Here is a 72,089-nt window from a genome sequence, read left to right as displayed (position 1 = left end):
CTCCAGTTTGACTGATTTCCTCAAATGAATTGAATTCATCTAACTGTTTTGTTGTTGTACTCATTGAAATGAAATATGGAAATGAATAGTAGTAGAAAAAAATTTGATCAAGATTTATACATGGTTCATATTATTGGACTGGGAGTCAGGATATAAGAATTCTGACATCTATTTTGTTAGCACTTTATAGTTAAATTTATATCTTGAGATAGATCACTAAACTTCCCTGGAACTTAGTTGTCTCATTTGTTCAAGATTTTTAAAATGCTTTATTGTTTTGGATTTTCTTAGTGTACATGCCTCAACATTTCCCCTTTCATCTCTTTATTTCTAGATAGTTTGTGCCATAATTTGACTGGGAGAATAGCCTAAGACAAGGCAAAAAGGGTCCATGATCATAAGATCTGACACAAAAATTTGCCAATTTCTGAATCTTAAGGAAAACATAGTGACAATTACTATATCATGCTGATTTCCACCATACTCTCAGTACAATTTTATTTCTATTTTAAACATGAGGATATTGAAGCCAAAAAACATCTGATGAGTTTTCCAAACCATCAGGGTAGTAAGTGATAAGGTTAAATTCATTTCAGATATTTTGGCTTTGAAATCCCAGTATTGTAAGGGACCTCAGAAGCTATTTGTTATAACCCACACTGGAACAAATATCTCTTTTATAGAATACCATTATTTTCTTACAGACTTCTAGTAAGAGGGACCTACTACTTTTTGGGGGCTGTTCTTCATACTTTAAGAAACACAGAGATCAGTAGTATTACCCTAACTTCAGAGATGCCCCTAAGGGAATGGCTACCTTGGATCCCATAAATCCTGTGAATCTGTATCCCATACCAGAGAGCCTGTATTCCTCTGAGGCTACCCTTAATTAATTTTTACAACCAACTGAAGGAGAAAATGAATTAAAAGTAGAGGAATTTCATGAAATGGCATAATTAAAAAAATAAAATCATAATATTTTCCTTATATTCCTTATATGCCATGAATTCACCCCTACTGGAATGAATGACACCAGGAAAGAGTGTCATTCAAAGGAACACATATGGAAGACTACAATGAACACATGTAGCCATTTTTACACAATTGGAAGGGTATATCATACCTGACATGGCAGGTCTGTTGTCTTCTACTCTGTTGTCTGTTGTCATCATGCTCCTCCCTCTTATGCTACTTTGCTAGCCTTATAGTCCCACAAATGCAGATCATTTGGAGGTATAGTGTTCACAAAGATACTCATTGGTGAGAAGAACATTATTCATTGAATGTTGAATTTTGTTGTTGTTCAGTTGTGTACAGCTCCTTGTATCCCATTTCAGGTTTTATTGGCAAAGATACTGAGATGATTTGCCATTTCCTGCTCCAGTTCATTTTATAGATGAGGAAATTGAGGCAAATAGACTTAAGTGACCTGACCAGAGTCATATAGCTAGTGTCTGAAGCTGGATTTGAATTCAGATTCTCCTGATTCCAGGCCTTGCACTCTATCCAATGCACTACCTAGCTGCCCCTTAGATAGAACACAAACATTCTTAAAGATATTTTTTGGTTGCACATTGCTTGCCTGGGTCTGTAGAGTATCATTATCCTTCTTATTCTAATAGATTCTATTCTGCTAGATACTGCTATCTTTGCTGGATGTTAATAACCACATGTGATATAATTTCTGTAACTATTGGCTCTGCTAAAATCCTTGACTTCCTTGTGAGCTCCCCAAGGGAAAAGGCTATATTTTGCCTATCTCTCTATCCTTAGCACTTGCAGTGCCTGATAACTGACTTAAGGGAAGAGTAGCCTCTACTGTGTTCTTAGTTGATTGATTGATTGATTTATTTTTTATATAGCTCTGTTTAGAAAAAATGAAGAAAAGTGTTTTCAGTAAAACAAACAAAAAACCCCAAACCAACCAACCAAACAACAACAATAACAAAAACATCCCTTAAGATCCTGTCTTATAGACTAGAGTTTTGGCTACTGAAACTTTTCATAGCTCCAATGATGCTCTCAGATTTTGTCTTTCTTCCAGATGCTTGGTTTCTTGGTTAGAGCCTCATCCCAATTTATAAAGAATATCCCATATAACTCTTAATCATAATTTGTGATATCTAAACTATAAATCAAGTAATGGTTATTTGTTTACTAATTATCAAGCAGCTATTTTGTCTAGAGTTTCTCAGTTTTCAAAACCTAAGTTCTTTTGAGTACTCTGGGACAATACCACTATTACCATATCTCTTGCTTATCCAATAGCATTTCTGTTCACCTATAGCAGTCCAAAACCCAAACCCTTCTTTATGGCACTCCTTCACTGAAAATTTTAATAATTAGGAGGTCTGTCTTAATAGCTAGTCCAAACATATACCTCTGAATTTTCCACCCACTGCTTTTAGTTCTGCCTTTTTGGGCCAGCCAGAACAAGTTCATCTTTTTTCCACATAGCAGGTCCTTCCAATTCTTCAAGACAGTCATCATGTCCTAACTTAATTAACAGTGTTCTAAGTTAAACCTCCCCAGTCCTTCCAACCAATCATCATTCTCATTTATTGGTAACAACTTTGTGCAGTGGGTAGAGTCCTAGCCTTTGAGCCAGGAAAATTTGGGGTCAAAATCCATCTTGGTTATTTACTAATTAATTGTGTGAATCTGGGCAGGTTCCATGGTCTTTTTGTGTTTCAGTTACTTCATCTGTAAAATGAGAAGATTGGCCTCTGGTAAAATGAGAAGGTTCAATGGCTTCTACAATTTTTTTCTGACCTTGAATCTCTTCCTATGGAAAGTCTAGCCATTGCTATGGATGCATTAAGGAAACAGGAAAATTAATGCTGAGGCAAGAAGGGTATAGGGCAGAAAGAAATCAGGTTCCCCAGAGGTCATGAATATAGATAATAATTGGTGACAGTGGTAAATAAAGAGTAAAGGATCTTCCTATCCATCCCTGGATCCAGCACCGAATCTGTGAATCTCCAGTTGTCCTGATCTTTTCTCATCCGTGTTGATTTTTTTTTAAATTCCCCAGTTTCTTTCCAATTCCTTCTTCAGTGCATCCTTGGCACTTCTGTTGAGGGGCCATGGAGTCTACAGCACAAGACAATTAACTTCTGCCTTTCCCACCCACTGATTATGTCCTCTTTGTTACAGAGAATAGACTCTATGACAAAGAGGAATGATTAGTTTAATGTCATGCTTGTATTATCCTTTTTTTTTTTTTTTTTGAGGGTGGGTTAAGTGACTTGCTCAGGGTCACACAGCTAGGAAGTGTTAAGTGTCTGAGATTAGATTTGAACTCAGGTCCTCCTGAATTCAGGGCTGGTGCTCTATCCACTGCACCACCTAGCTGTCCCCATATTATCTTTCTTCTTAGAACTTTTTGTTGTTCAGTCATTTCAGTTATGTCTAACTCTTCATGACTCCATGTGAAGTTTTCTTGGCAAAGACACTAAAGTGGTTTGCCATTTCTTTCTCCAGCTCATTTTACAAATGAGGAAACCAAGGTAAACAGGATGAAGAGACTTGCTTAGGATCACACAACTGCTAAATGCTTGAGGCCAAAATTTAACTCAGGAGTTTTTCTGTCTCTAAGTCTGGCATTCCATACACTATGCTATGTAATTGCCCCAAAACACCAATGCTGAACCTAATAAAGAAGCATTGACAAGAGTTGAACTCCTGTTATAATGTATTCAGAATCTTGTCCTTTTCCCCAACCTATATTGATAAAAACCCCCAAATTATCATAATTCTGTACCCATAATATCCTTCTCCCTAAACCACATCATTCATTATATATAAATAAATTTACTGAAAGATTATGAGGAAGATATCACTTATGAAAAATAAGGCAATGATAATAATAATGATAATATGCTTATTTTATTCTATAAATTAAAAATAAAATATATTTTAAATGAAAAATAAGACAATGAAATCAACTCTTTCCAAGGTAAAAAAAAATTCTATGACATATTTTGTGAGTACTACTACTAAAAGTAATGATGATAATGTGTCAAGTGTCTTAGTGGATAAAGCACCAGGCCTAGATTCAGGAAGACATGACTTTAAATCCATGCTTGGAAACATTAATTTTAATGGGCAAGTCACTTTACATCGGTCTACGTTAGTTTCTTCAGCTATAAAATGGGAATAATAACACTTGCATCCAAGGTGCTATTTATGAGGATTAAGTATATAATATTTATAAAATACTTAATACAGTGAGTGGCACAAAGTAGGTGCTATATAAATGCTGTTTTAATGATTATTATAATCACTTTTGAGAAAAAAAGGTTTACAATAAACAGAAATTTTATAATTATAAAACAGGCTTTTCAGAAGGAACCTGTGGGCAGATTTGGAGTAGGTCATAAAGCATAGAGTCAGTTGAATAGGAGTGAAAGAGTGTCTAGCCTGGGATGAGTAATGGGGATGGGGGATCAGAATGACTGAGATGTATAAGATAAATATAAAGAAATGGGACTATACTAACTCTTCAAGAGTGAGTCCAGGCATAGGATAAATTGTTGGATCTGCTGAAAGGGACATTATTAGACTGCTCTATTTATTTTAAACTTTGTGGTAGGTGGTGATATTATGACCTGTAAGGTCTCAGAATGCCTACCTCACAGCAGGCAGGAACAAGAGAAAGTATAGGATCCTAATCTGGAGGGGTGTCTTGCATTACTATTCAGAAGCCCTCTATAGGTAGGAAGGATAAGAGGTGTTTTGCTGGCAAAATGGATAGAAAATGGGACTGTTATTGGAAAGCTTTGTTTGAAATCTGACCTCAGACACTTATAAGTTGTCTTATATTGGATGGTTTAACTACAAAATGAAGATATTAATAGCACCTACCACCCCCCAAAGTTGCTGTTGTCAAATGAGGTAATATTTGTAAAGCTCTTAGTAGAGTTCTGGCATTTATCAGTTGCTATGTAAATGGGACAATTATTATTGTTATTGATCTTCTATAATGGATATAGATCTGGGGCAGGACCCTAGAAAGTCTGCAATGGGCATAGGGTGATGATGATCTCCAAGATTGCTTCCAGTTTTAATGCTTTTTAGCCAAGGTGGGGAACAGTATAGTGGATAAAGTTCTGGACCTTTAAGTTCAGGTTGGAAAGTTATCAGATCCTTCTGGTATGGAAGAAGAGAGGGGACTTCCTCCCAGGATCCCAAGTGTTTGAGCTAGGGCATATGTATACATGCGCTTATTCCACATTAAGTGGGAGTACTCTTGCCATGTTTAATCGAAGATGGAAGACACTTTGGAAAGCAGCATCAAATGGTTTTCCTTAGTTAATGCCATTTAAAACAAGAATTTGGCTAATTTGAATTACTTGTCTCCTTCAGCAACTCTTAGAATCCCTTCTGTCAGAGTGACCGCTCTGCAGAGTTCTCCTTGACTCTGCCCCACCTTCTTTCTTCTTAAATACCCAGCCTTGGAATATTTATTTATTTGTACTTGCCCATTAGAAAATGCTTTTCTTCTCCAAGTTAACAAATATACTGCTCTCCAATGCTCAATTTCTCTTTCAATCTTCAGTTTCATTTTTCCAATTTCCCCATTTCTGTTAATGTGACTTTTGTTTGTTTCCACAGCACAGAATTCAAGAGTTGTTTTTTATTTAAGTAAAAACACAGAATTTTCAAGTTGGAAAGACAAGTATTCTATTTAATATCCTAAAAAGAACATTATGATTCACTGGGCAAATAGTCATCCAACTTTTGCTTAAAGATTAATAAGAGACAGCCCATTACCTCCCATAGGCAGCCCATTACATTTATGGAGAGCTCTGATTGGTAGGTTTTTTTCCTTTTATTAAAGCCAAAATTTGCTTCTTTACAAAGCACTACAAACACTGTTCTGTCTTCTGGAGTCAAGCAAAATGGATGGAATTCCTCTTCTGTTTGGAAGATAGCTATCACTTGTGACTCAAGTCTTCCTTTTATCAGGTTGTTTCTTTAATCACTCCTCAAATAACATGAACTGGAAATTCTTTGCCAATCTGATGGCTTTTCTTTATACACTCTTCTTCCTAAAGTGGTGGCCTGAAATTGACCACATTATATCAGATGTGATCTGATATACAGTGAGATACAATTAATCCAATGGGATTATTTCCTCCCTAGAAACATTGTTTTTTCTCAGTTAACCTAAAGTTACATTGGCTTTTTTGGCTGTCATATGATGCTGTTGACTCACATTGAAATTGTAGCACAACAAAACACCTAGAACTTTTGTTTTTGTATGAACTATTATCTAATGATTATTATCTAATGATTATTTTCTCATGTTGTACTTGTGAAGTTGAACCCAAATATAAGACTTTACAATTTATTCCTATAAATTATATTGTATTTTTGAACCCAAGCATAAGATTTTATATTTACCCCCATAAATTATATTGATCATACTATCCTTGCCTTTCAGAATCATTTGTAACCTTCCATCATGTTCTATAAGCCTTAAGATTTTGTATTAATTGCAAATTTAAGATAATGTTCTTTTTTAAAAATCTCCCATAATTATTCAGTCTCTGGGAGCTTTTAAATGTCTTGAGAATATCTAATAGATTAACCCCTTGCTTTTTTTTTTTTTTTTACTCCCTGCCATCATGAATTCCATACTCTTCTCTTGTGCATACATTATTAGAGTTGCCTTATAGCTTATCTTTCCTCCAGATTATCTCTCCTTTCTATAATTCATTCTTTGTGGCAGGACTAGCTAGGTTAATCTTCCCTAGATGACTTTCATTGATCAATCAATTGCATAAGCATTTATTAAATAACACAATTTTCTGAATAAGAATCTACAAGTACTCTCTACTTTTGTTGAATCAGTGATAATAATAATAATAACATTTCTCATTTATAAAGTACTTTGAGTCTTGTGAAGCACTCTTCTATTCTTAACCTGGTATTAGGGAGTACAAGTATAATGGGAATTGATGAAGAACATTCCTGTCTGGAATTTCAAAGAAAAGAAAGCTCAGGAAAAAGAAAGAGAAAAGAGATATTAAAAACGAGCCATTTCATATCTGCTTTTTTTTTTTTTTTTAAATAGGGTAGTGTAGATAGATAGGGTAGCTCTTCTGACAAATGTCTATTTGTCAGTGCCTTGTATTAGCCAATCAAAAAGCAGCCTGAAGCATTGATATTCAATTAATAGGATTTCAGGATATAAGTTTGTTTTCATGGAAAGTACCTTTCAGGCAAATATCTCTTCAAGTTGATTGGTGGGAATTCATCAAATTGATTAAGGGACTCCTTGGTCCACCCCCATTACACTCAAATCAATATACTTATTTGTTTATGAGAAAACTGAGGTTAGGATAATTTAAATTATTTATCTATGGCTTTCTAACTCCTAACACTACACACCCATGAAGCCAGGTAAAGTATCTATTCCTAAAACTATGTTTCTACTATATTATACTGCTTCCCAGCTTTAAATTCTTCAGCCTGGTCTTTCTAACCTGTTCTTACCCTACCTATGACCATTATGATTAACTTGCCTTCAATGTTTCCTAACTGATTTTCCTCTGATGCATCCAGTGTGTCACTATCAAAGTGATCTTCAGACATTATATAATAGCACTATATAAATATTTTCAGAATATTGAATATTTTATCCTGCTACTCCCTGTTCCAAAATGATATCTTATATTATCCTATAAGATTGTTTCCAATTTCAGCATACTGGTCTCAGTACTGTCCTCAGAACACATCATATGTATTTCACCTTTTTGTTAATTGCCTTACTTTGATTGTCTTCTCTGTCCCTCTTTTTAGATCCATATTTTATTCATCCTTCAAGTCACCTCACAGTTCTTCCATAAAGTCTTCTCTGATCATTCCTATCTATATTAATATATTCCTTCTTTGAGTCTCTGAACTATAGAAATGATTATACCCCTTATATTGGCATTGACTCACATGTTACTATGTAATATTCTCTGTTTCATATGAATATATCCTATAATCCAAATGAGAGTATAAGAGATTTCAAGGGTGAAGTTCAAGAAATATGCTTTTGTATTTTACACAGAACTCTCCTGGACATATAATCAGGAATCTGTTTGACCCTTGGAGGATAATAACTACAGTTAAGAGGATGATGGGAGCTAGTGTTTCAATCTTCTGTTGTACTTAGATCCTGCTCTGAGCTTCCATAATGAACTAGAAAAGTTATTTTGCCAGACCAAAAAACCCTTAAGAATAACCTGGCTAAAAACCAATGACAGATTTATAATATTGAAAGATTGGCCATGGAAAATGGAAATGATCAAACAAATGGGTAGTCCTTTCACTTAGAGTAACTGATATTTATAACTTATTTTATGTTTTGGATAGGCTGGTGGAGCTTATGGCCATTTTCTAAGTATGTTTTTAAATGAATAAATAGGATAGGATTATAAAGGAATTATATTGAAATGCAAATATCAAATTTTAAAAAAAGCAGATTCATTGACCCCAAATGATTATGGTTGAACATTTAACATTAGGAAAACAACATAATTTATCACATAAATAACAAAGATATTGAAGGAAAGTTTATCTTTGAACTCTAGCCAAGAATGTAATTATAAAATTTCAAATAGGTGGGGGCAGAAAGATTTGAAAAGACACAACTATATCCTGTTGCCTTTATTGTGTGTAAACACTTTTTTCTTCTGACATAATTTTTTAAAAAAACTTCATTGGATGAGCTAAAATTGAACATGATCTTGTATTGTTTTAAATAGCTAAGTTCTTAATTTCAATTCCAGGGAGTGCAAGCTTGAGAACATTTTGTTAAATAGAATCTTTCAGGGCAGAAAAGAGGGTTTGCTATACCACTCCCATTTACCTATAACAGTTTAGCAGTTACTGGACCAAATAGAGACATTTCACTCAGCAGTTCAAGAGTTTATCATTTTCAGAGATCTTAAGACATAATCAAATAAGCAGAGGCACATATTTCAGACAGAATTGGAAGAAAATCATTACAGAAGGGAAACAGTTAAGAAGAATAGGACTTCTAGAAGCAGAGAAAAGAGCTGTGGAAAAGAGTTAATCTAGGAAACAGTTCAGTGACTGTCCAGCAGACATGCTTTGTTCAAAAAGAATTTAAGAAAAAAGAGTTTAAGGAAAATGTTGTCTTTGGAATAGGTGTATCCTATATTATGTTTTAATACAACTGTATTGTAATTTTATGTCCATTTTCCTCAAGGGCATTGTGATTTTCTTGGGAGAGCCTGCCACAGGTTTAAGGAAGGTGCTGTTTTGTAGCTACTAGTCTTATTTTGCTGTCTTAGAAAGGTTCACTGCTAAAAACTAATTGCATGTCACAGCTGATTATTTATGGAAAGCATCCTGTTGGGGGTTCATGAGCTCTAGTATTAGGAGAACATACTAATAAATTTAACTGTAAAATCTTGAAATAACAGCTGATCTCTGGGGCCTTAACCTGAAAGTGCAAGTGCAAAATTAGAAAATAACCTAAAAGGGAAAACTACAGCAACAAAACCAACATGATTCTTTTAGTGGAATGAAAAAAAAAAAAGAAAAAACATTAACAAAGCATAATATTTATATTACAAAATTTTAAAACCACAGGCATGGAATAACCATTTTAATATACTCTAAAGGATAGCTTTAAAACCAAGAGCTAGTACAAGAAAGGTAACTAATCTATCAATAATACCCTTTGTTTCAATCATCCCCTTCCTAGAGAAAGACAAAGACAAAAAAAGGTCAATATATAACAAAACATTGATAGGCACACTGTTTGTGGTTGTGGTGAATTTAAAAATGCCTGAAAATCTATGATTTATGAATGTAGTTGAATATTATAGAATAAGAAATGACGAGTATGAGAAGTTATTAGAAATATGGAGAGATTTCTATAAATGAACACAGATGCAATAAATAAAAATGAAGAGTTCAATGACCACATTATTGTAAATGAAAAGATTCCTGAAAGGAAGTCATACTCTGAGTATTTGAAGTCCTGAAGCACAAATAGTGAACCATGCCAGAGAGGAGGAATTGTATAACTTGATACAGACAATCAGAGTATTCAACACTTTTACTTAGTTGTTTTTGTTTGTTACAAATGAAAGTTGTGTGTATGTGTGTGTCAGAGAAAGATGATTCATGTAAAGAAAAAAGGCAGTGATAATTTAAATAAAAAATTGACTATATATCAAATATATAAATCTATTAAATATCTTGCCTCAAAATCCACATACTTAGAAAACTATATCTCTTTTCTTTTTCTATCCCTCTGTTTCCCTATTTCTTTTTCTTCCTTCTGGTTCTCAGCAACCAAGATCTCTGAAAGGCTTCAGAAAGGGAATGATCTATGATAGAAAAGCAATATAACTCTATTGTATTTAACTTATACTTTAACATATTTAACATGTATTGATCAACTTGCCATCTGGGGGAAAGGGGAGGAGGGGAAAAGTTGGAACAAAAGGTTTTGCAATTGTCAATGCTGAAAAATTACCTATACATATATCTTGTAAATAAGAAGCTATAATAAAAAAAAGAGAAGGAAAAAAAGGCAATGTAGCAATGTCTGGGGAGCCTGCCATTCTTGAAACTTTAGGACTTGGGTTCAGAACCAGTCAGGAATCGATGCTGGTAATCACTTAAACTCTTAGTAGCCAGTACCCTAGATAATTCTAAGACAAAAAATTGAAGAGAAGTTGATCTGCAATAGTTCCCTCAAGGAGAGTTTCCTATGCCAATAAAATCACAGGTTGAAATATCTCTACATACACCTTTAAGTCCTACCCTCATTCCCTCATCCCAATACATACAGCAGGTTCAATATATTTTGGTTTGGGAAACTTGGATGAGATCTATAAAAATAACTCCCTTCCTGATATACCCAAGTGAGAACATGTGGGACAAAGGGCTAGGTACTTCCCATAAATCCTGTTACTTCTTTGCATTCACAATTTACTTCAGGATGAAAAGCTATGACAGCTTCTGTGTTTAACAAGGAAGCTAATTACTATCTAGGAAATGCTATTTAATGATGATTAAAGCAACAGTAATTAAAGTGAAGAGAAGGCTCTATCTATGCACATGGGAGTAGTAATGTTCTCGATTAATGATCTTATTATTATTAAATATTTATTGAACACCCATGATAGCAGCAAAAAGTATAGAGCCACAATGAGAGAGATCATATAAGATGGGTTCCTGTCCATTGGTAGCTTCTATTCTAAAGAAAATTAAATTCCCCCTTAAGACAAACACATCTGGAAGAAGCTCTGAAAAATGAAATAATAGGTGGCTGAAGTAAATTTCCAATTTTAAGTCTGATTGGCCTTTAGAGACTCCCATAATATTAGATATATGTGAGAATTTTGATTTTCTTCTCTGTTTATTAGGATAGCTTATGAGAATTGCTTTCTTTACTATTTATAAGGTATTGGAGATGGAAAGATAATGTTGCTTTCAAAACTTAGGTTTTGAACTGACTCTGCCACTAATTTGGGAAAGTTGATTGCCCCCTTCCCTCTTTTCTTTTCTGCTGAGGCAATTGAGGTTAAGTGACTTGCCCAGGGTCTCACACAGCCAGGAAGTATTTAGTTACTGAGACCAGATTTGAACTCAGGTTTCTCTTGACTTCAGGGCTGGTGCTCTATGAACTGCACTATCTAGCTACTCCTCTCTTACCCTTTTTCAACATTAGCTTCCTAATCTATGGAATGGAGAGAATGATATGTAACCTACCTATTTTAGTACAGTAAAAAGACTACTGGCTTTGAAATCAAACAAGCTGAATTCAAATCCTATCTCTCATGCTTGTTACCTGTTTAACCTTAGGGCTTCAGTTTTCTAATCTGTAAAATAAAGAAGTTGGTTCTTTGCCTTTTAAAATCCACAATTCTATGATCTTTCCCTATGTTCACAAAGACATAATCCTTGTTCTGAACTTAATTATCTTTTACCTGGACTGGATCCCTGTAAAAGTCTGATTATCCAGTCTCTACATTTACCTTCTCCAATTCTTTTGTGAGATAGCTTCAAAAATAATTTTTCAAAAGCTAAAGAACCTCTATGCTACATTTTAAAATGGCATAATCAAATAAAGCTGAGAGGAAAAGACCCTCCATGTACACTTTGGGTGCATCTTCCAAAGGATGCACATTGGAAATATGTGATCAGGAAATATACATGGAAGATACAATAAAACAATTATACACCTATACCATGAGAGTGGCTCTGACAACTCATGTCTCTGATTTTGCAGATCTTTTGATGGCTTTTGATACTGTCTTTTTGTAGTGATGATGTTATATTTCTGTCTGTTGGGCATTCTAGAAAATTCTGGGCATTGTGATTTCCATTAGGAAAATTTTCTCTTCTAGGCATACCACCTTCTGTGTTGGGCATCTTCTCTGGGTATTATGCTGTTCTGGGAATTTCTAGTTGCTAAGCTGTTTGAAAAAAAATCAATTTACTGAAATGTGATTAGCCTCTTGTGACAAAGGCAAACAAATTTTCTAGTTCCTAAGCAAGGGTAAGGGCATCCATAGTCTGCTAATGGCAGCGACACAAAAAGGGATATGTGAAGATGATTTGAACCGGATTACTCTCATCTTTTCATTTTCCTGTTTGCTTCTGGGACTGATTGGAAGGAAGTCTATTGACCCAGACAAAGATCTGATTTTGAGTAAACACACTTCCTGTAAATTCTCTTTAGCCTCCAATTGTGATTCCATGCTCCCAGCCATTATGGAGAGGTTCTGGTCCCAGCTGTTAAGAATCTTCCAAAGATTTTGTGTAAAGGAAATTTTTTGATGCAGAGGAAAACTTTGACATGTAAAAAAGTTGAATAAGACCAAAATCAAAATGAAGGTAAGATGCTTGCTCTCTGTTTGTGGTTCAGATTTCTGACTTCATTATATATACCAAACAAATAAACAAAAAAATATTTGTCTTTTGAATTGTATTCTGACCAACACAAAATCTTTCTCCCACAGATATGGATTTGTATACATGTTGTATTCCCATAATAAACTGAGTTCCATTCCCCACAAACTCCTCAAAGGTTGGGATTGTTTTGTTATCATTCTTGTATCCTTACCCCTGATAATTAATGATAATAAGAGTAACAATAATAATAACAACTGGCATTTATCTAATGCTTTAAAGTTTACAAGTACTTTGCAATTTTTGTCTTACTTTATTCTCATAGAAACCCTGGGAAAACGGTTCTATTTTTATCATCATTTTATAAATGGGAAGAGCAAAGTTAAATAACTTGCTAGGGTCAAACAGCTGATAAATAACTGATGCAAGATTTGAACTTTCCTTTTCCTGACTCTAACTCCAGAGTTCTAACCACATCCAGAGTTCTAACCCCCAAATTGTGAAGGAATGCTGATAGTGAAAAGATCTGTGAAATCTTTGTTTAAGGGAAGGTCTTTGGAGGAAAATTCCTCTCCTTGTGTAAATCTGTAACTTACTTGCAACTTCATGGTCTTAGACAGTACTTAGAACACATGTAGCTAATCAAGAAACATTCATTAAATGCCTATTATGTACCAGGTACTAGATTAAGTGATCAGATGAGATATGGATCCCCCAGGGACACATGTTTTTGTTGTGTTTTGTTGGAAAATATCTTTTGTTAAAAACAAAATGTTATCAGTAACAAAATAAAATTAAAGTAAAAATGTATACTAGGTGGTACAATAAATGAAGCATGAATGTATGACTCTGGGCAAGTCACTTAACAGTATTTGACTCAGTTTCCTCATCTGTAAAATGAGCTGAAGAAGACAATGACAAACTATGTCAGCATCTCTGTAAAAAACAAAAACAAAAACAAACAAACAAAAAACTAAAATGGAATCACAGTTGGACATAACTGAAATGAGTAAATAACAAAAAAAAATGTAATTAGAAAATGAGAAAATATTGATTATGAATCTCAAACAAGAATGTTGTTTGTACTTGAATACTTCCACGAATTTATAATCTTAAACATGTGGATACTACCTTCACTGGAACAGATAGTAACCCTTCCAAGCAGTGCAATTCTTGATTATGTCTTTCTGTAATTTTTTCACAAGAGGTTAAAAAATGCACGTGAACTCTTCTGTTTGTATTTTTACAATATTTTTGTGGTTTTAATGTTTTAAGGGAGAACCTCATTGAGAAGTAAAGTGAAATGATAAACCAAGGAAACCATAAATGAATCCAGTAAGGATGAGAGATGAATGGCTGAGTCCAAATTGTATGGAATTCTATTATTATTATTATTATTATAGACTATTGAAAACATAGAAGTATGTAATACACTTATTTGGTATAGTGGAAGCAAGAAGGATCAGTGGTCTCTAATGTTCTCTAATTCCTATTTCATCTAGAATGTCAGCTAATCCTCCACTGTTAGGTGGGATAGAGAGAATAAATAGAGAGGCTTCCTTTTCCAAGAATCTTATCTCATCTTGAGAACAGCAGGAGGAAAGGGGAAAAATTCTGATTATTAACTGGTTTGTTCTAAGTGCATTTCTTCTCTCTTTTCAAGTATCTTTAAAGTACTTTGAGAGGCTTAAATAACTGCATGTTATGTTGGCATGTATGTATGTGTGTGTTAGTATATGTCTTTGTGTGTGTTTAACTTGTGCAATTTCTCAGAAAAGCTCACTTTCACACATATTTACCATTCCTGTGCTGCAGCATGCATTAGACTCTCAGTGTCATCTTGTTTATTCCTTAGATTGTGTTCCCACCTTAGTGTGAATTCACTTATTGAACTTCTTTTTTTGTCATTGAAATTTTGAAAGAGGATAGAGACTATAATTTTGGAGTGAGAGGCTCCATTCAGGAAAAAAATTGCCTAAATAAACAGATCAGTCCATGAGGGTATTTGGCACCTGGATGAAGAGTTCCTGTAAGGAGAAGAGAGCAGAAAAGGAGGAAAGTGGAAAAGTCTTATCCTTTAAAAGGCAATCTTCACTCAAAGTTATTTGAAAGTAGTGAAAAAAAGAAGGACTCTGAATACATGATAATGCTATTCTGTAGAATATCTGGCAGTTGGGAATCAGATTTGATTTATCACATCACTTCCTTTTCAAAAAAAAAAAAAACTTAAATAGTTGTACATTACCAGGAGGTTACATCATATTTAAATAAGATACATAAAATATAAAGTATGTTACAAAATAAGATAAAATTCTTAGCTTGATTTTCAGGGCCTTTTACATTCTGGTCCTCCAACTTATATCTCATTATTCCATCATATAAACATTTTATTTCAACAAGACCTCAAAGACACTGCATTTATGTGAGAATCAAACATAAGGCTGCATGGCATGGAGGGAAAAATACCAGATATGAGTTAAAGGATATCTTTTTGCTTCCTATTTGGGCAACTTTGGCCAACTCACTTCATTTTTCTGAACCATACTTTCTTCCCTTACAAAAGGCACAGGTGGATTGTGTTATAGTTAAGATCTCTTTTAGCATTAAATTTGTGATCTTATAAGATCTTACATTTGGAAAATTTTTCAACAAATAATTCGATAATAATTATTTACTCAATGTAGAATGCTATATTTGGCAGAGAGAAAAGTTAAATTTAGAAATCAAAAGGCCTCTGCCTTTATGAAACTGAGTCCGATAGACATATGCAAGTAGTTATACCATGAAAAAGTATTTAAATTCAGAAAAGTGGTTCAAAAGGAGCTCAATAAAGGTTCAAAGGGGGTGAAATGCCATTTATGGCAATATGAATCAAGGATGGTTTCATGGAGGAGATGGAATGTAAATTAGGATTTAAATGATGTTAGAATTTAATAGATGTGAGCAGAAAGGAGGAGTTTCACATAAAAGAATAGAATAAGCAAAGATATAAGTGTGGAAAAGTGTTTGGTTAATATGTAAAATGTTGAGTGGTTTGAATAATATTGGAAAAGAAATAAATGATTTTGCTTAATTAAGGAGTTTGAACTTTTTGGATAATTGTGATTCCTAACAGGACTAGATACATATAAGTAATATATTTAGATCTACAAATATTGAAGAATAATCTGGCATTGCTGAAGATAAACTGAATTGGAGAGAGAATAAAGATGGGAAGAGCTTGTTGGATCATAGATCTAGAGCTATTAGAAGAAGTATTTATTAAGGAGGGTAGTTAAGTTATCATCCTATGTGTCAGGCACTGAGGTAAATGCTATTTACAAATATCTGATTTGATCTACTTTACACATATTTCTTAATTTGGTTTTCACAGCACCTCTGCGAAATAGATGTTACCCTTACTTTAAAATTAAAACAAAAAGAGGTAAAGTGACTTGCCCAGAATCTAAAGTCAGATTTGAACTCAGGTTTTCCTGACTTTAGGCTGAGAGCTCTTTCCACTGTGCCATTTAGCTAAATAGAAAAGCTGGCCTTGTTAATAAGCCAAGCAGGCACTAAGGATATCTGGTCTAGAGTGGTAGCAAAATAAATAAAAAAGAGACATTTGGAATAAACAATGTAGATATAGAATTGACATCACTTGATAATTCATTTGATATAGGGGAAGTTAAAGATAAAATAAATAATTTGAAAGTGGGATATTACAAATGGTGGTTCGGTTCATAAAAGTAATAATCGCAAAAGGAGAAGTAGTTTTTTAAAGAAAGTGAACAGTCTGATTTGTATAGCACTAAATAAATAGATTAGCTTAGGTAGTATAGTATTGTCATCTTTATTATATTTGCTTGCCCTATTCAACAGCATTTAATATTTTTTCCAATTGGTTAGATCTGGCTTTATTTGTGTGGAAAGTGTTTTGTAGTTTTGCTGATATAGTTCCTGATTTTCCTTTGGCAGATAGATTCCCAAATATTTTATACTATAGGTAGTTATTTTAAATGGAATTTCTCTTTGTAACTCTAACTATTGGATTTTGATAGTGATATAAAGGAATGATAATTACTTATTTTGTATCCTACAACTTTGTTAAAGATATGAATTATTTCTAATAGCTTTTTACTAGAATCTCTGAAGTTCTCTAAGTATACCATCGTATCATCAACAAATAGTGATAGTTTGGTTTCCTCATTACCTACTCTAATTCCTTTAATCTCTTTCTCAACTCTTATTGCCAAAGCTAGCATTTCTAATACAATATTGAATAGTAATGGTGATAGTGGGCAGTCTTGTTTCATTCCTGATCTTATTGGGAATGGTTCCAGTTTATCCCCATTACATATGATGCTTACTGATGATTTTAAATAGATGCTACTGATTATTAAAGAAAAATTCCATTTATTTCTATACTCTCAAATGTTTTAAAATAGGAATGGATGTTGGATTTTATCAAATGCTTTTTCTATATCTATTGAGATGATCATATGATTTTTGTTAATTTGGTTATTGATATGTCAATTATACTAATTGTTTTCCTAATATTGAACCAGTCCTACATTCCTGGTATAAATCCTACTTGGTCATGGTGTAGTATCCTAGGGATGATTTTCTTTAGACATTTTGCTAATATTTTATTTAAGATTAAGCATCAATATTCATTAGGGAGATTGGTTTATAATCTTTTTTTCTCTGTTTTCAACTGTTCTGGTTTAGTATCAGTACCATGTCTGTTTCATAAAAGGAATTTGGTAGGAGTCCTTCATTCCCTATTTTTTCAAATAGTTTATATAGCATTTGGGGCTAATTGTTCCTTAAATGTTTGGTAGAATTCACATGTAAATCCATCTGGTCCTGGGGATTTTTTTCTTAGGGAGTTGATTAATAGCTTGTTCTATTTCTTTTTTTCTGAAATGGGACTATTTAAGCAATTTACTTCCTCCGCTGTTAATCTGGGAAATCTATATTTTTAGAGGTAGTCATCCATTTCACTTAGGTTACCAAATTTATTGACATAAAGTTGGGCAAAGCAACTCCTTATTATTGTTCTAATTTCCTCTTCATTGGTGGAAAGTTCTCCCTTTTTATTTTAAGACTAACAATTTGATTTGCCTCTCTCCTTTTTCTATTTATCTATTTTATTGTTTTTTTTCATAAAACCAACTCTTAGTTTTATTTATTAATTCAATAGGTTTTTTTTTTACTTTCAATATTATTAATTTATTCTTTTAATTTTAGAATGTCAAATTTAGTAATTGATTGAAGGTTTTTAATTTGGTCTTTTTTAGTTGTTTTAAATTGCAAGCCCAATTCATTGATCTTCTCTTTCTATATTTTATTCAAGTAAGCCTCTAAAGATATAAAATAGTATCTAAGCTCTTTTTTTCATAATAATTTTCAGTAAGTCCAATAATCCTCAGATTATCTCTCCTAGATGTATTTTCCAGGTCTGTTGTTTTTCCAAGTAGATATTTAATATTTTTTCTAATTTTTCTTTTTTTTTTTTTTTTTGGTTTTGCTTTACTGATTCTTGATATGTCAATGAATTATTCATTTCTATTTGTTCAGTTCTGATTTTTAATGAATTATTTTCTTCATTAGCTTTTTTTTTTACTTCTTTTTGCATATATCCAATTGAGTTTTTAAATGAGTTGTTCTATGGAATTTTTTTTCTATTTCACTATTTTTTTTACTGAGTTATTTTCTTTGTTCAATTCACAAATCCTACTTTCCTGGGAGTTCTTTACCTTTTCCAATTTACAAATTCTGTTTCCCTGCATTCCTATGGAGTTCTTTACCTTTTCCAATTCACATTTCAGGAAGACATTTTCTTTTTTCCACTTTATGAAATTTTTCTTTAAGTGAATTAAAGCTTTTTCTGTACTCTCTTGCATAGCTTCTCTTTTTTTTCCCCCCAATTTTTCATCTAGCTCTCTTTTAAGATTTTTTTATACTTTCTTCTAGGAGAGCCTTGTGTGATGGGGACCAGATTACATCCCCCTATGGTATTTTGTCTGGAGACTGTCTGTAATTAGTCTACTCAGGGTTGAAATCCTGCTCTCTTTCTGTATAAAAAGTATTGATGCTCTATTTGGCTTTTTAACTCATTTTTTTTTAAAAAGCCCTTATGGTGTACCTTCAGGGCAAGGAGGTTACCAGCTTCCTCTGCAGAGCAGGTCCATATGGACAGTAGTTATCCTGCAAACAGGCTGCAAAGAACTGCTGAGATGTGGAAGTGCTCTGGGAAAAGCTCAGCACTGAAGTGTCTCTGCCTTGGGTAGCCTGGGATGAGCTGGAGAAATGCCCTGCTAAGAGCCCTGCTGTGTGGATGCTGAGCAATGGAAGTGTCATTGCCCCAGACAGAATCCGAGGTGGGCATTAGCAGTTACCCAGGGAAGAGTCCTGCACATGACTGGAAGTGTCTCTGCTCTGGGGAATGGCAGTCAGAAGTTCTATTGCCCCAGGCCGAGCAACCCCCACCCCCCACCATACACACAGATTAGAGGCTGCCCTGGGCTGAGCTCCCTTTCTATTCAGGTTTGTAACTTCCCCAGGCAAAAGCCCCGCTATAGAATGTGGCTGTACAGCTGTGCTGTGGTCTGTTCTGAGTCACTCACTTCTGGTGCTATGTGGATGTAGCCAGATCCAGTTAGATTCTGGAGGGTTTTGGAGTACACTCTACCTTTGGCTTTAATTTCTCTGCTGATCTACTGCTTTGCAACCAAAGCCGAGCATTCAACCTGTGGTAGAATCCTCCCTGTAAATTTTCCAGCCATGGAGACAGCTCCCACCTCGGTCTGCTCAGTATGCTACCTCTAGTTCTATCTCCCTGCTTGTGCTGGTCTGCTCCCGTCCCTCAGGACAAACTTTTTCTGGCAATCTTCCAGATTATCTTTGGTTGGTAAGTTGTTGTACTTCCAAATTCGTGAATTTTACCAGTCAAGCACTATTTTTGAGGCTGAATTTGGTAATTAATAGTGAGGGTATAAGAGGAGCTTAGAATGTTCCGTGTGTCTTCTCCACCATCTTGGCTCCACCCCTAGAATTCAAATTTTTAAAGAAGTTAAGTGAGTTACAAGTTCATGATAAAATAATATACAGAGAGCATAACAAAATGTAAAATAGATAATTTTGATTATATTAAATTAAAAACTTTTGCACAAAATAATGCAACTAAGATTAGAAGGAAAGCAAAAACTGGGAAACAATCTTTATAGCAGGCATCTCTGAAAAGGCCTCATTTCTAAATATACAGAAAACTGAGTCAAATTTATAAGAATACAAACCATTTACAAATTGATCAATGGATGAAGGGTATAGACAGGCAGTTTTTAGATGAAAAAATCAAAGCTCTCTATAAGCATATGAATAAACTATTTAAATTACTTTTGATTGAAGAAATGCAAATTAATACAACTCTGAGGTGCCACCTCACATCTATCAAATTGGTCAATGTGACAAAAAAAGGAAAGTGATAAATATTGGAGAGAATATGGAAAAATGGGACACTAATGCACTGTTTTTGAATTTGTGAACCTAGCCAGTCATTCTGGAGAGCAATTTAGAACTATGCCCAAAGAGCAACCAAATTGTGAATATCACTTAATCCAGCAATATCAGTACTAGGTCTTTTTTTCCAGGACCTATATGTGCGAAAGAAAGTAATAATGTCCCTTTGTGCGGCGAGACATTATTGGACATTGCCCATCAATTGAGGAAAGGCTAACTGAAAAAGCTTCAGCATATTAATGTAATGAAATCTTACTGTTCAATAAGAAATGATAAACAGGTATATTTTAGAAAATCCTATGACATATATGAACTGATATAAAGTGAAAGGAGCAAAACTAGGAAAATATTCTACATAGTATCAGCAGCATTGTATGATCAACTATGAATGACTTTACTCTTCTCAGCAACCCAATAATATAAGTACAAAGGTATCATGAAGGACAATGGTATCCACATCCAAATAAGAATGAACTCTGAATGCATATTGAAACACACATTTTTCCCTTTATTCTTTTTTGTCTTTTTTTTCTGTTTTGATATGCTTTTTTTCATAACTGTGACTAATATGGAAATATTTTTACATGAAAGTGCATACATAACTGATATTGATTTGCCTACCATTTTAGGAAATGGGAAGGAAAGAGTGGGGGGAGAAAATTTTGTAAATCTTGTAAAAATGAATTTTAAAATTGCCTTGATATGTAATTGGGCAAAAAATTCAATACTGTTTAAAAAAAAGGTAAGATAGAAGCTACTAGAATTTGTTTCCCATCCTTAATCCCCTCCACCCCAAAATAAAAGATATTGCCATATTAAATACTCATAATTTCCAATCTAGAAGAATGAAAAGGTTTCAAAATAGAGACCTAATAGAAGAAAAGACCTAACCACAACAAGTATCATAACTCATGAAAAATAATTACTTTATCAGCCTGGACAATGCTCTATAGAAGATTAAATTAAAAATAATAATAACATGATAGTAAGATATTGCCATATTAAATACTCATAATTTCCAATCTAGAAGAATGAAAAGGTTTCAAAATAGAGACCTAATAGAAGAAAAGACCTAACCACAACAAGTATCATAACTCATGAAAAATAATTACTTTATCAGCCTGCACAATGCTCTATAGAAGATTAAATTAAAAATAATAATAACATGATAGTAATGTCTACCTTAATTCCTTTGAAAATGATTAAAATAATATAATTTTTTTAATCAGGTCAAATTTGGTCAATTGCAATTAGCTCGATCCTCATAAAATAATTCAGTTCTGTATTATTATGATTAGGTCAAATGAAGCAATTCTAATTGGTTCAATTGTTTATAATAATTATGTAATTATATAAAGGCTACTTTTACCATTGTTTGTCCTTCATTCTCAAAGAGGACCATGATATCATGGAGGTGATGCTATAGCATGCAAATTAATTTAATTTAAGTGAGGGAGGACTGTGCAAGGTCAGCTGCCTCCCCTCCAGAGCCATCTGGGTCCAGTGACCAGATATAGATCAGGATGACTGGAGATGGCCCTAGATGCAATGGGAGATCTTGACCCTTTTAAACTAAAGTTTTCAACAGATCTCAGTTTGATTGCTGCACCCATTCAGTGATTAAGACTGGGTAAATTTGGGCAAAGAAACTCCTTTTTCACCTAGCCCAAGAAAAATCTAAACAAACAAACAAACCAATAAATAAATATATTCAGGAGGGGAAGACCCTCAGGGTTTTTGGCCAAAGCAGAAATTATTGCTATTTACATTAAATCTAAGTCAATTAGAACCCAACAGTGATCAATCATTGCTCCCATCACTACCCCCAGTGGCCAACCCTTTATCTATAAGAAGAGGGTGGGAAATAATGGCAAATTAAGAGAATACTAACCAAGATAATATTTAGTTAGGATTCTGTTTTTTTCTCAGACTGCAAATAAATTTTTTAAGGCCTAGCAGGAACTCTGAAAACTGGTCTCTTATGATAGTACCAATTAGGTTAGTGCTCCGGCAAGGATGGAAAAATTGTTACCATAAATCTAAGAAATATTTCTTTCAATACAATAAATATTTCTTAAGTATCTACTATGTAATAAACACTGTGGTAGTGATAAGGATCAAAAATAAAAAAAACTCAAACAAAACCAAAACCAAAAACAATCTCTGCTCTCAAAAAGCTCACAGTCCAATGACGAAGGAGACAATATGTAAATAAATATATACAAACAAAATAATAACCCAGATAAAAAGAATTATCCGACAGAAAGCATGAAAATTAAGAAGCATTGGGAAAGATTTTTTTGTAGAAGGTAGGATTTTAGTTGGAACTTAAAGGAAAGCAGGAAGGTCAGTTGTTAGAGTAGAGGAAAAAGAACATACCAGGCATTGAGGGAGCCAAATAAAATGTCTGAACCTTACAGATAGAGTTTCTTGTTTATAGAACAACCCAGGAATCCAGTATTACTAGATGAGATTTGAATGATCAGTTTAACAAGATCAATGAAATGAATAGTGCTCATTTGTTTCTACTAGCAGAGACCAGATACATGCCATTTTCCACTCAGCTACCTTCATTTTGTTCTTTGCTATATCATGTTCTTTTCCTGTACTTCTTCTTCCTCCACCCACTTTTCAGCTTTTTTTTTTTTTTTTTTTTTGTATGTTTCCTTCCGCCATAAAAATTGAAAGCTCCTTGGGGACAAGAAGTGTTTTTCCTTTCCATATATGCATTCCCAGACATTAGTATGGTGATGACACATATGACTATTAACTACCTCAACAAATCAGAAAAAAATACTTTACCTTGTGGAATGCTTCTGTGCAGATGACACTAGATACTAATACATGCTAACTACAACTATGAGGGAATGATCTATCTTTCCATCTATCTATCTAGCTAACTAGCTAGCTAGCTAGCTAGCTATCTAATTATCCCTCTACCTTTGAAAGTCTTAGTCAGTGAAAGAAGTTTGGTATGGGAAGTCATAAAGATAAATGAAACAATAGAGCAGTTTACTGATACACATTTTCTAGATGCAATGATAGTGTTGATTTAATTGTAGTTCTGAGAGAGAGAAAGAAAGCCAGAAAGAGAAAGAGAAAAAGACAGAGAAACAGAGAGGAAAAAAAAAAAAGAAAGTTGGAAATGGGATTTATCCATATGACAGAAGGTTACAAAATGTTTAGGATAAAAATGAATGAGTTGGCATGGTCTGGGAGAGAAGACCTTTATATTTAATAGATAAGTCTCTATTCTATGAGTCTATTCTTTTAGAATTCAAATAAATACACACTGGAGCTGGAGCATAATCTCTAAACTACAAGAAAAACTTTTGAAATGTTGAGACTTAGCTGAGAATTTGAAACTGCAAATAAACAGAATAAGATTCCTGTCATCTTTTCTACTATTGTACTGTTTTAAAGATCCTTTTAGTGAATTGTTGTCTTTGTAGGTTCTTTTTTCTTGAAAAGAACCAATAGCATCATGGGTGATGTCTTGACTACCATCTGAATTGGATGTGAGACAGAGCTAAACCAAGTCATCAGTCTCACTGCCTCCTCCAGAATCAAGTCTGGTGGCAAGACAAAAATCAGGATGAGTAGGGATGGCTCAGGACCTTGGCCTTCCTAAATTAAGATCTTTATAGTTAAGCTTATACATCACTATAAAATTACAAAAATCTGTCATTTTATCCACTTAAATAATCATCCTCAGAACCTAAATATAACATAAAACAGGTCAGAGACTGGTGTTGAGCCATTTATATGTGAGCCCCATAAGGTAGATGAAAAAAAATAAGAAGACTGTTATAATAATTTTAATAATGATTATGATGCTCATGTTACTCCCTTGACTTGGAATGCACCCCTCATCTTCCATACACCACTTCAAAATACTACATAGGTTTTAAAACTCAATTTAAAACTGACATACTTAAAAAATCTCATCTGGAGTATTTAGTCCATATTAATTTCTCACTTTAATATTCTCCTATATATTTTCCATAATATTTATTTAGTATTCCATCAGATATTGTTTTACATTTTGATTTGTATTTCATGCTCTAATATTAATTTTATCTTTTCAATTAAATTATTGAATATAGGGAGAAACAATGAATTTGGACTCAAATCACATAAATGTGAATCCTGTTTCTGCTACTAATTAATAATGTGATCTTGGAAAAAATAACTTTTACTTTTCTAGGCCTCTGTTCTAGGCTAGGGCTAAACTTAGATTAGTCTATTCTTTTAGATTCAGTTTTAGAATGACATCAAATATTTGTAAACCTTCTTACAGTTTACTATAGTATGTTAGATGAACAATAGCATGGGAAGGATATTCAATAAATAGTGATTCAATGGGGTATAGCTCCTTGCCTTCACAGGTGCAATGATAGCTAGGACATGTGTTATACAGCTGTCAAGATAAAGGGAGGGGTCACTGATGACTTCTGTTCTGACTTTTACTTGAGGTGACCAAAAAGCTATGTTGATAATTGAGCCTTGGTATCTTTCTGGATCAATTAAATTTCAAAGAAATAACAATATTTCTTTAAGAAAAACAACCTATCCTGTATGATAGTTTTAGTAGTTCTATGACAGCCTTAATTTCCTCATCTGTAAGATGAAGGGATTAGAATAAATAATTTCAAAAATTTTATCCAGTTTTATCCAAGGAGATTTATTTGTGAGATCATAAAGGTATTTGAAGTAAGAACTATGCCTTACACTTCCCTTGTGTCTCCAACAGCATCTAGTACTGTGTTTGGCATGCAATAGAAACTCACTAAATTCTTGTTTGCTGAATAAATTAAGGGATAAAACTTATATGAGAATCATTTACATGAGTGAACATAGATGGGAACATACACATTCTCTCTTTTTCTCAAATCCTCTCTATTAAGGCATTTACCTCCAATACAACATCCTGGGAAAGATTAATTTCCTGATCATCAATCTGGCTTCTCAAAATAATGCTTCAATATTCATGATGACTGGGTATATTTCAACCCCAAAGGGACACACTTTTGATGTGTCTGATCTGTATATCTGAGAAAAAGTATGCATCCCATTTACTTCAGACAAGTGCCCTAGTTCTCCTGGCTCAGATTAAAGATGCATCTATTCTTGAATGATGCTGGAGTCATTTTGATCTTCTCTCTCATTCTTAATATTTTATATAAAAATAGACAACAAATCAAGGAAAAATGATGAGGGGCTAAACTTCTCTAAATTGGCAGAATGAGAAAATCAATTAGTGGCTTCCTGTTTAACAAAGGCAATAAATGTGACAAGGCAAAATGGGGCCTGGACAATATCTTTAGCCAGCTGATATACTTTGAAAATATTTTGCCTAAGAAGCATGTGGTATATAGCTTGGAGAAGAGCCCTTATAAGATAGACTGATAAGGAGTATGTGACCCAAGTAATAAGATTTCCTTTTTCTCTGTTTATTTCTCAGGGAAAATAGGACTTCAAGAATCAATATCTCACCTTTATTTAGAAATTTAATGCTTACATATTGCTTTCTTTACAGTGGTAATGTGAGATAAATAATGCAAGTTTCATTATTCCACCTTTATAATTGAGGAAACAGATCAAATAAATGAAGACTTCCTTAGGGACACAGAGGTAGGAAGTGTCAAAACTGAGACTTGAACCTTGTTATCCTGTCTCCAAGTCAATGATCTGTTTATGATACTATACTCCACCCAAATGTGTTCCAAAGGACAATTTATAGGAAGAAATAGCAGTCCTTGTTGACTTAATTGTACAAAGGCATTACAGAAAGAGGGAGGGATCAAAAATGACTGTGATATTTTGAGCTTACATCCTTAAAATCCCTCATATGTCCTTATACCCCAGATCATTTGATTTGTTTTAGACACACTTTTAAATCCTAATTTGTCTCTTTGTCTAACACTTTCCTTACAGTCCTCTGGGGAAAAAAAAAAACAAAAAAAAACAAAAAAAAACAAAAAACAACTTTCTGGTATACCATTTCAAGGGGCCAGGTTTGGCCTCTTGAAATCCTACTTCCTCCAGGAAGCTTTCCTGCCCTGACAGTTCTCCACTGGGGCTGCTAGTTTTTCCACTCAAAGTGGTGAAGAGAGTGTTTTAAGGCTTTTATGTAACATCAAAAATCAGAGGAGTTTTGTGTATATTTAATGTAATTAAAACATAGTTGTAGAAGGTCGTTTGTCCAAATTAAAGATGAGCAAATTAAAGATGAAGCTTAGAAAGGTTAAGTGTCTTACTCAAACTAAGAATAGAATCCAAGTACCATGAATCTTATCCCCAGGCACTGGCTGTGAGACCAAACTGTTCTGTCTTCCCCAGTGGGATATGAAAATGAACTTCTCTCTTGGCTAGGGTCAGACCTGAGGTTTCATGCACAGTTCCGTCTGGACTTGGAAGGTGGTTGTTATTGAAGCCCCTTCCAAATAATCCCTGTAATATTTTCCATCTTGAATCCCAGCAAACATTGAGAACACGGGGTGGGACCTTGGCCCCTCCCAAAAAACTCCTGGCTTGTTTCTATTTATTTAATGATTAATCCTTCGGCACAGCCTTGCTAAGTGGAAGGGTAATATTTTCCTTCTGTCTGGACTGGATGAGCTCCCAGCTTCAGTCAGGTACCTTCAGGCTAGGGTACATAAGATCTGAAACATATCTTTTGTGTTAGCCATTGGAAAGCCAATGTTAGGGTCAGAGAGACCTCCCCCATAGCAGACTTTCTTTGGTTCCTTTGCTTTAGGGGCACTAGGGGTGTTCGGGATAAACTCTACAGCATTTAAAGAAGAAGAGACAGGGGATGTGAACATAATTAATTTCAAGAAGTTTTATGTTACATATACATACATATATTATATATATATACATACATATATTTTATATATATATATATGTATGTATGTTGATCCACACCTTGAATATGCTAAAGAATGCTGTAGGCAGACATATTGAGCAAATCCCTATTCATTGCCACTGTAGAATTCAAGGACTTTGATAATTTCAATGTGTTTTTAGTTATAGTTGAGATGTTAACATCAGAAGGAATGTATTCCCATTTATTATATACCTTTCCAATTTGGGCACCTTCACTCATCCCTTCTGACTCAGATTTAATTGGCTGCCAACAGGAAGGGTGGAGGGAGTGGGAGACGGATGAAAACACTCATAGAATTTCTTAGAATCTTATCCCCAGCTTCAAGAAACATTGGAACTCAGATTTGAAGGTATCCTAGAGGTCATTTAGTCCAATCCCTAGCTGTCATGTATGTGTGTCTTGAAATGGTGTGGTTAAAAAAAAAAAAAAAAAAAAAAAAAAAAAGTTAGATGCAGAGTCAGAGGATCTGGGTTTGCATATTGCTTAGCTATTCAATGTTTGTGTGTGTGTGTGTGTGTGTGTGTGTGTGTGTGTGTGTGACTTTAAGAAAGTCTTTTAACCCCTCAGCTACTCAGTTTTCTCATTTGTAAAATGAGGGAATAGGATTAGATGATCTTCAAGGACCCTTCTAATGTTCAATTTATGATCCTATTAGTTAGAAAAAGAAAAATTTAAGTAGGGGTGTGTAGATTTTAGAAATTCAGCTGTATAAAATGATTTTAACAAAAAAGAAAATAAAAAAAGGTCTCAAAGATTCTCCTAAAGTCTTCATATACATTAATGACTCAGCAGATAGGGATTCTCATAGTCTCCCCTAGGAGGTAAGTATCTACTTATGTGTATATACACACACATATACATATGTGTACATATAGATAGATACATGCATATATGCATATACATATATTTTAAAATTGAGTGAATTAGAGCTAAAGTGACAGAAAAATTGAGTGGGAAAAAAAAAAGGAATTCTAAAAATCATGTGACATGGTATATTATGCAACAGTTGGGAATTGGACTAAATCCCAGATTCTTAAATTGTGGTTCACGACCCCATATGGGATCTTGTAACTGAATATAGGGGTTGTGAAATTATGATTTATTATCAGCAAATGTTTTTTTTTTTGTATACCTGTTTTATATATCTATATACTCAGCCATGTAAAAATTTCTTGGGTGAAAAGGGGTCATTAGTGGAAACATTTTAAGAAGCCCCAGACTAAATGACCTGAGTATCTCTTCAAATCTGAGACCTTATAACCTCCTTGGATCTCATTTTCCTCATTTTAGAATGATGAAGTTGTTTTAGATAGTCCCTCAGGCCTCATTCAACACTAAAATCTATTATCCTATCCATGAAAGTGTGTAGGTTTTGTAGATATAAGTATGCTTGTATGCATATGCTTAAATTCGTCAATGGGGATTCATTAGTTCTCTAATGAATGCAGTTTTGTTATTATCTCTTTCCTTCTCACATTAATAGCTGTCAATATGAGGGAGAAAGAAAGAAAGACACTAAGATTATTCTTCACATTTTAGACTGCTTGGTTAGGCTAAATATGATCACAGATGGTTTCCATCCAACATCTGCTGCTGGAAAGGGAACTGGGCAAATCGAGTTTTGGATGTTCTAGTCTAGTTCCACACCATCTACTTTTAATAGCTACCCTGTTTGCCAGTGTTTAATGCTCACTGGGGAATAAATTTACCCTGGACTCTGGCTCCCTGTGACCTTTAGATGGACAATGTCCATAAGAGAGGAGGATGAAAAGAATCTTATAAACAGAGCTCTAGTGTGTATAGCAGGTGTGTGTTAACAGTAGAGGCTTTCATGATTGCAGAAAAACTCAGGTAGTCTTATATATGATGCAAAACAAAATCTGGAGAACTTTGTACACAGTTGTAGCAATATGGTCATGATGATTAACTATGAAAGATTTAGCTACTTTGATCAGGACAATGATCCAACACAATTTCAAAGGACCCATAATGAAAAATGCTATTTATCTACATCCTGAAAGAGAACTAATGAAATCTGAGTGCTGATTGAAATACACTTTTAAATTTTTTTTTGTTTTTCTTCTTCTTTGTATATGTGTATGTGTGTGTGTGTGTGTGTGTGTGTGTGTGTTTTCTTTACAACATAGCTAATCTGGAAATATACTCTGTATAATTTCACATGTATAACTGATATGTTGCTCAGTTCCTTAAAGTATGTTGAAGATATGGGAGGGAGGGAAAGAATTGAGAACTAAATTTTTAAAAAAATTACAAATGTAATTGGGAAATATCTAATGAAATAAATTAAAAATTTTTTTAAATAGTAAGGGCCTTGATGAGATAGTGACAAAATATGGAGTGTGTGTGTATATATATATATATATATATATATATATATATATATATATATATATATATACATATATATATATGCAACACTTTTCAATACCAGCTAAATTTTCACCTCTTTTAGGAAGCTTTCTTTGATTGAGGTCACACAATGCTTCCTCTTCTGAATTTATAGCTGATCCTAAACATCTTTTTTAAATAATTATAACTTTTTATTAACAGTACATATGGATGGGTAATTTTTTATAACATTATCCCTTGCACTCACTTCTGTTCCAATTTTTCCCTTCCCTCCCCACCCCCTCCCCTAGATGGCAAGCAGTCTTATACATGTTAAATATGTTATAGTATATACTAGATACAATATATGTGTGCAGAACTGAACAGTTCTCTTCTTGCACAGGAAGAATTGGATTCAGAAGGTAAAAATAACCTGGGAAAAAAAAACCCAAAATGCAAAACACTTTATACTCATTTCCCAGTGTTCCTTCTCTGGGTGTAGCTGCTTCTGTCCATCACTGATCAATTGGAGCTGAATTAGATCTTCTCTTTGTCAAAGATATGCATTTCCATCAGAATACATCCTCATACAGTATTGTTGTTGAAGTATATAATGATTTCCTGGTTCTGCTCATTTCACTCAGCTCTGTATTCATCCTGCTGATCATTTCTTATAGAACAATAATATTCCATAACATTCATATACCACAATTTACCCAATCATTTTCCAATTGATGGGCATCCATTCATTTTCCAGTTTCTAGCCACTGCAAAAAGGGCTGCCACAAACATTTTGGAACATACAGGTCCCTTTCCCTTCTTTACTATTTCTTTGGGATATAAACCCACTAACAGCACTGGTGTATCAAAGGGTAGGCACAGTTTCATAACTTTGGGGGCATAATTCCAGATTGCTCTCCAGAATGTTTGGATTCGTTCACAACTCCACCAACAATGCATCAGTGTCCCAGTTTTCCCACATCCCCTCCAACATTCATCATTATATTTTTCTGTTATCTTAGCCAATCTGACAGGTGTGGAGTGGTATCTGAGAGTTCTCTTAATTTGCATTTCTCTGATCAATAGTTATTTGGAACACTCTTTCATATGAGTGGAAATAGTATAGTTTCAATTTATTTGTCTGAGAATTGTCTGATCATATCCTTTGGCTATTTATTCATTGGAAAATGGCTTGATTTCTTATAGAATCAATTCTCTATATATTTTGGAAATGGGGCCTTTATCAGTACCTTTAACTGTAAAAATGTTTTCCCAGTTTGTTGCTTCCCTTCTAATTTTGTTTGTATTAGTTTTGTTTGTACAAAGGCATTTTAATTTGATGTAATCAAAAATTTCTATTTTGTGATCAATAATGATCTCTAGTTCTTCTTTGGTCACAAATTCCTTCCTCCTCCACAAATCTGAGAGGTAAACTATCCTATGTTCCTCTAATTTATTTATGATCTTGTAGTTTATGCCTAAATCATGGACTAATTTTGATCTTATCTTGGTATATGGTGTTAAGTATGGGTCCGTGCCTAATTTCTGTCATACTAATTTCTAGTTTTCTCAGCAGTTTTTGTCAAATAATGAATTTTTATCCCAAAAGTTGGGATCTTTGGGTTTGTCAAACACTAGATTGCTATAGTTATTGACTATCTTGTCTTGTGTACCTAATCTATTCCACTGATCAACTAATCTATTTCTTAGCCAATACCAAATGGTTTTGGTGAATGATGCTTTATAATATAGTTTTAGAGCAGATATAGCTAGGCCACCTTCATTTGATTTTTTTTCTTTAATTCCCTTGAAATTCTCAACCTTTTGTTCTTTCATATGAATTTTGTTTTTATTTTTTCGAGGTCATTAAGATAGTTTCTTGGGAGTCTGATTGGTATAGCACTAAATAAATAGATTAGTTTAGGGAGTATTGTTATCTTTATTATATTTGCTCGGCCTATCCAAGAGCACTTAATATTTTTCCAATTATTTAAATCTGACTTAATTTGTATGGAAAATGTCTTGTAATTTTGCTCATATAATTCCTGACTTTCCTTTAGTAGATAGATTCCCAAATATTTTATGGGATCGACAGTTATTTTGAGTGGAATTTCTCTTTGTATCTCTTGCTGTTGGATTTTGTTAGTGAAGTATAAAAATGCTGATGACTTATGTAGATTTATTTTGTATCCCGCAACTTTGCTAAAGTTGTGAATTATTTCTAATAGCTTTTTAGTAGAATCTCTGGGGTTCTCTAAGTATACCATCATATCATCTGCAAAGAATGATAATTTGGTTTCCTCATTACTTATTCTAATTCCTTTAATCTCTTTCTTGACTCTTATTGCCCAGGCTAGCATTTCTAATACAATATTGAATAATAATATAATCTGGGCAAGCTATATTTTTGAAGGTATTCTTCTATTTTATTTAAGTTATTGAATTTATTGGCATAAAGTTGGACAAAGCAACTCCTAATTATTGCTATAATTTCCTCTTCATTAGTGGCAAGTTTTCCCTTTTCATTTTTAAGACGAAGAATTTGATTTTCCTCTTTCCTTTTTTAAATCATATTTACTAAGGGTTTGTCTGTTTTGTTGGGTTTTTATAGAACCAACTCTTAGTTTTATTAATTAATTCAATCATATGAATTGAATATGTCTAATACTTTCCCTTTAAGCCAATTTTGATGGCAGTAAGATATACTCTATGTTCATCCCCCTCCATTCTTCTTCTCAGATATAATAGGTTTCCTTTGCCTCTTTGTGAGATATAGTACCCCCACTTTACCCTTTTCTGGGTACAATTTCCTTTCCACCTCTAGTTTCTAGAACAAAGTATACATGTGTTCTTTATATTTCTTTATAGCATAAATATAGTTCCCAAGATTTCTTTTTACCTTTTTAGATTTCTCTTGAGTTCTATATTTGTAGATCAAACTTTTTGTTTAGTTCCATTTTTTTTTCATCAAAAAATAGTTGAAATTCACTTATTTCGTTGAATGTCTATCTTCTTCCTTGGAAAAAAGATGCTCATTTTGGCTGGTAAATTATTTTTGGCTGTATACCAAGTTCCTTAACATTTCAGAATATCATATTCCAAGCCCTTTGATCCTTTAATGTGGACACTGCCAAATCCTGAGTAATCCTTATTGTGACTCCTCTATATTTGAATTGATTTTTTTTCTAGCAGCTTGCAGTATTTTTTTCCCTCATCTGATAATTCTGGAATTTGGCCACTATATTTCTTGGAATTTTGATTTTAGGGTCCCTTTCAGTAAGTGATTGATGAATTCTTTCAATTTCTATTTTACCATCTTTCTATAACTTCTGGGCAGTTCTCTTTGACAATTTCCTGGAAAATTGTATACAGACTCTTTTGTTCATCATATTTTTCTAAGAGCCCAATAATTCTCAGATTGTCTCTCCTAGTTCTATTTTCCAGATCTGTTGTTTTCCCAAGAAGATATTTGATACTTTTTTCCATTGTTTCTTTTTTTTTTTTTTTTTTTTTTTTTTTTTTTTTTTTTTTGGTTTTGCTTGACTGATTCGTGGTGTCTCCTTGAATCATTCAATTATATTTTTTTGATTCTGATCTTCAATGAATTATTTTCTTCACTCTTTTTTAAAAATTTTTCTAATTGTCCAATTGAGTTTTTAAGTGAGTTGTTTTGTTCTATGGAATTTTTTCCATTTTCTCAATTTTATTTTTCAGAGAGCTATTTTCTTTTTCCAGTTCACTAATTCTGTTTTTCAAGGGTTTGATTTTTTTTTTATCCATTCTATCTTTAAATGAGTGGGATTACTCATCCAGACTCTCTTGCCAAGCCTCCCTTTCCTTTTCCCATTTTTCTTCTAGCTCTTTTGTGAGAGCCTTTTTAATTTTTTCTATGAGAGTCTTGTGTGTTGAGGACAAGATCATATCCCCCTTTTGGGATTCATCTGGAGATGGTCTGTTTTTAGTCTTCTCAGGGTTTAAAGTCTGCTCTCTATCCATATAGAAGCTATCAATAGAGTCCATTTAAATTTTTGCTCATTTTGTCAGAGAAGATAAAAAAAGACAAACTAGGAAAAAAACAAATGCAGTCTGCTTTTTTTGGGGGGTGGGGGCTGGATAGTATTACTGAGCTGCCTCTACAGACTGCAGCAGGCAGCAGTGAGGCACTAGCAGGACAGCAATGGCTGCACACTGAGACTCTGAGTCTTTGAGAGTGTGCTGAGCTACTCCAGGTGTGTGTGGCCAGGTCTAAGAGACTCTAGCTTTTCAGGGTTATAATCTTTACCTCATGTGTTTACAGCTTCTCTGTTGGTCTTCTGGCTTGCTGCCAAGGCAAAATAGCCACACTGTGGTAAAATTCTTTCCGAAGAAATGGCTGAGATCACCCCCACCCCCCCTCCAGTCTGCTCAGTGGGAGCTGCCTGCCATGCTCTTGCTGCTTCTGCCTGCCCTCAGCCTGTGCCTGATCTATCTGTCCCCACCCTCAAGCAAAAACAGACCTTTTCTGGTGAATTTCAAGGATGTCTTCTGTTGGTAATTATTTGTGGGGTTTTTTTTCAGTCAAGCACTAATTCTGAGGCTTGTCATGAAATAAATTCTGAGAGCAAAGATGGAGATTATGTAGATGTGTGTGTCCTCTCTGCCATCTTGGCTGGAAGTCCTGATCCTAAACATCTTAGCATTTAATTACACTAATTATTTCTAAAAGCACTAAGTATTTCTAGTAGTAGTAGAAGAAGTAGTATCTTCTCAGATAAACTGTAAGCTTTTTAAAGATAAGAACTGTAGCTTATATTTCTTATAAACCTCTATCTTCTATCACTTAGCAAAGAGGCTCAATAAATAGTTATTGACAGATTATGAGGTTATTCCATAAGCAGGACTTAACATTTAAGCTCATTCAATAACATCATCCTGAACATGGTCAGATTATATAAGCATATTATATTCCTGAATTTAAGCAAACTTTAATAAGGGAATATCATACATTCTAAGACTATTAATATTGGAATATCTTTATATTTGAAACATAGATATTCATCTAATTAGAGAAAATTCATTGAATCACAAAATTTCAATGCAGTGAAATACTTCAGAAGTCATCTATCTGCATTCAAATTTGTCTAAGAATCTATCTTAAAATATCTCTAACAAGTGGTCATTCCACTTCCAACTAAAGATCTCCAGTAGATTTGAACTTCCTTCTTTGATTACTATTTATCTTTGAAATCAAATGTATATCCAAATTATTGGGTATACAAAATACTGAGAAGTGACCCTTGAGTTTATACAAAGCAGTCAAATGTTAGAAAACTTCAGTAATTAAGTTTACTTGCATAGGTAATGCCAAAAAAGCAATAATCTAACATGAATTTTGACTTTGGAATCTATGTGATTTTAAAATTTTAATCTACCTCTAGTAAGGCATGTTTTCCTTCCTTATGCTTTCATTACATGGATATTAAAATGTGTGTGCTTTATTCTGTGAATACACATTGATTAATATTTGGTGGAAAGGGAGGAAATGGGAGGAAAGAAGAAAAAACCTGGGATATGACAAGAGCATATATGTACTTGCTTCTTATGCAGGTAGTTCAAAGTAGAGGGTTCCTTAATTTAAAAAGAAAAGTTACAATTGAAGATTGACTTAGATTTATTAGTTTAGGACTTGTAGCATGTGAGCTCATTTGGCAGACTCTGCAAAGCTTCATATTCTACTTTCAAAGTGGACTGAGTCTATGGTTGTGAGCCCAGATATTTTCAATAACTAGGAGGCCTTTATAGACAATTTCTTAGTCCTTTTTAATAAAAAAGAAATATAAGGTAATGGGTGGTTCCATGTGCCACCTGAAGATTTTGACTCTATCCCATAGATATGAATGCTAGAGAAATTTCAAGGTCTCAAAGACTACCAGAAAGTAAATGATCTTGTATGTCCAGTCTTTGCTTCTTTCCACCACTGCCACACTGATTTAGTATGGATCATTATGGATTTATCTGATCAAAATTATCTCTTGAGCCTTTATCTTTTTCCTGTACTTAATGTATTTTTTGAACTTTAATCAAGGGATCTTGTCATTACAGAGTCATCTTTCCACAAGAAGAAACAAAGCATGTTTAGATATTATTTTACTCTCAAATAGAATAAAGACAATATGACAATATATAGTCAAACATAAATTTCATGTATTTATTCTCATAGCTTTTCTCAGATTGAAGAAGTTCCCAGATGATGCATAGGCTCTCTTTCTTTTAAAAAAAAATATGGGCTAGCTAGTTGGTGAGGATAAAGTACCAGCCCTTAAGTCAGGAGGACCTGAGTTCAAATGTGACCTTAAACATTTAACACTTCCTAGCTGGGTGTTTTAACATTTTTTGAATTAAGAAACCACTTATTTAGTCATGCAGAACATTTCCATAAAAAAGAAAATGTGAAACAAAACATAGATCTTCTACCCTAATGACATAAAAACCCTCAAAAAATTAAATTAAAAAGAAGAAAAATAGAAAAAGAAAGAGAGAATCCTTCAAACTGTATTCTGTCACAGTCAGTTCCTTTTCTAGGTATAGATAGGATTTCTAAGTCCTTCAGAGTAGTTGTGGATGATTATACTACTAAGAACAGCAAAGTCACTTATAAGTGGTCATCCCATCACATTGCCAATACTTTGTATATAGCATATTTCACTTTTCTTGTGTTCAAGGAGGGACGTATAGGCTTTCTAGAAAATGCACAAGTTTGCTTATGAAAGAGAAGCAATAGGTGCTTGCTATTTGTTAACCATTGTGCTAAACACTGGGGATACAAATAGAAAGGCAACAGTCTTTGTTCTCAAGACCCTACCTTCTAATAAGGAGTCACCATATACCAAGTAAAGGTATTTTATTCCAGTCTCAGAAATGGTAAATTAAGGGAGAAAATTAAAATACATTTTTCCAGAAGCTATCATAGTATTGTTTTGATTGCAGTGGATAAAGGGATCAAAAGCTGAGGTACTCAGAATTGCCATACAAAGGAAGGCAGGTGGCAAAAATGTTGTTTGTTGCAAATGGCTGAAGTTTAAATTTGGTCTATACAAACCTTTTTCTTCAATTAGACAAATAAATGTAGACTATACACCCTGGTTTGCAACTGAAGTTCAACTTACATATCTAGTAAGGTCAATCTTTTAAGGAAAATTGAAGAATTTGTGACTTGGGGCCATTTGCAGTCATGACAGAAACTGTCCAAGACCAATGCTTTTCTGTTCAATTGTTATCACTCACATGGACTTTTGAGTATTCACCATGATTAACTCATCCCCCAGCATCGGGGTGACCTTATATAAAAAGGCCCGTGACAAAAGCTAGCCTGTTGCTTTTTCATCTTCTCATCTCTCTGACCTTATGACCTTGAATCTGAAGCTGTGATATCTTATTTTTTGTTGCATACCTTCCTTTCAGGTCTGGAGTTAGACCAAAAAGTGCTGCTCTGTAAAGTGGGAGGAAGAAAAGTGAGGTGAGGGCTAGGCAGAACAAGAGAGATTGTATACATATATTCACTCAAGAAACATTTATATTAAGCTTACATTATGTTATATAGAGCACCACATTATTGACAGAGATCCAAAGGTTACTGTGCTGACATCATGGATCTTTAAGCCTAAATGGGTAAAAGATATAAGGACAGATGATTATGATATAACATATTATATGATAAGTAATCAAAAATCTATAAAGCACTATGTAATGTCTGAAAGGGGGATGAATACCAACAATGAATGTCAGGGATAGATGTGTAATGGGCATAGTTTTGAGCCAGATTTCAAAGAAAGGGTAAAAACTCAATGAAGGATGGAGAACATTTCATATAAGTGTGGACCATGTTTAGTAGAATTAGAGTAGTTCACTTTAGCTAGAGAGTAAAATATATAAAATAGAATCTATCAAGTCAGAGTAGAATGCCATGTAACAGCAAATTGTGAAAGATCCTGAATTCTAGGTAGAGGACTTCAACTTCCTCAGGAGGATTTTTTTCTTTTTCTTTTTTTAAATTCGGAAATTAATCTTACTTCATCAACACATTAGGAAACCATAAAGTTGAGGTTGCAGTAATTAGTTTTTAACAATAATAACAATAACAATAGCATTTATATTTGCAAAGTGCTTAAAGTCCTTTTCAATCCTCAGGAAATAGGTGTTATTGTTAATCTCATTTTATAAATAATGAAAACAAGGCAGACTTACATGCAGTTTGAAAATGTCTGAGAAAGGATTGAACTCAAGACTTTGTGACTCCAACTTCAGCCACCTCTCCCCTATATCATCTTGATATATTTTGTTGTTATCATTTTTAGTCATGTCTGACTTTGCAATTCCATTTGGGGTTTTCTTAGCAAAGATAGTGGAATGGTTTGCCATTTCCTTCCATTCATATGACAGATGAGGAAATTGAGGTAAATACAGTTAAGTGATTTGCCCAGAGTAACACAACTCCTAAATGCCTGAAGCCAGATTTGGATTCAGAAATATGAGTTTTCCTGACTCTAGGCTAGGTGCTCTGTCTACTTACTACCTTGCTACCCTTAACTTTGAGAAAACACTTCATTTCCCTGGGATCCAGTTTCTCCATCTATACTTGACAACAATAATATCTTAGAGATTGTCATGAGAATCAAATGAGATAACAGAGGTGAAAGCTTTGATGAGTGGTTTGCCTTCATCAGAGGCAGTATTAGATAATAGAGAGCTGGGGTTGGAGGGAAGCCTATCAGGATTTCCAGTACTGTCTCTGACATCTATTGGCTGTATGACCCTAGATTACTTAATCTCGTAGGACTCCAGAAAATCCTGTAACAATATTAGGAGCAGAGAAGGAATTGATCTGCATTGAGAGAGGAAATTTCATCTACATAGTCCCTAAACTGATGAGATCACAGACTTGGTTAAAAAAAAGAAATATAAGATCATAGTTTTTGATCTAGACAGAGTAGTATAAGATCCTCTTTTTTGTAATAAAAATAAAACTCACAGGGGATGAGTAAATTTTTCAAGAAAATAAATGGAAGTCATGATTTAAATCTATGTCCTTTGTTTCCAAATCTGTCACTCATTTTGCTGTTAACACTATCTATATTTATAATTGCAATCTTAATTTTTTCCTTTTACATTTTGGTGTGGTACCTCATTACTATGATATTATATTTCAGAAGCCACTGGCTATCGGGAAATGGGCTAGCTAACCTCATTGGCATCTGAGATGCTGACATCTGAAATGGGCTGGAACTGAACATAGTGCCTACATATGGCTCTCGTCTAATTTGTTGGCAAAGGGAAGCAGGAGAGGGAGCGGCATTTCCCCTTTAAGGCCCATGGCCCTCTTTGCTTGTCAGAAGTTCCTTGGCAACACTCCCTTGTGGAAAGGGGAAAATTGAGGGCGGCCCCAAAGCTGATGAAGTTTACATCTGTGTGTAATGTGATGTAATTCCCCAATTTACATACCTATCTGGGATGCGTAAATGTTTCCAAACCACATTGGAAAGGCACAAGGGATTTAAACAGAATTTATATGCTGGGGTTTTCCCCAGGAGGTAAAGACATGCAAGACTGTCCAGTCCATCTTTACTCTCCCTTTTAAAATCAGTAATGCTGGATTGTGGACCATAGAGGCAAATGTTAAACCATGATGACTGATTTTCTGGGTTTGGCAAGGGTTTGATCTTTTCTTGAACTTTGCAATTTGATTCCAAACAAGTATACATGATGGCAAAAAAGTATATAGAAATAGGGAAGGCCCAGAGGGGCCTGTAGGTGGGTAGTCCACAAAATAGCTTGCTTTTCCTTTTTTTGCAGACCAGAGCAGGTCACTGGAAAGATTCTCAGAGCCTGATTTCTGCTATTTTCCCTGCATTTCCTCATTTCTCTACTCAATAAGGCAAGCATGACATCTCTGTTGCCACCCTTTCCCCTTTACCTGAACATTTCTCTGTATCCTCATCAATTTTCTCTTCCTTTCTATCTTAGAATAAAATTAATCTCCTTCCTCTTCTCTAAGTGTAACTGTTCCACCCATGTGGCTGCACTTATCCCTTCCTTCTCCTCAGGCATCTTGCTACACTAGTAACTCTAATTTTGTCTTGCACTTTCAAATTCTCCTTTATTGCCCTTGTATTATACTATTTAGCTAGGTCATATAATCTAACATGAACATTTTATACGTCGGAAAACTGAAAACTTAAGTCACATGATTTGCTTAAGAGGTATAAGCATATCTTGAAGAACAGACATTCAGAGTTATAGAACAAATTGCACCTAGGTTTGTAGGAATTGTTTCATTCTTTATATTTGTGCTTGACAATTGATTTCTTAATTGTTGGTTGTCTATCTTTCCTATTTGAATAGGGCTAAAATAACATCACAATCTTGGGGTCAATGTGTGTTTAATTGTGTTTGATCAAGCCAATATAAACCTAAAAAGGCTTTATCATAGGTTGAGCACAAATAGCTTGTTTGAACATTTGAGATGGAGATATCTCTAGATTTGTACATCTAATGTTTTTATCTTTGTGCTATTGTGATTCTACTTTGTTCAGAGAGCTTTCTTCTAGCCTCTGTGTGAGTACTTATCTTGTGTGAAGTTTCCATAAAATAGTCATTTAGATAAACATTTGTTTGGCATTCCAACAACAAGGGCAGCCTGTTGGAGTTGTTCACTTTTTAATAGAATTTGAAAACTTGGCACTTCAGCTTGAGGGAGGGCTATTACCTATGTAATTCAGTACATTATTTTGTAGGTAATCTTCAGAATCTTTCTAAGACAAATCAAATTCAAACTACTCAATTTTCTGACATAGTTGTGGTAAATTGTCAAGATTCCACAGGCATACAACAATGAAGTAAACACAAGGTCTCTGTAGACCCCCAGTTTCATAAGTAGCCTATTATCTCTTCTCTCCTACACTTTTTTTTCAGAGTCTACAAAATCCTAGGCTACCTTTGACATTGTGTGCATCAACCTCATCATATATGTGGAATTCTCTGGAAAGCATACCGTCAAGGTAAGTGAATTTACCCATAACATTCAAAATTTCACTATTTGTTATATGGCTGGTGTGGTGGTACTGCCTGCTGGAGAACCTGTGTTTTCTTTATGTTAATTGTCAGGGAAAAAAAATTAACATGATCAGCAAGGAATCTATCCATATTGTTGCATCTCAGCCTCAGAGGCTGTGTTGAATGCACAATTCTAATCTTGTACCAACTCTCCTCTTTAGTTTTGGCTTGTAGTCTTTTCAAATTAAATAGTTTATGGTCAATATGGCAGCTGACCTTGATGCCATTTTTGTCCTCATCAAAGACATCTAATGACATCAAATAAAACATTTAAAAAGCCTAGGAATAATCACACAATCCTGATTTTCTCCATTATGACTGGAAACATATCTTTTATCCAGAACCTGTGCAAACATGCTGCCATGAAATTGGCATACAATACTGCTGAATTTCTTCAGGCAATCAAATTTTGCCATGATCTTCCACAAGCCCTCATTAATTTGGTCAGGTTAATGTAAGTGTTATACTCTTCTGTTTCTGGCATTTCTCAGAGCAAACACTGTATTTGCTATTCCTCAGCCCTTTATTCAACCACAATTGCTCTCATGTAGATGACCATTTTCGAGATGAAAGAGGACTTTGGCAAGAATCTTGGCAGCAATGACTAAGAAAGATATATCTCTGAGATTGTCACAGGACACCCTGTTTCATTTTCCTTTATAGAAATGAACCATAGAAGCATCTTTGATCTCCCAGCGGATAAATTTCTCTTGCCATATAGCCTGTAAGATTTCAGAAATCTTTTGCATAAATAGTGCACCAACTGATTTGTAGATCTCTTCTGGAATGGAATCAACACTATCCACTTTCCCACAGAAGAAGAGTCTAATGGCATTTAATACATTTTCTTCAGTTGGAAGTTAGGTAGGGTGGTGTTAACTTCAATTTAGTCAATTATTTTAGCATTGGTTGATGATGATCTATTCTTCTTATAACCAATCAGTATGGCTCCAATAGGACTAGTAGTTAAGATGTGCCAAAAGTTTGGGGGCCATAAATAATTTTCAGAACAATGTAGAAGTAATTTTGATTATTGCTTTTGGATTAAAGCTGAATCTCTTCTGCTTTCTTAATGAACCAATAATATTACAGCTCTCTAATTTTCACTCAAATTTTACTTTTGATGGAGTTAAATATTGCTTTCTTAAAAATGCATGAACTGTTCTGCTGATGAACCCTGTGAAATTCTCATTTTTCATTTAGTAGTTTCTGAATTTCCTCATAATTTTCATGAGATCAATACTGATGTTTATGTATGTTCTGGCCAAAATATGCAAATGAGGTGTACTATATCAAATCTCTGAAAATTGTCTACTCTTTCCAGATCCATTGTTTTTTACCATATTTTGACTCAGCTTTCCCTCCAGATCAACCATAAACTATTCACACTTGGAGAGTTATTCTAATCTGTTGATGCACCTTCATCACTCATATCCTATTTGTCTCTTCTCCTTACAGTGATATAGCCATGCAGTGTATTAAATTCCACATCTTGCTTCAAGGGTGCACCCATGACATTTTGTCGCATTTAGATAAATGGACAACAGTGTTTGTGATGAGGAGGTAATGAGACACACAAGTCTTCAGTACTAAGTGACCATTGCTATTACTCTTTCCAGTATTCTTCCCAAGGACTCTCAGCCATGTCTATTAGTCTGTTCCTACTCTTGCATTAAAGTCACCTAGACTTATAAACTTTCTGTATTTTGGCACGTTAATGATACATATCTTCAAGTTTTCATAAAATTTTTCCTTGAACTCATCAAGCAAAGTTCATCATGGTGGGAATCGATGATGATTGTGTGACTTTTTTTTGCAAGTAGTCTCTTTTTGGGGAAGCATACAAACTTGTTAACTATATTGAATTTGATTGACAAACATAATCGTCTTCATGGTATTCCTAATAACAGTAGCTATTCCATAAAATGTGCATATGGCTTTGATTTTGATAAGTTTTCTTTATTTACTAACTTTGACTCAGAGTTGCTATTCAGATGTGATACTTGCTGGGTTCTTTCACAAGACTAGATCTTTCAGGTCTACTTTATTTCATATCGTCCATAAAAGTGCACATTCCATATACCAATGCAAAGAGGAATCATCTTTCAAAAAATTTTTTTTTACTTTTTTTTTGGTATTTTGACCACAGGCTATAATCCCTGCCTGGTCTGGTAAGCAAGATATCTTAGCCCTTTCCTCACAACAGGAGATGAGTAGTGAAGTTTTTTTTAAAGAAAATCTTCTCAGGGGACTACTGAATTCTACTGATGCTTCCTTGAGTCCCACAGCATCCTTTAGTCGTCCAGGGAGAAAACAACTTTAAACCTTAGGATCCCTGTGAGTACAGTTGTTACTAGAGTTACAGTGTATAAGCATATCCTGCTTTATCACTCACTAGTTGCTATAATACTTCAAGATACCTAAAATAGTAAAAATTATAATATAGAAAGATAATAGAATAGTAAAAACATAGTAAAATAACAAAAATAGTATGGTGATGTCTTGATTCATACATAAGTTGGACTTATGGGAGGCAGAATTGCACAAAGTCATCAGCCTCACTCCCTTCCAAAATCATTGAAGTCCAGTAATAACACAAAAATCAGGATGACTGGAGATGGTTCAGAATGTAGTGCATGACCTTGGTGTCTTTAATGTCTGAACAAAGTCTGCCTTCCACAGTGCCTGCTTCAGTTTCCTTCATGACTATTGGAACAAATTTTTCACATACTCCATTCCACTGAGGAAAGTCTTCATATGCTTTGGAGAAACATCCTCTAACTCATCAATGGTTTTGAGGTCTTCTAGTTGCCCTCAAGCTGGTTTAACTTGTCTGTTGGGAAAGTTGTACTGGGGCTACAGGCTACAGCTTCTTGGAGTCAAAAGTGAGAGTTGAGTGACAGGTGGATAACAAAGATAGATGAGCACCTTGAAAAGGGCTCAGCAAGCTCTCACACCTGAAGTACAAATCCTCCCATGCACACTCTGGTTTCTTAATAAACTACTGTTGACTGATTGATCTGATTCAAATCAAATGTTATTATAGCCCTAAATTCATGGAATTTGAGAGGTGAGGAAGTCATACACACACACACACATCTGAACAACATTTTTAATAACATAATGGACAATGTGATTTGGAAGTCTTTACCTAAAGACCTCTGGCTAAGAGGAATCCACCATATCTGACTTAGGCCATTTTCTTTTTGGTGACCTCTAACTGTTAGATAATTATTCCTTACATTGAGTTTAAATTTATCTCTCTGTAACATTGATTTTGTCATTCATCTTCCATATTATTTCACTACATTAGTGAATTTGTGATTTGGAGGATGAACCATTTGCCCATAAGCGTTCAGAAAGCAACCTATTCGCACATTATCCTCTTTTGCTTCACATATTCCCTTCAAAATGGATCCATCTCATGTATTGGAGACCTAGGTTAACCTATAAGATCTACTTCACGCATTGGAAGCCTTCTTGTAGGTGGACTAGAATTAGTTATTATTATGTGTTTATACAGATAGTTTTTAAGTTGTTCATTTTGATTATAAAACCATCTTTCTTCCTTTCCTGGTCTGCAGGATCCCTTTCCAACTATATATTTCTGATCCCATAAAGCATTTTCCTAGTGAATAGGCTTAACATTGGAATCACATGTAAGTTTTCTTCTTAACTTGCATCTTCTTATTCCCATTGATAGTTAATCTTTAGCTAACTTCTTGATTCTTCCTTTATCTTGTTTTTCATAGTGATAACTTCCTTTGCATTCTGGTTACCACCAGCCTTGCTACAGTTCATATTAATTTTCAACTGGACTAATTCAATAGGCTTATTACTTTGAATTCCTTACATCTAGTGTCTCCCTTCCAATCCACAATAACCAGAAAATTCCTTTTAATGCTTGTTGTGCATGTTAGAAACATAATAGTATTGATATATTGGAAATGGGGAATAGTGAGTACACTGGTGATGGGGTATATTATTATTATTATTGTTATTATTTTTTCAAATACTGCCTTGGGAAAAGAAGTTGTATAAGAAAAACTGCCATTTCATTGCTTGGTTTTATAGTATATTCTCTTAATGTGCTGGTTTCCCAGCTAACTCCCAGAGCTCTACATCATTAAAGTTACCAGTTCTCTCCTACATTGTTAGATTTACTATTTCTGATAAGTTTTGCTTCAACTTGATCAGTCTCTGGTGTGAACTCTCATTACTCATTGGACTACACTACCTTTCCTTAGGTTAAGGCTTTTCTTGGCCTTAATCACTTCACAAGACCTTTACTCCTGCTTTCAAACAGCTGGCCTGCAGGAAAGGGAAGCCAGAAAGGAAGGTTGTCAGAGCTACTGATTTTCTCTAGTATCAGAAATAGGGATGGTGAAGGTCAGGATAGTACTATGATGACATGATGTTGTCAAACTTCTGCTTTACATGACTGGCCACTGTGTCCACTCACTCTCTTCTATGGGAAATAAACTAGCTAGGATGAGAAGATGTGGGAGGTAAAGTAGGACCCTAAAAAGTGCTCCCTGTGATAGTTTCTGTCTTTCTGAGTCCATTTTCTAAAAAAAGAGTTAAAATTCTGATTTTATTGGATCTCCAAATCCTATCTCCTGAATGACTTCTGGGTCAAGAGTTAGAGTTTCTGATTTTTTTCTGATAATGGGTTATGCTGGATATCTGAGTCAAGCATCAAGTGGAGACCATTTTGAACCTTTCCCACTCCTTTAATGTTGGGTGTACAAGTGGGAATGAGGAAAACAATAAACTTAAATTGCATTTCTAGTACTCTTTGGTTCAAAGCATCTTATGTGCTAAGGACTACAATATACTGGGAGAACCAATGGTGGGGGCAACAGCTGAAGAATAAATATTTTATTTTGCCTTTTTTATAATAATGAGTATTTTTATTATTATTAGCCCAGAGAACTTCATCAGTATTGTACATCAATTTCATGAAGGTATGCTTGCCTGGGTTCTGGATAATGAATAATGCTCTAGAGCTTTCCCAGTCACCCATGGAGTGAAATAAGGCTGTGTGCTTGCTCCCATACTTTTTAGCATGATGTTTTCAGCCATGTCATCAAACACCTTTAATGAGGACAAACATAGAATCAAAGTCAACTTACCACACTGACTGTAAATTCTTCATCCTGAAAAACCTACAAGCCAAAATCAAAATAGAGGGAATGTTGGTACATTTTTTTTGGCAGATGACTGTGCACACAATGCAGCCTCTGAAGCTGAAATGCACTAAAGTATGGATCAATTCTCTGCTGCTTGTGCTAATTTTGACCTAACAATTAACATCAAGAAAACACAGGTGCTCCATCATCCAATATCACACCATTCATATGTGGAACCATCAGTCAGTTACAGCAAATGGTGACATCCTGAATGCTGTGGATAAGTTAATTTATCAAAAAAAAAAAAAAAATAAATAAATAAATAAAAAGGTTAATTTATCTTGGTATAATATACTTTCCAGGGATGTCCACATTGAGAATGATACATGCATTGCCAGAGCTAGTTCAGTGTCTGGGAAACTCTGAAGAAAAGTGTGGGAGAGGAGACTGAGTACTAAACTGCAGATCTACAGAGCCATTGTGCTGACCTCATTGTTGTATTCTTGTGAAACCTGTATAGTCTACAACTATGCCAGCAAACTGAATCATTTCCATTTGAATTGCTTTAAGAAAATTATGAAGATCATTTGGCAAGATTAGATACCAGACACTGAGGTCCTTTCTCGAACTAAACTGCCAACCACTCAAATTCTACTGCAGAGAGCACAACTCCATTGGGCTGGCCCCATTGCTTGAGTGTCAATTGTACACTTATCAGAAAGATTATTTTATGGAGAACTCACACAAGGCAAGTGCTCGTAAGTTGTTCAGAAAAAAGCAATATAAGAATATTCTCAAGGGCTCTCTTAAGAATTTAGAATTGATTGCATGACATGGGAGACACTAGCACAAAGACCATCTCATCAGAAGGTGCTGTGCTCTATGAGAAAATCAGAACTAAATTAGTTTAGAAGAAACATGAGATGCACAAAGTTAGAGAAGCTACTCCAAATGTTCACAGGGACTATTTGTGTTCTACTTGTGACAGAGCATTCTGAGCTCATATTGACCTGATCAGCTACAATTGGACATACCCACCAATTTTATCTGATTCTATGCCAATGATAAAATACAAGAGGTTAAGCATACTTATACCTCTAATATTAACTCAATAATATTAATTAATGAAATCAATATTAACTAATATTAATTTATATAGCATTTTAAGACTTGTGAAGGATTTTACAAATATCTCATCTTACATACACACACACACAAACTCTGGCAGATAATTGCTGTTATTATCTCTATTTTACAGATGAGGAAACTGAAGCAAATAGAGGCTGTTTAGGGTCATAGAAGTACCAAGAAGTACCAAGATTCTGAGGAAAGTTTTAAAGTTCTTCCTGATTCCAGTTCTAGAAATCTATTTACTATATAAGCTGGCTGCCATTTCTATGGAGAAATAACTCCATTTTGCTAAGACCTGCTTACCTAAATATGTTGATATTAAGGGAGAAGTGTTTTTTTACTCATGAACTAAGGCCCAGAAGCTAATTTCCATTTGGATCAGTTTGTATCTGCTGGCACTATGGAGAGAAAATGAATCTGAAGAATATCAGCTTGTCCATTCTCTGTGAACAATAGCAAACTTTGTAGTTCCTCAGTCTTTCTGAGCAGAAAAGTACATGGTTATTACTGCCAAGGTGAGTGTGATAACACAGCTTTGGATTCTTTCTTCTGAGTAGGATCAGGATGATGTCAAAGATTACTACCATGGGCACCTATAGTGCAAATATAGAGGTGGAATGTTGCAGGATTTTCTAACGTATCCAATCTAAACTTTTTTCCCTAATATGTGATACCATTGACCCTCTAAGTTTTCTAGCTGGTATAGCTTTTAAGGACAAAGTATTATCACATTGTAAATTGGAGTGGGACATTTATATCAGATAGTTCTCTTAGAAGACCAGTCATAGTCTGCTAGATGTAAACATGTAGCTTCAGAGACAGGTGCAAGCAGCTGATCAGGAAACTTAATGAGTCAACTTTGCATGAGCCAAATTGTTCATGAACCTGGAATATCAAGGATTTCCACAAAAGCAGTCTTTGTTTATTATTGACTTCCCACGATATCTTCTATCTATCTTTTATCTTCTATCTCATGGAAAAGAATTGTGGCAGCTAAGTGAACAAGGGCCATAGATTTTTGCACAGTGGAGAGGTTCTTTCAGGAATTCAAGTTTTTAAATATTCCCCTCACCTGTATATCTAAAATTTTTAAATTGAAGTTTTGCAAATGTAAGCATAGTAAGAGTCCTTAGTAAAACAGAATGTCATTTCCACAGAATTCAAAGTCAGGATTTTTCATGGATCTTTGCTTTGATGATTAAATATTTTTAAATACTTTTAGGTTTTAGGTTAAATACTTTTAGGTTTTAGGTTTAAATACCTTTAGGTTTTATAAGTACCTATCTGTGACAAATTAGCCAGGGCATAAGTGTCACAGACATGCAATGTGTACATAAAATAGCAGAATCCCAACATTTCAAAGTTGGAAAGATCTTAGAAATCATTTGATATACATACATATATATATATATATGTATATGTATATATATATATACATATACATATATATATATATATATATATATATCAGGGGAAAAAAAGTAATTTTCTTTATAATAATCTGTCTTGTCTTGAAAATTTCTAATAAGGGAGAAGCCACTGCCAACTGAGGAAAAACATTCCATTTTGGTGTAGCATGTATTATTATTATTATTATTATTATTATTATTATTATTATTATTATTATTATTATTATTAAATATTTCCTTACATTGAACCTTATTCTATTTCTTTGTAATTTCCTTTCGTTACTAAAATCTTGCAATCTGGGATTAAGAAGAACAAGGCCAATTTCCTTTCCATTGAAGCTATCTGATGGGGAGGGGGAGAAGAGGGAACTGGATTTCTGCCAAAGAAGATAAGACATTAAGAAAAATGGATTAGCAAAGGAATCCACCAGCAATAGGCTTTTATTCCACTTATCTTGATCCAAGCACCAGGGGGAGTCTGTGAGTGAGAATAAAACTGATAGCATTGTGTTGTTATGGAGGCCTTGCTACACGAATTGCACATGCTTATTTGGAAGCTTCCTGCTCCCTACTAGACTGATGCTTCTCAGAATTCACTCACCACTCACCTCTCTTCCTTCCCTACAGGGAAGGCTTGTTTTTGAAAGTGCAGTGAGAAGTCAGCTGGATCCTAAAATATGCTAATTTGTATATCTCTTTCATCTTTGAACCATTATTCTGCTTCTCAACAGTTTGGGATGGCCACAGAGGACTTTTCACAAGCACCTTCAAGGTCGTGGTAGACACATTCTGGATAGAGTTGAATCGTGGGAGAAAAAGTGGCCCAGAAAGTAGACAATATCCTGTTTCTCTCCCCTGGTCCTCACATTTCTATAGAAATTGGAAATCATGAAAAAATGTGTTCCTTTCACACCAGAGAAGGTATAAGCTTCAAGACCAAGGTAAGCATTAGGAGAGAATGAGGCCAGATAACTTTATGAAAGATAAATATACAACTGGGTCTTAGAAGGGACAGGATAGGGAACATCAACACCTCCATTTAGATAATTTTCAGGATATAGGGGGAAGAAAAAAATCAATGATCCATTGAGAAGTAGTCCTACTAGAGTTTTATAGGATTTCTTCATTCTCCCCAGTAAAGTTTAAATGCTCAGAGATTGTCTCACACAACAGAAAAACTTAAGTTGTGAACAAGGACAATAGAATTTACAAAGAAGGATGGGTATCACTCAGGTATATTTGATTAATTTCCCTCCTCTAATGTTACTGATATAGTATGTGTCAAATAGGGTACATGGGGTGTGGGAATATAGTAACAGAGAGTTCTAGAGGGGGGGCAGAGTGTTGGTCAAAAGATAGGTAGATGGAGTATATCCAAAGCAGATAGCTAATTACAAAGAAAGACTAGATCCCCAAAACTAGAAGCTCTAAGGGCTATCAAATATGATAAAATAGTTATCCTGATCCCATTAAATCTTTACTTCCCTAAATCACATAGGTCTTCAACCATTCATTATTTGGTATGTTCAGTGGTCCCTTAACCTTCTTGATACTCTCCATGTTATCAGTGTTTAATTAAAAGGAGTTGCTATGGAATAAAATTTGACCAAGCAACAATCTTTGTTATTCTAACAGAATCAATCAATCAAGAAAGCAGTAAGCATTTAATGAATACTTACTACGTGTCAGGTCCTATCCAAGTGATAGGGATCCAAAGAAGAGGCAAAAATATCCTTTTGTGGTTAAAGAATTCACATTCCAAAGGAGGAGATGACATGAAAATAATTAGGTGCATACAAGATATATACAGACTAGTTAGAAGGTAGTCATAGGCAACTAGTTGGCACAGTGGATAGAATACTGAGCATGGGGTCCGGAGTTTTCCTCTTTGTGAGCTCAGACCTGGCCTTAAACACTAACAATATGACTCTGGGCAAGTTACTAGTTTCCTCATCTGTAAAATTAATTGGAGAAGGAAATATCAAACAGCTCCAGTATCTTTGCCAAGAAAACTCCAAAAGTAATCATGAAGAGTTGGACATAACTGAAAAATGATGAACAACAAAAAAATCACAAAAAGGAAAGGCATTAGTGGCTCTTGAAATTGGGAAAGAGTCCAGAGAAAGTTTGTGGTGAAGACTAAAAAAAGCCAGGGAAACTGAGAGGTGAAGATGAAGAGAGAGCATTCTAGACCTAGGGGACAGGCAATGCAAAGACACAGAGATGAAGTATGTAAAAAAAAAAAAAAAAAAAAAAAAAAAAAAAAAAAAAGAATAAAGTATAGAAGATTAAATAAAGAAAAAAATTCCATATTGTGAATATCCTTAAGTGTCAAATATTTATTTATACTTAGAGAAGGAATAACTATAGTAAGTGGATAGTAACATGGCTTAGGAAAATCACTTTGGCAATTGAGTGGAGGATGTACTTGTGTGGGTGAAGATTGATATAGGGAGACCAATTGGAAAGCTAATACAAAGTCATAAGAGAGGTGCTAAGGACCCATTCTATTGGGATATCCATGTAAGTGGAGAGAAAGTCTTATATGAGAGACATTGTAAGGTAGCTATAAGATGTAGTAATTGGGTATGTAGGGTTGAATCAAAATAAGGAAGTCAGGCTAACACTGAGATGATGACATTGGATAACTTATAACAATGCTGATTTCAGAATTAATAGACAATTTGGAGAAATATGAGGTACATATACATTATCTATCTATAGTTATCTTTTTATGTATATATCTGAAAATCATCAGATATCAATTGAACCCATGGAAACTGATGAGATCTTCATGTGATAGAATAGAGCAAAAGGAGAAGCAGGTTCATAGAGAGCCTTGGAAGGTAATGATGATTAATGGGGATGACATAGATGAAATGCTAATAAAGGAGACTGAAAATAGATTGAACAGATCGGATAAGAATCAGGAGAGAGCAATGTCGGCAAAATCTAGAGAGCAGCATGTCTGAGAGGAGAAGATGACAAACAGCATCAAAGACTGAAGAGATGTAAAAAAGGATAAAAACAGAAAAAAGGTCATTAGTTTTGGCAATTAGATTATGAATAACTTTGGAAAGAACATTTTCAGTGGAATGATAAAGTTGGAAGCCATATTACAAAATGTGTAGGAGAAGAAGGGAAGAAGATGTACCAATTATAAATGTCATACTCATGGAATCTCTCCAAGACATATAAGATGGTAAGGAAATGAAGTAAAATAGAAAATTTTTAGGGAAGAGGGAGACATGAACATTTCCCTCTGCTGAATAACATTAATTTTAGTTTAGTCCATTAAATTTCCAAAATCTTTTTGAAAAGTTATCTAGCCATACCTAACTCATCTTTCATTCTTGAAGGTAACTTTTTTGAGCCCAAGCATCCAATTTTATATTTATCCCCATTTAACCATTATATTTGGGCCAACACTATAGCCTGTTTAAATCTTTTAACTATCCTCCCTAACTTTGAGTCATCTGGACATAAAAAAAAAATCTGGAAAAAAAATTGTGCCTTTGGCCATCATGTTAAATAACAAAGGACTAAAGATTTCTGTAGTAAAGAATACAGGTTAAATGCAAAGTCACTAGTGACTAATTTGGATCCAGTCATTCAATAACTTTTGAATCTACCTAACAATACTAATTATCTATTCTATTATTCTCCACAAGAATAGAATGCACATCATTGCCACCATTTCTTCCAGAATTATGGATTGCTATACACTGGAACCTTGTAGTTTGAATTCACGAATAGCTATGTGGTTATTTACTATTTCCTTTTGTAGAATGGGCTTCAGCTTCTTACTAATAACTCTTGTTTTGCTCATTAAATTCCAAGAATCACTTTCCTTTGACAAGAAAACAGGACTGAAATATTAGTTAAATAAAATGGCTTTTTTCTTTTTGTTAGTTATCATCACCCCACCCACCCTAAGTAGTAGTCCCCCTCTTTCTTTGAAAATCTTTTTTGTCCCAGTATTCCTGAAGAGAAAAATCCTTTTCTTACCATTTCTTGTGATCATTCTGCATTAGCCTTCCTGCTACTAGCCTATTGCTCTTCTGCAATCATCCTCTGTTAGTCATCCTTAATTCATCTTCAGTACAAGTCTTTTTAATGTACATCTGCATCCATCTCTTTGGATAATTCTTTCTTTTCTTCCTTATTGAAATCATCTCCATTTTCTACTTCAGAATTTTATTCTTGAGAGATTTCCCATCCTATTTAGTCTAACTTCCCCTGTAGAATTTTAAACCATTGAATCCTGCCTAATGTTTCAGTGCTTTGTTCTATTCTCTTCAAAACTATGCCTGGTTTCCTTCTCCTCTATCATGAATGCCTTAAAATTTCAAAATGTGGTATTTTTTTTTAATAATGAAAAAAGTGCTGGACTTGGAATCAGGAATAAGGAAAAATCTGAGTTGAATAAAACTTGGGTCTAGTCTCTACTGCAGTACTTGGTTCTCTCTTATTCATCAGAATTGGGTATATAATAGCTATTTTCTTTATTAATTCTTGCACCTATTGAAAAATGGAATCATTATTACTTAGACATATCTTCTACACTGGTAGTCTGATCAACAACCTAACTCTCTCTCACAATTTTCCCATGTATAATAGGAGGAAGTTTGTACAGCTCCTGAGATACTGGGTCTATTTTTAATAGCCAGGTGCTATGTACTTCTCAATCATGGGGTTTTCTAAATACCCCAACTTTTGCTGCTGTATGGTTTACCTATTGCTCCCATCGACTTTCTCCTTCTTATTGACCCTGAGTTTGACCAGTCCTCACCTTTATAGGTAGTTCCTGATCTGATATAACAGAAGGCAGAAACTGTTTCACTTTGTTTTTGTGTCCCCAGTGCTTAACACAGTGACTGGCATGAAGGAGGAGCTGTAAAAATGCTTGTAAGTTGATTTACTTTAGATATCACCTTCAAAACCCAGTGCTGCTGGTAATGATGATGATGATGATGATACCACAAATGACTAATGATGGTTTAAGGTTTGTAGAACACTCTACCTACATTATTTCATTTAACTTTGTTAGTTTGTTTCAGGAGCAACTGTGGATGTTATAGATTCAGTATTAGTTCAATATAAATGAGAGCCTTAGCAATTTGACACCTTCCTAATGAGGTGAAACTATACATATATGTCCATAGATATTCTGTATCTATGCTCTTTAAATATGCAAGTGAAGAAAAGTCGTATTAAGCCGTAGTATAACCCACTATTTTCATTGATGTAGGGGATCTCTTAGCTGGCGCTAACTGAGCCTGCAGTCACATGGCACTTAGAGAAAAGAGACCAATCCAGGATCTAATGCTTCTGGAAGGACTGCTTGGAGAAGATCAATGCCAGATCTAACTAGGATCCCTCACAGATCTAAAATTAGAGAAATCCCAAGAGCTTGAAATTTTCTGATCTATTCTACCATCTTCCTAGAATCTTCCATTATCTCTGCAATTTTTAATCTCTGAGTATTTACTGTAACACTGTGTGGATCAGGGATCCACCCTGGTTCCCATAGGGCATATATCTCACAGATAAGACTTCAAACTGGTTTTTGCTACACTTGAAGCCGGCACTACACTCTTAATAGGTACTTAATACCTCCGAGTCACTCATATCACTCCCAATCATAATAAATTTTATATATTTTCAATGATATTGAGGCAAAATGAGTTAAATTTAGGCCATAGTATAATTAACCAAGTTCTAAAGGCATCAGTTCTAGTTGACTAGTTCTAATGGTAAATTAGGTCATTGACAAGTACTCTGTGGAAACTTTCAAAGAAGAAATAGCAAAGAGTATTCTTCCAGTTCTCACCAGAGCCCTACTTTTTGTTTTTGGTTTTGTTTTTTTGTCAAGAAAAAGAGCAAGGAACTATGACTTTGATATAATTCTGAGACCTCAAGCACCATCTGTATTTGGATCCATTGTCTTCTGTCCATAATACTCAGTATTTCAATCCTGACAGGACAAAAGGTGGTAGTTGGTGTTCTATCTCTATGATCTTATTATTTAATTATATAACCATGAGTAAGCTACATTTCTCCTCTGATTCTCAATTTCATCATCTATAAAATGGAAATAATAATACTTCCATTACTTACTTCTCAAAGTTGTCAAGAGGATCAAATAAGATAATATAGATGTCATCCTCTTTAAATCTTTAAGGGCTATGTAAATGCCAGTTTTCATTATCACCACCACCACCACCATCACCACCATTGTAAATATTAAAATACAATATACATTTCAGTTATTATATTTATTATCTTCTTCTGGGACTCCACCCAAAATGCTAATTGCTATGAGTCATTCTCTACCACACGTGTCATTTTATTTGCCAAATTGAGAAAGTGCCAATATGAGGAGGAAATGAAATTTTATAAATGTTATATAGAAACATGTGATATAAGAGAAGAAACTTTTTGTCAAAACCTCATTTTAGTAACTGAGGCACAGTTTTGAGGGAAAGCAACCCTGTATTTTGGTATAGGACCATTTTAGTATGGTCACCATCTTAACCAAAGTCATATTCATTAACTTTCCCTTTAATTCTGCAGTTCAATTTAAGAAGTATTAAGTACCTATTAAGAGTGTAGTGCTGGCTTCAAGTGTAGCAAAAACCAGTTTGAAATCTTATCTGTGAGATATATGCCCTACCGGAACCAGGGTGGATCCCTGATCTACACTGTGTTCCAGTAAATACTCAGAGATTAAAAATTGCAGAGATAATGGAAGATTCTAGGAGGATGGTAGAATAGATCAGAAAATTTCAAGCTCTTGGGATTTCCTCCACAAACAGAATAAATTTGTATGTCAGAGAAAACATAGACTGGTGAAAAAAAAAGAAGACTTGGAGAAGAAGGAGGGTCCTTCTGGGATAAAGGGAGAAGACTGGAAGAAAGACCCCAGGCAGGGGATTAAAGTGTGTGAAGTGAAAACACCTCCTACTTTGCTCTGCAGAAACACATAGAGGGGATCCCTGGGTGAGCTGGGTTTGCTTGAAGCCTCAGCAGGAATCTGGGAAACTTTCACTTCCCTGACATAGTGGGGAGTCTCGAGTCTGAGTCTGGGAAAATTAAGGCAATCTCAGCTGATTAGAATGCCAGGCCCAGCTGTGTTACAGAGACACAGCCCTGGGAGAGAAGGAGCCAGCACAGCTGGCGAGTGCAGAGGCAGTGGGTCAGGGACACAGCTGGCTGTATGCACTTGCAGGAGGGTGTAGCTCTCGATTTGGGGTTCTAGGTCAGAGGGGAGAGCTAAAGTAAAGGCATACCCTCACCCCACCCCAGGATTAGAGGTATGTATACTAATAGTCCTCATTTTTTTAAAATAATGAACAAAGAATAAATAATCTGACCATAGAACCTTACTATGGGAACAGGAAAGACTGGGCTTCATCTTCAGAGGAGGACAATGAAGTAAAAAAAGTCCCCATTATATGAAGAGTAATGTTAAATGCTTCTCTGCCCAGAAAGAATGTATAGAAAGACTCAAAAAAGAATTTAAAAATCAAATGAGAAAGGTTAAGGAAAAACTAAAAAAAAAAAAAAAATCCAAGAAAACCAAGATTATGAAAAAAAAAATTATCCAACTAGAAAAAGAGATACAGAATCTTAAAGAAGAAAAGAATTCTTTGAAAATTAGAATTGGACAAGGGGAAGCCAGTGAAGCCATAAGAGACCAAGAAATAACAAAATAGAATATGAAGAATGAAAAAAAATAGGATAGGATTTGAAACAAGGAACTCAACATGGACAAATTGTTAATGTATTGTTCATGGAAATATATACCTTATATTTAAGATTAATGCCAGTAATTTGAAGACTCAAAAGAAAGATTGGGGCAAAAAGCAAAATTAAAACCATCTAGGAAATGGTAAAATGGTAAAAAAAAGTTTGCTTATGCAAAAGAGATGAAGAGGAAGAAATCTATATAGAAGCATTAGATAGAGGGGGGAGGAGGGATCATAGTTCTGAAAACCTACTTGCATTGGGAATGGGTTAAATAAAGAATGCTACATATACATATATATTCTATGAAGAATATATCATCTGCCAAAATCTATAAAGGAAATAAGGGGGGGAAGAGAATAGAATAAAATGAGATATCAGAGGATGTGTAGATTTATGGCTCTGAGACAAGGTATTTAGATCAATGGGCAAGGGATAAAGGATAAGGTGGGGTATAGAAGAGTATGTAGGGTAATGGTAGTGAGACAAGGTGTATAGATTAATGGGAAAAGGATAAAGGATAGGAGGTAGAATAGGATAAGATACAGAAGGTGTTTAGATTAATAGGAGTGGGATAAGGTGTGTAGATTAATGGGAATGAGAGAAAGAGGGAAGGAAAGGGTGGGGAGAAAATAAAAGGGAGGGATCCACTGGTGGGGAGAAAGTTAAGTAATAGCTAGGCAAGTTAAGGAGCAGAATCAAAACAGAAGAGTTAGCAGGGAGAGGAAATAAAGAGATGTACAGAAACACTACAATAAGGATTAGGAGTAGAATTTGTTAGATTAAAAAAAGTACTAATCATTGATCTTAGACAAAATCAACGTTAAAGACTCAGCCAAGGGAGAAATCTACCCTATGTTAGCCATATTAATGTTGTTTTAGATACATGTTTACATATGGATAAATGCATATGTATTCATATATATATATATATATATATATATATGGGTGTGTGTCTGAGTATATGTGAATATATATATATATATATATATATATATATATATATACATGCATGTCTATGTATGTGTCTCTAGATATATGTATATATGGATGGGTCTATGGGTGGATGTAAATGAATATATATACACATATGTGTGTGTGTATATATATATATATATATATATATATATATAATTATCTTTGTGCTTAACTGTAGCAATATTTTGCTTTGTTTTCCTTTTCTGCCTTTCTTTTTTCTATTCTATATTTTCTTATTTTGTATTTAGTTCAATAAATAATTTTTTTTAAAAATTGCAGAAATAGTGTTCCACTGTATTATAAGGATTCCTTTTTCCTAAGAAATATATTCCTATATAAATGAATTATAAACACAATATCTATCCCTATCCTATTCTGTGCTTATGAGATAGGAGGCACAAAGAAATGAGGACTGGACTTTATTAACTTTTGGGTCACCCATGACTTTAGACACTCTGGACCTCCAGATATCCTACGTAAACATATGTTTTGAATAGATGGCCTTTGTTCTTGAAAGCAAGTGAGGATCTTCAGAAGCACTCTCCAGTTTTTTAAAAGCAATCTGACTTGAATCTTTTCTCTTTCTGGGCCCAAGTCATTGTTTATCTACAGATCTTATCCTTGCTTTATGTTCTATTAACTCTACAGATTGCTATCCAGTCCCAAGCAATCTAATAAACAGTTTTATATCCTTTTGTTTTTCCTGAATGGATTATTAGGTTGAGATAGCAGAAGATTTGTATCTGGATCACAGGAAATAATAATCTCACTTTCTTTTGTACCATTAGCATCAGGAGCATTGCATACAAGTACGATTTTTTAAAGGGGGGACATTGACTAACTGGTGACTTTTCAGAGAATGATGAGCAGGCCTGTGAAGGTCTTGAAAACCATAGCTCATGATGAATGATTGAAGGAACCGGGAGCATTTGGGGGCATGATATCTGACTTGAAATATTAGAGGAACTGTCAAGTTGAAAAATAAAGTCTTCTATGCTTCTCTAGAAGTCCCAAGCAGACTAATAAGTAGAAGTTATAAGGAGGCAGATTTTAGCTGAGCAAGAAAAAACATTGCTAACAATTAAATCTGTCTATTACTAGTATAGAATATCTAGTAAAGTATTGAGTCCTCTGTCATTAGAACTATTTGAGCAGAAGTTACTTAATTTGCCATTAGGAATCCTATAGAAGAAAAAATGGAAAGAATAGGAAAGTAGGTCCTTTCTAATTCTAAAATTCTATGGTTCTTCATTAAGAAAAAAGGATTTTCAACATTAATGGTTGAAAAAATTAAAAGGCTTATTCTTTTGTCCCTCAGTTAGAAAAGATCACTTAGGAGAATTCCTGTGGCTGGTTTCCCAAATTGATCTTAATGAAGAATTGGCTTCATAAACTGAATCATCTGAAGCATCTTTTTTACTGACTTGGGTGGGTGTAGTCATGGTTATCAATCTACTTGTTCACATTTACAATGTCATACAGGAAACCAGGTGTTCTGTTTGGCCAGATGTTGGTTCTAGAATACCTGTCAATCCCATTGCTTTTCACAGGGAAAGGAAACAATTTTCTTTCTAGATTTTGCTGAAGATTTTGGTTTACTCTCAAACATTAAGAAAATAAAATTGTGTCTTCTATTGTAGAAATTGGGGCTTTTTGAAAAGAAATAATTCCCACTTATAGTACTCTAGGATTAATGGTCAAAGAAAATTATCTTTGTAATTCTCATACAGCTTCCATAGATAAGGTAGTTTCCTGGAGATAGGACAAAAATCTAGGACTGGGAAAATCAAAGAAAGGCTGAAAATAAAATGAAAATAGAGGTCAGATATATGAATGGTATGGATCCACAGAAGGTAAAGAAACTAGAGGCTGCTGTAAAGCCAGAGATCAAAGGATAAAATGAGGCAGGAGTCAGATAGAACATGGATAGCTGTAGCCAAAACAAGAAAGTGGTCAATAACCAGATAAGAAATCCAGAAATGAAGAACATTCAGGTACCTGATACAAAAGAAAGACCTAAGGTTAGAAATCAAGTAAACCAGTCAAGACACAAATCATTAATAGACAAAGAGATCTGAATACTAAGGCAAGTCAACTCAAGCAGAAATAATAGAAATAAGCATTTATGTGATGCTTTCCTCAAACAATCCTGTGAAGTAAATAATATGAGCAGGTTGGACACGTGCCTATGTGTTCCTTTGGTTATCTGGGTAAACCCAAATTCTCCCTTAGCTGTATATTTAATGATGTGAAACTTTTAGCAGCTATTTCTCTTCTATGTGCTGCCTGTCATACATCTATTCATTTCTCATTTATAATAAGCATTTAGTAAATATCTTCTATGCAAGAAGCAATTAGAGGTACAAAAACAAAAAAACCGAAACTTTTCCTGCCCTTAAGGAGCATATATCTTTTTAAGGAACATATATATTAGGGGAAAGAACACATAAAAAGAAAGGATATACAAAATGATTTCTAGCCATTGAAGGGATCAGGAGAGGTTTCTCACAAGAAGTGACTTTGAGCCAAACTTTAATGGAAGGTATGGGTTCTATGAAATGGAAGTAGGGAAATAGGAAATTTCAGTCATATGATGCAACTTATTTTTGAAAAGCCTTAAGGTGGGAGAGGAAATGTTGTGTTCAAGAAACAGCATGTAGGCCAATTTAACTAAAAATAGCATATAAAAAGGCAGCTAGGTGGCCCTATGGTTGGAATGCCAGCCCTAGAGTCAGAAGGACTTTAGTTGAAATCCACCCTCAGACATATAACTAGCTCTGTGAACCTCACAAGTCAATTAGCCCTGTTTGCCTCAATTTCCTCATCTGTAAAATGAAATAGCAAACTACTCTTGTACTTTTGCTAAGAAAACTCAAATGAGGTCATGAAGAGTTGGACACTAGTGAATTGCCTGAACAACAACAGAGTAAGAGAGAGAGAGAGAGAGAGAGAGAGAGAGAGAGAGAGAGAGAGAGGGGGGGGGGGGGGAGGGAGGGAGAGAGAGAGAGAGAGAAGAGAGAGAGAGAGAGAGAGAGAGAGAGAGAGAGAGAGAGAGAGAGAGAGAGAGAGAGAGAGAGAGAGAAAGAGAAATTGTGCAATAATCCTGAAGATATGGGGGTCTAAATACCAACAGAGGATTTTATACTTTATCTTAGAAGTAATTGGAAGCCATTAGAACTTCTGCAGCAGTGAAGTGGCATGGTCAAACTTGTGCCTTAGGATTAAGGGGAAATCAAAGAAAGGCTAAAAATAAAATGAAAATAGAGGTCAGATATATGAATGGTATGGATCCACAGAAGGTAGAGAAACTAGAGGTTGCTGTAAAGCCAGAGATCAAAGGATAAAATGAGGCAGGAGTCAGATAGAACATGGATAGCTGTAGCCAAAACAAGAAAGTGGTCAATAACCAGATAAGAAATCCAGAAATGAAGAATATTCAGGTACCTGATACAAAAGAAAGACCTAAGGTTAGAAATCAAGTAAACCAGTCAAGACACAAATCATTAGAGACAAAGAGATCTGAATACCAAGGCAAGTCAACTCAAGCAGAAATAATAGAAATAAGCATTTATGTGAACAACAACAGAGTACAAAAGAGAGAGAGAGAGAGAGAGAGAGAGAGAGAGAGAGAGAGAGAGAGAGAGAGAAATTGTGCAATAATCCTGAAGATATGGGATCTAAATACCAACAGAGGATTTTATACTTTATCCTAGAAGTAATTGGAAGCCACTAGAACTTCTGCAGCAGTGAAGTGACATGGTCAAACTTGTGCCTTAGGATTATAAATTTGACATCTATTTGGAGAATGGATTAGAGAAGAGAGACTAGAGGCAAAGGGACCAATAAAGAAGTTACTTTGATATTCAAAGTAAGAGTCCTGAGATCATGGCTTAGATATATTAGGCTTTTGCTACCTAGCTGCATGCCATCTGGAAAGTGTAATATTTGGTCATTTGAATGTCTTGTGTCAGTGACATCTGCTTTCTAAGGATGCTATGATTTTATGATTCTCTCTTTATCTCTTTTCCTTTGGTTTGGAATAAATTATGTTGGTCTTTTCCTAATGGAAAGATAGTCACTATAAGCTATTAGACGCCTTTTCAAAGCAAATGATAGTGGGTATGTGATGGTTTGTGGAGAAAATGAATTGATTCCCATTTATCTCCTCATTCATCCCCATCTCCTCTCCTTTAATCATTCTGAAAAGTCCCTCTAGGGCCACAGTTCATGTGTTGGTACATGAGACCCTTAGATATATGGGCAGGATTTAGGTGGAGCTCTGAGAATTATATTCCCTTGTTACAGATGAGCAGAATGATAGTTAGAAGAATGACATCATTTGGTCAAGGTCACATAATGAATTAATGAAATAAGCTGCAATTAGATATCATTTCTTTTTACTCCTAGTTAAAGGTCCTTTCCAAAATATACACTGTCTCTTAAAAGAAAAGAAAAAGGGAAAAAAATATAACTTTAACTCAATCCCATCTGAAGAACAAAAAATCTGAGTCAAGGTCCTTGCTAGCCACGACAATTGTTAATTGTTATTGGCATTGGATGGTTTTTCTTCTTGAGGAAATTCATTCTGTCCATACAATGATGTAAGAAACACTTCTTGTGATTCCACACCCTCTTTTCCTCCTCCTTCCCTCTCCCCCCCCCCTTTTTGCTCACTTCTTTCCTTCTTTTTTATGATTATGGCAACATTGACAGCTATGCTCATTGCAATCTATGGTTGGCTATACCTTTTAAGTACCTAGCTTGGAAATCACTTTGTCTCTCTGGATTTAACAAATTATACTCCTGTCTCCCAATTCAGGATGCTTGGAGACAGCACTGTGCTGTCTGGAAGAATATTAGTTCTGAGAATAGGATTGCTGTTAGCACCTCAAACTTTGCTCTCTTGCCAGTAATAACCAAAGCGAGCTTGTATTTCTTTAATGACAAAGCCTCCCAGTGTGTTAATTTGGTTTTGCCCGATACTACATCTTGTCAGAGGAGCCAGAGAAATGGGAAAACATACGTTAATATTGCTGTCGGCAAAATTGCACATTTTTTCTGAGTAATCTGCTTCTAGAGAGTGAGGATCTTTGGTTTCTTAACCTCCTTGGAGGCTGAGAACCCTGTGGAGTAAAACTTTCTTCTTTAGCCAGGCTAAGGACCTTGCTGTGGTTTCCCCAGGCTTCTATGAGAATAAATAACTTTCTATATACTGCAAAGAAAAATTATGCTTCGATCTTGGTGTCCTTGATTGCTATCAGTCAAGGCTGACAATTTATGTGGCTTTGTGAGAATAGGAACTGAGCTTCTGTTTTCAGTAACGTGGAGGATTCCTGAGTGAAAAATTGTCTTCTGCCAATGCTTGTGGACAACTTCTCTGTGACTTATAGTCTACAGGAACTCTACACAGCAGAAACATGAAGTGATTATGTCAGTTTGTCAGGGGCATGACTTGAGCCATTCATTGACTTCAAGGTCAACTTTATATCGACTTTACCATGTCACCACTCATGTAGCCCCTTGTAACAATTCAAACTAATTGTTTTTTGTCCTTTATGTTTAAAGAGAACCATGACATCAGGGAGATGATACCATGAAATACAAGTGAATTGAATTTAAGTGAAGGAGGGCTGGGCAAGGTCGCCTGCCTCATTTTCCCCTCCAGAGCCATTTGAATCCAATAACAAGGTATAGACTACTGGAGATAGATAGCCCTGGATGCAATAGGACACTGACCTTTTTAAGCTAAGATCTTCCACAGGTCTCTTGACTGAGGCTGCACCCGTTCAGTGATTAAGGCTAGGTAGCAATTGAGGCAAACAATCTTCTCTCTCACCTGGTCCAAAAAAAAATCTAAATAAATAAATAAATAAGTGAATGAATGAATCTGGGAGGGGAAGACCTGCTTTTTTATTAAGCAGAAAACCTTTCTGTGGTTGTTTTGTTATTAGGTCAAGAGCTAAGATTTTATTGGTGAAGAAAATTAGAGGTGAAGGAAATGTAGCAAATGTAGTTTTTCACCTTCTGAAATTAATGGTCTAAGAAATGTCCTCAGGGCTCTGTGCCAAGAGCTAGGAATAAAAAGCAAGGCAAAAGCTGGCTTCCTGCCCTCAAGAAGCTTCTTCTCCTTTGCTCGAGGGTGTGGGGTGTGTGTATGTGTGTGTGTGTGTGTGTGTGTGTGTGTGTGTGTGTGTGTGTGTAACATCCAAAGAACTGGTAAAGACAAGATATATACAATGAAATTAGAAGGTCTTCTTGTTGAGATCTAGATAAGGGGTATCTAACTGAAATTAGGGTTAATTGAGGTGTGGTGGCAGGTTCGGGGTACAGGAAATCAAATAGAGCTCCCCTGCAACTTCTTTGGATTTGGCGCAAGTATACAGAGTTAAATGAGTTCTAATGGTGGTGCAGAGTCCTTTGTAAAGAAATTTACAGGCCCGAAAACCTAGATTGATAAAAGAGACTTATTGTAGGGTTTGGAAGTAAGGGTAAAATCTGGTTAGTAAGAGGTGTTAAGAGAGAAATACACCAGAAGGTCCAGTGGACAGAGAGTCTGTGATGCAAAGCATGGTGCCAGCATGTTTCAACTCTCTGCAAAGACATGATTCCAGCTTGGCTCTTTTATTTGGTTAAAGGGGTGGAGTCCCAAGTTTGGTTCCTTGCTGGGTTTCATAGAGGGCTAGAATTTGCTAAGTGGGGGTTGGGAAACCTAAGCAGATCATCAGAATGGGGAATGGGACAGCCCAAGTTAGCTCAGATCTCATGGGGGCTGGGAGAGCCTGGATATCTCCCCCTGGAATTCAAAAGGTTGCTTTTGACCAGGACTTGTGAATCAAAGGTCAGCCATGGGGGTTGGGAATCAGAAAGGAATCTTAAAGGGGCCACAGCCCAAATCATTCTCAGTGGGAAGTCCCTAACAAAAGTAGAAGGGTGAAGAAAGAGAAGAACAAGGGAAAACAGGAGGACCAAAAAGAATCATAATGATTCAATTACTATATATCAAGATAAGACTTTGGGGTCTTCCTGAGTTTCCAGGTCCATACTATTCTATTCAGGCTCTCATTCAGGGTCTTTAGAGATAATCTGTTCCAATCTCTATTTTACATTTAAAATCATAAAGTCATATACCATCAGAGCTCAAAAGTACTTTAAGTTTCTCAATTTCCAACCTCCTTATTTTACAGATGAGAACATTGACATCTGAAGAACTGAAGGGATTTTACCAAAGATCACAAAGTGAATTGGTAGGAGATCCAGGACTAGAACATTCTGACAGTTCTCCATAGCATGTCAATATATCTCAATAAAAATAAGCATACTATTGGGACAGTTTCTAAATAATGTCTTGTAAATAATAAAATATTGTTTTAGAATATTAAAGTATCAAACTATACATATATATGTATACATGTAATATCAAACAAAATATTATACTAAACACAACCTCAGCCAACTATTTATATGGCCACAAAATTTGTTTTCTGAGGAAAAAACTGTTGCTTGGTTGAATTATACACACCATTTGCTTGAAAGCCCATTTTGTCTCTGGGGACATAAGCTTATTTTTATTTTTTAAATGAAAGCTTAGAATTTACACAAATGTCAAAGGTTAATCCTCTAGTCTAGCCCCTTGCTTAAGGCACCATTCCTAACTATAGCACCCTGAAAAGTGATAAGGCTCTGTGTGAAGATCTCCAGGGATGGGAACTCATTATCTCTTGGGAGAGCTCATTCTACTCCTGGATAGCTCCAATTATGAGCATGGTCTACCTCATGAAACAGCAAGTTCCCTAGAGCTAAATAGTTCATTTTCCACTTTGTGCTCCATACAAGAGATCTGCAGTTTCAGTTGGTTGATAAACTGGCACTGGCTTTGGGAAATACACTGTCACCAACTTAGATTTTGTCATTGATGGTGTAGTCCACCCTGCCCCCTCATCATAATCTTTCTATGGGGAAAGCTGGCATGCAGAAACATTTCCTGGGACACATGTACTTTAAAAGAGCACTTCAAAAACATGGGTCTGCTTAATGGTAGGAAATGAAAATCTAGTAACTAATATAGTTCTAAAGCACAGGCTTTATGACTATCTAGATTCATATTTATTGACATGAATACCTCCATATTCCAGAGTCCAGTTGGGCAGGACCAGCCTGCTCCCATTTCTGGGCAGGATTAGTTCTTAGTGTCACAGATCTATAGGTAGAATAGATTTCAAAGATTATCTTGTCCAACAAATTTAAATTACAGAGGAGAAAATTGAGGCCCATAAAGGTTAAGTGGTTCAAAATTACAGGACCAGAGATAGAGTTATAAGGATATCTAGTTCAAGCCTTCTCAGTTTCATAATTGAGTCCTAGGGAGGTTAAAACATTGTCCTAAATTTGCATATGGCAATTTCCATGTATTGTAGGATTGGAATACAATCGCCCAATTCCATAGTTAGTACCTTTGCCATTGTGCCATCATGAAACTAATTTTCACATCTTTCAAATTTTTATCTCTACATTAGTTTCATTCTCTTTTACTGTGAAGATCATCACTCTTTTGTGTGTGTGTGTGTGTGTGTGTGTGTGTGTGTATGTATGTGTATATGTATGTGTTCAATTCTTAAAAAAAAAAAAATCATAATGATTATTTTGAACTACATCCAAAATGGTTTTCTAAAGAGGAATTGGCACTTTCCTTTGTTTAAATTTCTCACCAAGAACTCTCTGGTTTCATGGCAACCTTGGGACCTGTCAACACCCCTGTCCTTACTACAAATGAGCTGATGGGGTGCACTTGGGGGAAATTCTCAGGGCCTGCTTGTTTGGTCTGCCTCTTCCTGTTTGCCTTGTAGCTCTAAAGAATGCGGTTACTCCACAACCACTTGTTTTGTGACTGGGGCAGAGGGCATATTTTTCTAGTAGATAAAATGACTTCCCACCATTTGCCTTTTGTTATTTCCCCTTTTTGAAGAGTTGGCTGATAAATGCAGGGCAAAATGTAATAGGCACTTTCCTGTTTTCTGCTCCTTCTCTGCCAGGCTTGTCAAGCAAGTATAAGCTCGACTGCTGAATGGAAAGGCTCCCTGTTCAAACAGAAAGAGTGAAGAGCGTTAAGGATAGATAAGCTTAGGTCTGATGTTATACTCCATAGTAAAGTTAAACCAGATCCATATTGCATATAGCCACAAGCTGATTTTTGCCATTAAGCCATGTGTATAGGTTTCAAACCTGGATGTGCTATTTTATTTGGTCTTAAGCAGATTGCTTCCTTTTTGTAGACTTCCATCTTTCATCTATAAAATGAGGGAGTTTGGGAAGATGATTTTGAGTTTTATAAACTTTTCCTCATTAGTCACATTTCTTTTATCCTTAGAATTCTGAACATTGCTGATTCTATATAGAAGCATAACAGATATTAGTTAAATGATGGATTAATGGGTGGATTGTGACATAAGGTGGGCAGAATGTGACTTGATCACAGAGAAGTCTAAAGTATAAACATGCTATTGTCTCATTTCCGGTTACAATTTCTGATTTTCTGAGACATGATGGATAGGAAGACTAAACAGTGGTTCTGGAAGTATGTTCCTCCAGATCCAACCCTGGTTCTTGGTGCCTTTCATCATTCCTTTTCCTTATTCTACCCTGGAAATCCTTAAACTCTGGGCTTACTACTTGATTTTTAGCTCTTATCATGCCCTATTTACATGCCCATTGTCACTCTTTTATTTGAAAATTTTGCATTTGACATTATAGAGAGGCTTCTAGATTTGAAATCAGGAGTCACAAAAGAACTGGATTTCAATCCTACCTCTGGCAACTGTTGGCTATATGACATGGAATGAGTCATTTAAAATTTGTCAGAGCCACATTTTTTTTCATCTGAAAAACTGAAATAATGGTACCTAGAAAATATATGGGTAGTTATGGTGATGTCTTTTGATTCATGAACAAATTGGATGAAATCATCAATCTCACTCTCTCTTCTAAAACCATCACTATCCAGTGGAAGGACAGAATCAAGACAATTGGTATCGATGACTCAAGATGCAGTGGATGATTTTGGTTTCTTCAATGTTGAATCAAGCTCTAAGCACTTCACAGCACTTGCTTCACCTGCCTTCATGGCTATTGGAACAAATTTTTCTCCTCTGCCCATTCCACCAGGAGAAGTCTTTACATACTTGGAGGAGGTAGTCCCCAAACTCATTGCAGGGTTTGAGACTCCTTGGTTATGTTCAACCTGGTTTTGCCCATCCACTGAAATGATTTACCAAAATATTATTTGCAAATTTCAAATGTGAATGTCACCTATTATTTTTAGATCATATTGGCAAATTTTTTTTTTGGTAATAACATGTAATTAATAGCCCTACAGGTGAATGACATGCAGTATGTGCTTACTAAACATTTGTTGGATTCTGGTCTAATTGGAGAAATATTGATCTAAAGTAAAGCTTAGGATCATTAAACACTACAGTTTCATAATGAATCCCATATGTTCTCATCCTCCTTTTTAGTTCTATTTTTTCTTTTTTACCATCCATTGATTATATATTATTGATGGACCAGATTTATGTGTTATCCATTCAACTGCATGTCAGAACCTGGAAAATGGAAATTCTTAGTTTTTCTTGCATGCAGAATAAGGTAAAATTATATTAAATGATTGTATATGTAATTTAAAAGATTTTTTCTCCCCAGGATTTGACACAAATTGCCCAATGTCATCCACATTCAGCAATATCTAGAGGATATTATCAGCTACCAGAATCTCACTTCAATTGGGTGTCTTACAGATATTACAATGGAAAATAGCTTTGGTAGGCATATATCTTCCTCTGCCTCCACTTTCACATCATCATCATCATCATCATCATCGGATTGTCAAAGTTACTTATTACAGCAATTTTAGTTATTCTTGCATGATTGTAAAGCATGTTTGGACAATAAGCATGGTGAGGTCTTGTGTTCTCTCTAAGTTTGTCAACTGTATGGAAAGTCCAATTAATTTAATCAAATTAAGTTTAGAATAAAAACAGATGAATGTGCTAGATGAAATATAAACACATGTACATGCCCTTTTAATCTTTCAGAAATTAGGAAAGAGACTGATGGAAATGGGAGGGGGGTTTATCATTGGCTGGTTGAAAATTAGTCATGTCCCTGATGACCTAAAATAACTCAATGTAGGCCCTAGAGATATTTGAGATAGAAAGCAGTTTTGTAGAAGGTGACTTCTATTCTTTTGTCTTGGTCAAGGGAAGAAACGAATTTTTCTTTCCGCTTTCTACCCATTGTACATGGTATTTTGAGGTAGAACCACTCAATTGGCAGATCTAGTATTCAGATTGAAGTCATGTCAGAAACAGAGTTACATGGCAGGAAACAGTTTCAAGGAAGATGTGAAGATGAAAGCTGATTGGTTTCAATGGGGAAATATATGTGGAGAGGCTCTTCCTGCCACATTTTCCCTCAGTCACCAATTTCCCTTAATTCAAAAAGAAAAAAAATAAAAGCCTTAAAATATGGATAGTGAAGCAAAATAAATCCCTTTATTATGTCCAAAAATGTATTTCCTTTTACATCTTGTATCCATCACCTCTTAGTCTGTCACTAATATGTTTCATAATTGTAGTTGGAATTGTAGATGGTCATTACATTTATCAGAGTTCGTAAATCTTTTAAAGTTGTTTTTCTTTACATTATTTTTATTGCAGAGCTACTTTTCTTGATTTTATTAAAATATTGACAGATCTTTTCCACATTTTTGGTCTTTCTGTTATTATCTCTCACTCTTAAGTGGTTATAGAGTGAGGTAGATTAATTGGATTCCTAATCAACTTTTTATGCTTCTCCTTTCATTGCTTATTACCATATTATAAGGCATTATTGCTCTTAATTTTCCACTACCCTCATTTGAATGATTTTACAAATAAGTTTTATTTTAAGCCACTATTGTTCTTTATCTCTCTAGTTGGCAAGTAGATTAAATATTTAATGGTTAAACCAATTTTGAGAATCTTTTATTCTTGTTTGACTTACATTGGTTAAATTTCCTTAAGAAATTGTTTAAAAGTACTTCAAAAATTCCATTTTTTCTCATCAAGAGTTTATTTTGATAATACAGGTTGGAATATCTTGATTATAGATAATGTCTTGGTTTTTTGTCCTTATACTTTAATGTCCTTATGTATAGTTTCATCTTTAATGTAGCAAGTTGATTGTCTGATTATACATTTTTAACTGATTCAAAAAGTAATTCCCACATCAATAATTAAATATTTCATGCTATATAGAATAGAATAACTTTAGATCCTTTTTGAAAATTACTGTATCCAACATTATTTTTTGGAAATCTATAAGTATTTATGAAACACTTACTATGTATCAGATACTCAGTTATTGGAGAAACACTGGAAAAATACAATATTCTCCTGTTTTTAAGAATTTTACCTTGAATTGTGGAGGGTAAGGATAATACATATGCATTTGTTTAAAATCTATACCAAGTGAATGTAAGATAATTTGAGGCAGATTTTAGAAAAGTGGTGTCAAACTAAAATAGAAATGGATCCTGCAGAGTGCATATTGTCTTAGAAAATACAAGTTAACCTTATGTTCTTTTGTACTTTTATTTATTTTGCTGAACGTTTCACAATTGCATTTTAATCATGTAGTGAGTTTGACACTTTTGGGGTAATCAGGAAAGGACTCACAGCAGACAGCTAATTGAGTTTTGAAGGAAACTGGGGTTTCTATGTGATGAAAATGAGGAGGTAGTGCAACAAAGGCTCAGAAATGGGAAATATAGTTTCATGTGTGAAAAACAGGAAGTAGGTAAGTGGCATGGTCAGATCAGTACTTTAAGAATATCATTTTCAGAACCCTTGTATACAAAAATATTTGTAGCAGCTCTTTTTGTAGTAGTTCCAAAATGGAAACCCAAAAGGATGCCTAACAATTGGGAAATAGTTGATGAAAATTAATGTATGTCATTGAATTTTATTGTGCCATGAAAAAAGATTACCATATGATTGATACATACAAATCAATAGAAGTAGAATAATTTATGCAATGACAATAATATATAAAGATTTTGAAAGATTTTAAAAACTTATTAATGAAATGAAAATGCTTCATTTTAGAGGACTAAAGTTGACAGGAGGTCATTTCCTGCCAAAGAGATGATAGACTTAAAATTCAGAATAAGACAGATATATTTGGATATATTTAATGTGAGAATTTTTTAGATTATGCAAATTTATTTTGAAGATTAAAAAAATAATTATATTGGAGGGGATAGTGAAAGAGAAAAAAAATGCTTGTAAATAGAAGATGATGAAAAAAGATAAGCAATATCATATATTTGTTTTTTCAGCCAAGAACAAAAGAAAACAAACAAAAAAGCAAAGCAAATAATATCTCTTTGAAAGATTTATGGAAGATGGATTGAAAAGGGAGAGGTTTGAAATGGAGAAACAAATTTGGAATTTACTATAGAAGACTGGGTAAGAGCCAATGAGAATATATCAAAAAGATTCAAAAAGAATAGAATAATCTTCAAGAAGAGGCAGTTTTGAATAAAGACAAATTCTCTAGAGAGATGAGGATGAACATGGCATTAATATTTGGCAATCCAGTGATTATTGATAACCATGGAGAAAGATGTTTCAATTGAATGATGATTTTGGGTTTTGTGTATGTGTGTGTGTGTGTGTGTGTGTGTGTGTGTATGTGTGTGTGTGTATGTGTGTTTTCCCCTTTTAAAATTCTTTATTTTCTTATGATTCCTAGGTTGCAAAAGATAATATACTCACAAAAGAGCCAAGAATAAAACCTGTGGCTTTTATACATATTACAAATAACAGAAAAAATGGAGCAAAGATCTTACTACATTAGGTAAATTCAATTTCATAGGTGTTACTAAGGGTTGCTATAATAAGACATGCCTTTATTGATAAATACATCTATTGAAAAAAATATACTATATATATTCAATCAATTAGCAAATATTTTTTATCTGCTTAATGCCAGGTACTATGTTAGGAGTTGATAATATAGAAAATGAAATGATCTCTATGCTGAAAGAGCTTGCAGCCTATAAAGGGCAAAACAGTATCTTTATATATCAGTATGAAGAAATCATAGAAGTATATCATTGATTGCCAGGTTAGAAGAAGGAAATAAATTAGAAATTTTAGGGGCAAAAGAGAAAAAGACAAACAAACAAACAAAAACTGGCATAGGGTTGTGGTGGGATTGATCTAGAAATTGAAAAAAAAGATTTTCTTCTCAACTTGCTTAATTTGATTATTTGATTATTTAAGAAAGTAGAGAAAATAAAGAAGGCAACTATTATCCTGGACCTGATTCTGATCAGTAAAGAATTATGGATTGATTAAGTAGAAATGATGGAAGAACTTCAAGAGCCTTCTAACATGCTTTATAACCCTTGATAGAGAAAACTGGGCAAAATTTGAGATATAATCCAATTTTTAGGAAGCAGATGCCAATGGATTTGGAGAAGAATAAGTAGTAATCAATGGCCTAAAATTCTATAGTTGAAGAAAACCCATGAGGGTTGTAAAGCTCTCAAAATTGAAATTCCGAAGACATGATGAGGAAGAAAAAGAACTGTTTAATAAGAACAGGTAATATTTTTATAGCACTTTAATGTTTGAAAACCATTTTACATTTATTATTCTATTCTTATTATAATAATGTGAGGTAGGAGTTAAAAGAAAATTATGTTCTTTCAGTAGCAAGCTCATCTCCAATTTTAGAATTTTTCAAAAGTAGTTAGAGAAGATGGAAGCCAGGGCATGTTATGGCAGATGAATATAAAAGCATGATATTATCTTGTGAGAATAGTATTTTGATTTGTTGGAGGGCTTCACCAGGTTATGCAACCAGCCTGCTCCAGCCTTCACCTCTGATTGGAACTTAAGATTCTACTCCCTGGACACTGGC

At 34.6% G+C, this 72,089-nt stretch overlaps 1 long non-coding RNA gene across 1 annotated transcript; it reads right to left on the bottom strand.

Annotated features, from left to right (window-relative positions):
- Nucleotides 1-36,503: 36,503 nt before the first annotated feature.
- On the bottom strand, nt 36,504-50,194 carry LOC141554325 (uncharacterized). Its single transcript, XR_012485838.1, has 4 exons — nt 50,078-50,194; nt 45,862-45,894; nt 37,204-37,277; nt 36,504-37,106 (listed from the first exon to the last, which is right to left on the bottom strand). It is a non-coding gene; the product is annotated as an uncharacterized LOC141554325 (long non-coding RNA).
- Between the last annotated feature and the right edge of the window lie 21,895 nt (nt 50,195-72,089).

The sequence above is a fragment of the Sminthopsis crassicaudata genome, chromosome 1, assembly GCF_048593235.1.
Source record: "Sminthopsis crassicaudata isolate SCR6 chromosome 1, ASM4859323v1, whole genome shotgun sequence".
Taxonomy (NCBI): Eukaryota; Metazoa; Chordata; class Mammalia; order Dasyuromorphia; family Dasyuridae; genus Sminthopsis; species Sminthopsis crassicaudata.
Note: the sequence above shows the minus strand (reverse complement) of the source record. Positions and strands in the feature narration are given on the sequence as shown.